This window comes from Nicotiana tomentosiformis, chromosome 8, assembly GCF_000390325.3.
Source record: "Nicotiana tomentosiformis chromosome 8, ASM39032v3, whole genome shotgun sequence".
NCBI lineage: Eukaryota > Viridiplantae > Streptophyta > Magnoliopsida > Solanales > Solanaceae > Nicotiana > Nicotiana tomentosiformis.
This window is the reverse complement of record NC_090819.1, coordinates 58904096-58976184: the sequence shown is the minus strand read 5'-3', so window position 1 is coordinate 58976184 and position 72089 is coordinate 58904096. Positions and strand designations below refer to the sequence as shown.

Here is a 72089-nt window from a genome sequence, read left to right as displayed (position 1 = left end):
CTCCTGCATCAAGCTATGGAGAAAGTTAAAAACATTAAGGAGCGGTTGAAGACTGCTCAGAGTCGTCAGAAGTCCTATTCAGATGTTTGTTGTAGGGATTTGCAGTTTAAAGAAGATGATTGGGTATTCTTGAAGGTTTCCCCCATGAAGGGTGTAATGCGATTTGGTAAGAAAGGGAAATTGAGTCTGAGGTATATCTGACTGTACAAAATCATTTAGAGGATTGGTCGGGTGGCGTACAAGCTTGAGCTACCACCTGAGATGTCATTAGTGCACGCGGTATTCCATGTGTCTATATTGAAGGAGGTTGTTGGGGATCCGTCGGTTATTATGCCTGTAGAAACTATTGAAGTTAATGAAGAACTGACCTATGAAGTAATTCCAGTTGCCATTCTTGATAGGCAAGTCCAAAAGCTAAGAAATAAAGAAATTTCCTCCGTGAAAGTGTTATGGCAAAACCAGCAGGTTGTAGAGGCCACCTGGGAGGCCGAGGAAGAAACGAAAAGGAAGTACCCTCATTTGTTGCAATAGCTATGTAATAGTTTCTATGAAATTACTTCTTATGAACTAAGTACCACTTGTACAGTTTATGCTCAGGATATTTCCTTTCTAGTAATATATTGCTTATGAGGCCACGGTTGGTGTTGTTTTTGTTACACCCCATGCTTTTGTACGTGAAAGTATGCCTTAAGTAAATTGATATATGCTCGAAAATGAGATGTTACATCCCGCGATTTCGTACGTTAAAGTTTTGTCGTAAGTAAATCGACGTAAGTTTGGGGATGAGATTATTTTGGGATTATAAATATTATGCTATTTCAAACAAGTGATAAGTAAATTCGTGAAGGTGAGAGGGTAAGCAAATCGAAGAAAATGAATTTCGTCGAAGTTTGACATTTTGGGATAAAATACGGCCCGAGCTAAAATACCCGGTATTTATGGACTAGTACCATACAAGGTACCACATGGCCATGATAGTAAGGTGTATAAGGCGTGTTAAAAGTGAGTAGTAATTTAAGTAAGTTGAGATAATTTTTAATTATGTGGATGATTGGGTAATTAATATTTTTTGGTGGGAGATTAGCTAATTAATTACAACATTTGGATAAGTCTAACCCCTCCTAACGTGACGTGGCTGCCCATAGGGGCCTTGATGATGAGTATTAACTCACACAAAAAAGGAGGCAAACTTTAGAGGGGTTCTTTGCTAAGTCATCACCTAGTGGGCCCACACCCACTAAGGTAAGACTTCTTAAATTCTACTAATTTCATACAAGAATATGATCATTTCACAAAGAAAGAGTACGGTGCAATTTCATACAAGAATCATCGATTCACAATCTTCAAGTCTAATTCACAAAAAAAGTGAATTAAAACTAAGGAAAGTGACGGATTTTGGGTAAATTTTCATACAAAGTTACACTGCGTAATAGCAACGGGAATTGCAATTCTAAGAGAACACGGTACAATCTTTCCCAAGAACAACATACGGATTTTTCCTTACTCCAGGTATGTTAAGTCTAAGCCCTTCTTTCATTTTGGCATGATCTCGTAATTACATGTATTTGATAACGAGGCATAAAGAGAAGTTCATACTCCCGAATTTATAAATATTATCCCAGTCTCATAAGTTAAAGTATTCTCCCTTATCGGGACTTTATGTTCAATTGAGTATTATCTTCTTCTAGTCAAGAGAGCAGAGAATCTATATATACAGTATTACAATATTTTCATTACCATCGAGCTATAATCAATGGGCAGGCCCCTATTGGGCAACCTCTGATCAGATGGTAAGTTATATACCGAGCCTACTGTGGCCAAGCGCCTATGAGCGAGCCCAGTTGGCCGAGATACAGAGCCTAGTATGGAAGAGCACCTATGAGTGAGCCTACTATGGCAGAGCAGTTATATATGTATATACCGAGCCTTATAGGGCCGGAAAACTATTTTATTTACTATATCAAGAGAGTTGAGTCAGTTTCAGCAGGTGGGCATATCTTCAGATTATCTTTGACTCCAGTTACTTCCAGTTATTATATTATCAGTTCAGTTTCAGCTTTCAATATATTCCTTTACATACTCGGTACATTATTTTGTACTGATGTCCCTTTTCTGGGGTCGCTTCATTTCACGCGTGTAGGTTCAGACAGACAGGCAAGTAGACCTCCTCATTAAGTGTTGCCCGAGTTCAGCTTGATCGGTAAGCTCCATGCCTTTCGGAGTTGCCGGGTCTAGAGCTTTATGTACATCTTGGGTATATATGTATATATGTTATGAGTAGGTCGGGAAGCTATTCCGATCATAGTATATACATTAGTAAAAGCTTGTAGACATATCCTGTCAGTTAGTGTAGTACGTTGGGCTTGCGGGCCTTGTATGTATATTTTGTTGGTATGTTAGATGCAATAATTATGACGGCCTTGTCGGCCCAGCTTTATATTGATATTTACTCAGCATTCGCAGTTGTCTTGCAATGTAGCCCATGGCCAAAGTATGATATCATATGTTCAGAGTCCCTTAGTCACAAGTTGGTACGCAAGGATAGGTGAGGCACCGGGTGCTGGTCTCGCCCCCAGGCTCGGGGCATGACAAAAGTGGTATCAGAGCAGTTCTATCCTATGGAGTCAACAAGTCGTGTGTAGTAGAGTCTTGTTAATGGGTGTGTCGTGCACCATACTTATAAGCAGGATGCTATAGGGCATTTAGGACTGTCACTCTTTCTTCTTACTCTAGATCGTGTGGTAGAGCTCAGTTGTAAGAATCCAATTTCCTAAACTCTATCTTATTCATAATACGACGATGCCTACATCCAGAAAGACGGTTGGTAAGAGGTATAGTTGTGGAATAGTTGAGTTAGAGGAACTCAATTTTGCATCATAATTATGATGAGTAAATGTAAGGTCTTCAGCAGAACTTGTGTGTACTAAGACGTGTAAGTTTCTTGATGAGGAGCCTTAAGGCAAGAATATCTGTCCACCTGTATGGTGAAAAGCAATGAGAGATTCAAAAGGAAGATACAAGTTTCAACAAGTTAAAAAAGCAAGGTGAAGAAGGGTACGAGGTACCTAATTAGTAGAGAAGAACATTATCTGCAATTCAGGGAGAGAGATATAAGCATTTTGAGTTACCTTCAACGCTAACAAAGGTATATACAATTGGCAGCACCCATCTCAGTTATTCCCTATGGGGGCTAGTAAGTATATTTTAAGAAAAGGATGGAACATCAGGATCCGGCTGGGGTCATAGTAACCCAAAATGGTGGATGGATTATTTGTATTAATTGACGTTTCCGAAGGATATTGCAAAAGTGCTAATAAATCTCCTTGTGAGACATCCAGAAGGTGCACTATAAAATAGTACAACTAGATATGAGTACTACAAAGATAGGCACTGGAAGCCTTGAAGGGATAAATATTACCTAAGTGTGGCTCCCGTCCCTAGTAGAGCGAGAACGTTAAGCAATCCGAAGAGCCAGTAGATGGAGAAAGGGGAGCTAAAAGCAAAATATTGTCTTGTTGAAGTTTTTAGAATAAAGTGATAGGCAGAAATGTCAGCAGGGAAATAAGGAGAGAGTTAATGAAGCATTATGAGTAAGATGTGATACATTGATGACAACGGTACAAAAAAGAGAGAGAAAGAAACAGTATTATAGAGTCGATAGTTAAGGGAAGGGAAAGACGAGAAGTGATCGGCCTTGAGACAACAAAAGAATATAGGCCATAAAATCATATCCTCATTTCAAAACAAAAAAGCTCGTGACTCCAACGTAACTACCGGAAGGGAAAGTTAGACCCCAGAATAATAGAAATCAGTATGGGCTGGTGAACAAGACAAACTAAACATGAATTAAGGACTGGGTGATTTGATAATAGTCATCATTATGAGAATATCAGAAATTGCGCTCTGACGATAATAGAATAGAAAACAGAAGAATAACCCTTAAAGGTTATTCAGGAAGACGCTTACCTAAAGCAAGCAATGGGAGCAAAGTTAAGCTTAAGGAACTATATGTGCCAGTTACATTAGGTGTCACCCTCGTGAATAAGAAATTTTGTTATCCTTGGTACAGAAGGGTTTCCGCAAGGCGAGTAAGGGTCATCGATTATGTGAAAAGAAGCCAAAGATAAAGAGGTAAAACATCTATAGGTAGATCGTCGTAGCGCTAAATATTAGTACTTCCTTAAAGAGGGGAATGTGGAGTGAGGTGGTATTAAGTCAGAATTAAGTGGTTCTAGTAATTATGGAATGGTAAAGGAAGAATGCGAGAAAATGAAAAAGGGACGAGATTGCACTTATTCAAATACTATTGACATGCTACGATTCCAGAACATCATGCAAACACAACATCAAGGAAAGGAAGTAAGGGTTCCTGCCTGGGATGTTATTGATAAATAAGGAGCCAGTGCGAGAGGTAAGTTAAGACAAAGGAAATAACCCCAGAAAGATTACACTGGATATTGATATGAGAGTGGGCCATAACGAGTGGTTAGTAGTTGATTCAGGAAGGGCCTAGTTATGGCTAGATAAGAGGATACAGACAAATCAATAGATCGTGCAAGATAAATAGAGTGAACCCCAACATGGGGAATTCAGCCTCGCAGTTATGATGACATTATAATACTTGAGATATATTCATATGGGGAAGTTAAAAAGGTACCGTATAAGTGTTACGGAAATAAAAAAGAGTGCCACTGGGAAGACACTCAAAATATCAGTTCAGAAGTAACCCCACAAGCACAAGGTCATGGAGGTAAGTAACTACGGATAAGTATAGGCAAGGAAGGACATCAGGAGGTCCGTTGAGTATACAATGTAATAAGCTCACAGCTTTACAAGAGTCAGAGGGTCCTCCCTAAGTACTACAATGGAAGACTAGCTAAGGAAAATAAGGAAAAAGGCTTCAACCTAAACTCAGTGACCTAAAGAGGAAATGGTCTTACAACAACAGTCTCAAAACAACATTGACTTCATAAGAAAGTGGCACCTACCGTGGCTAGTGAACGGGGAGAAAAATCAGAAGTGATATTCAAGATCATATGAGTTGTATGGAATTCCAATATGTGTGGGCACTAAGATAAGCTATGTATGGACGCAACAAGGGGACAGAAAGACCAGGAAAAGTAATAGCTTATGTTTAATGAAAGCTAGGATGGAAAGAAAGGAATTATTCGAACAATTATCCAGAGTTGGTTACGTTATGAGCGCACTTAAGAGATCGGAGTTTTATACATGCAGCATATATGTTGACAATCATACAGCCGTAGAAGGTTTCGGTATAAGTTAAAAGGAAGAATTGAGCCTGGGTCATAAACAAAGGATTGAATTGCTAAAGGATTGTATCATGGATATTCCATAGTGCCATAAAAGTCTAAAAGTAATAACTAATACCATGATCTGCAATAGCTTAAGCATACATAAAGGTTGATCAGAGGGAAGAGGAAACTAAAGAGTTACATCGATTAAGTAAATCAAGAATTTGATTATTGGACCTAGAAAATTATCAACATCATGATTGAGAACATTGCAGAATCACTCTTAATATCAGAGGTACAAGAGAGATAGTACAATAGCCATATTCCATAACGGCTCTACGATAAATCCAGTAAGAAGAGTACAAGTCTCATAAGAAGTCAGTATAAAGCTCCCACTGGATTGTGTATGCATTAGAGGTACAAGTATTATAATAGAGTTTCAAGTCGTGGATATGAATTATACTTATATGGAAGAGAGGTCATGAAAGAGATAGAAGATGTGATGTGAGATTTTAAGGTAAGTAAGGTAAATATGAACAACGTACGAGATATTCACATGCGGAAGGTTGTGTATAGTCCATACTTCAGATAGAAGGCTAGAGGCATTGGAATTCAGTATCTAGGAATAATAGCGGCGTCGTCAGTGGCATACCTTACAGCCCATGGTTTCTAGTTACTTAGAGGTCTGGTTAAGAGAGTAAAGAAGAAATTAAAGACGATGTGATGTCTCGCTTGATGTTCCAGAATAACACAAGGAAATCTATGGTGCAAGCAAGTTGAAGGAAGGATACGAATAGTATAAATAGATATGTTCGCAAGCTAAAGTATAGTAAATGGACAAAGTTTTATGACATGAGTAAGGACGAGAAAGGGCGAGTGAGAAGGTGACGAGAATGGATAAATACTCGGGACTAAGCCCATGGAAATAAGAGAGCTGATGGTTTCTCTAAGGTATAGAAAGTTCAGTATAGCCTAAATAAACTCAAAGGAGTCTAATACTAGTAGCATTTAGAAAAGATGGAATACTGCCCTGGTAGTGGAAAGAGGGTGTAATTGTGATAAATAAAGGATGACGTTTGGGCCTTCGATCGAGTAATGATTTGAAGAGGATTTCATGAGTTGTACGGGATTAGAATAACCCACATAGGATGAATCACGTTGGGATGCTATAAAATACGGTTATGGAAGCATGGTATTGCCCCCGGTAGATCAGTCTAATCATTTCAGATCTTCCCCGATGAGACGTGAGCCATAGCGGCAGTGTTACATAAGAGGTCAGGTTATCGGTATTAAGGCGAGTCAACAATAGATGGATAAAATATACAAAGTACAAGATGAGATTAGACCATCATTCTTAAGATGAACAGTAATGAAGAAGTGTTAAAAGACTTTGCTTTATGCATATAGGATAAGCAACAAGAGTAACCTGGAGTTTGGTCGCAGACCTCAGTAACAATAAATCGAAGTAAGAGTTACGGTATAGTGTGGCCTACCTAGATATAGTAAAGCTAATGACGCCCAAAGGAACAGCTTGACATAATTTTGTATATGTTCACAAAGTGAGGTCTAGAGATTGGCTAAGAGCTGGAGGAAAGAGGAGAGAAGCATTGCATAGGCGCACATACAAAGTTAGAGTCATATAGGCAGTATGATAGAAGGTAGCAACAGTTACGAGATTAGAAGGATTCCGACTACAAGTTGTGGTGTGAGAAAGAGACTTAAAGGGGGGAATGTCCTGTCCTTTGGATTTATTCAAAGAACGGTTGTCTAAATGTAAAGGAGAATATTAAAGTATTCGTAAGAGATATGGGTTATGAGAATAATAAGTGCATTAGTAAACATTCGAGGACGAATGTTCCAAAGGGGGGAATGATATTACACCCCATGCTTTCGTACGTGAAATTACGCCATAAGTAAGTTGATATATGCTCAGAAATGAGATGTTACATCCCGCATTTTCGTACTTTAAAGTTTCATCGTAAGTAAATTGATATAAGTTCGGGGATGAGATTATTTTGGGATTATAAGTATTATGCTATTTCAAATAAGTGATAAGTAAATTCGTGAAGGTGAGAGGGTAAGAAATTCGAAGAAAATGAATTTCGTCGAAGTTTGACATTTTGGGATAAAATACGGCCCGAGCTAAAATACCCGATATTTATGGACTAGTACCATACAAGGTACCACATGGCCATGATAGTAAGGTGTATAAGGCGTGTTAAAAGTGAGTAGTAATTTAAGTAAGTTGAGATAATTCTTAATAATGTGGATGAATGGGTAATTAATGATTTTTGGTGGGAGATTATCTAATTAATTACAATATTTGGATAAGTCTAACCCCCTCCCCCCCAACGTGGCTGCCCAAAGGGGCCTTGATGATGAGTATTAACTCACACAAAAAAGGTTGCAAATTTTAGAGGGGTTCTTTGCTAAGTCATCACCTAGTGGGGCCCACACCCACTAAGGTAAGACTTCTTAAATTCAACTAATTTCATACAAGAATATGATCATTTCACAAAGAAAGAGTACGGTGCAATTTCATACAAGAATGATCAATTCACAATCTTCAAGACTAATTCACAAAAAACGTGAATTAAAACTAAGGAAAGTGACGGATTTTGGGTAAATTTTCATACAAAGTTACACTGCGTAATAGCAACGGGATTTGCAATTCTAAGAGAGCACGGTACAATCTTTCCCAAGAACAACATACAGATTTTTCCCTACTCCAGGTATGTTAAGTCTAAGCCCTTCTTTCATTTTGGCATGATCTCGTAATTACATGTATTTGATAACAAGGCATAAAGAGAATTTCATACTCCCGAATTTATACTCCCGAATTATCCTAGTCTCATAAGTTAAAGTATTCTCCCTTATCGGGACTTTATGTTCAATTGAGTATTATCTTCTTCTAGTCAAGAGAGCAGAGAATTTATATATACAGTATTACAGTATTTTCATTACCATCGAGCTATAATCGATGGGCAGGCCCCTATTGGGCAACCTCTGATCAGATGGTAAGTTATGTACCGAGCCTACTGTGGCCGAGCGCCTATGAGCGAGCCCAGTTGGACGAGATATAGAGCCTAGTATGGAAGAGCACCTATGAGCGAGCCTACTAGGGCAGAGCAGTTATATATGTATATACCGAGCCTTATAGGGCCGGACAACTATTTTACTTACCATATTGAGAGAGTTGAGTCAGTATCAGCAGGTGAGCATATCTTCAGATTATCTTTGATTCCAAGTTACTTCCAGTTATTATATTATCAGTTCAGTTTTAGCTTTTAATATATTGCCTTACATACTCGGTACATTATTTCATACTAACGTCCCTTTTCTGGGGGCGCTGCATTTCACGCGTGCAGTTTCAAACAGACATGCAAGTAAACCTCCTCATTAAGTGTTGCCCGAGTTTAGCTTGATCGGTAAGCTCCATGCCTTTCGGAGTTGCCGGTTCTAGAGCTTTATGCACGCCTTGTGTATATATGTATATATGTTATGAGTAGGTCGGGAAGCTGTTCCGATCATAGTATATCCATCAGTAGAGGCTTGTAGACATATCCTGTCAGTTAGTGCAGTACGTTGGGCTTGCGGGCCTTGTATGTATATTTGGTTGGTTTGTCAGCTGCAATACTTATGACGGCTTTGTCGGCCTAGATTTATATTGATATTTAGTTAGCATTCGTAGTTGTCTTGCAATGTGGCCCATGGCCAAAGTATGATATCATATGTTCAGTGTCCCTTAGTCACAAGTTGGTACGCAAGGATAGGTGAGGCACCGGGTACCGGTCTTGCCCCCCAGGCTCGGGGCGTCATAGTTTCATATTATGTTACTTTGTTAGATTATGTACATGCTGTTAGGATTGGTTTCTGGGATTCTCTGATAGGTGGAAAAGTCCAGTTACAAGGGAAACTCTACCGAAATTTTTGGGAATTTGGGGAGTTAGTAAAAAATTAGGACTGCTAGTGTGTGAAGTAACAGCTGGGTCATGTTGAGTACTAATGACGGATTTAGACCCTCATTTGAGGATGAATGATCTTAAGTGGGGGAGGATGTAAGGCCCCATAAAATTTCACCTAAAACCCGAGGTTCCGTGGTGGCGAGGTAGGCTAATATGTTTCGTGATGGTACAGGCTTTTTGGTTCAAACAACACGCTAGGGAGTTAAAGGAAAATGTTGGCAGAAAAAGACATTTCTGCGGCCCACTATGCGGCCGCAGAATCACTTTGCGGGCCGCAGAATCGCTTCAAAATAGCCGCAGAGTGAAGCAGGAACTTGAGCAAAATTTGTGGGCCATTGTGCGGTCCATTATGCAGCCGCAAAATTGCTTTACGGGGCGCAGATTGCATCGCAGGATTCACATGAGTAATTCCGGGAGGATATTCTGCAGTCCGCTTTATGACCGCAGAATCGATATGCGGACCACAGAACGGCCGCATACCCAGGCAGGGCTGCGCAGTTACGGAGGGATATTTTGCGGCCCCTTTTGAGGACCGTAGAAGCATTATGCGGTCGCATATGAAACCGTATATTGGGTTCCGGAGCTTCATTTTTCTGGTTTTTATAATCCGACCCTATTCCATTATATAGACGCTATGGACCATTTCTTAAGTAAAAACTGGTATTTTGAGAGTGAGAAAGTGCTCTGGAGTGGGAGAGGGTTCCTCAACAATTTGTTCTTCAATTCTTACTCAAATCTTAGAAGATTAACAAGGGAAACTCATAAGGTCTTTAACCTAGAGGTAATATTCTACACCCTAACTCTCAATTTCGAAATTCAACTAGAAATAGGTAATTAGTAAGGAAATTCTTGGGTGTGGAAGTTGTTCATTTTGCATACATGTATTATCAAGGGGTGTAGGAAGATTGTTGAGATAAAAATGGTAGATAATGGGTTGTGGGATGATGGAATACACCATAGGAGGACCTTGAAACCTTAATGCACACCTAGTATTTGATAAAATGCTCAAATGAGCTGAAACCATGATCATCCTCCTAATTTTTGGTTCAATTTGTTACATTTCTGAAATAGATCGAAGTTGATAAGATTTTCAGAATATTTTAGAGTTTAAGGAAGCTCAAGTGAGGTATGTTATCTAAACTATTTCCTTAGAATTGAACCCCACAATGTCATTGTAAGTCCCGAGTTACTCATTATGAATCGATTATTCCGAATAAACTTTGCGTCAAAAGACTTTTGTGTTCAATATGTATTCCAAATGCTCTTGTTAGGTTGTACTACTATTTGGTAATGTGTTCAAGGTATTGGTTGCTTAGTTAAATGCCATGATTTCAAGTTGCGTTTCAAATGATAGTTAATGCCAATTGTGTAAGAAATATCAATGCACTTAAGACTCTTGTTTGCTCATATGTATGCTTTTTGTCTTGAACAAAACTGCCTTGTTGTTAAAAATACATGATGATGGTTGAAAGTGAAAAGGTGAGCATGAAATAAAAAAATATGAAATACGGCCAACACACCACACAAAAGGGGGGATATTACAATTGTGACCACTAGTGCCAATGAAATAAAAAGATGTGAAAGAGGTATGAAATGGGATGATTGATAGAAAAGGATGATGTCTCGGATGAGGCGGCCTAGCCGATCGGGTCGTGATCAGACGCCATGCCGCACACATGGTAGTGATTGTGATGGAAATTGAAATTGAAATTGTGATTGTGGTTGATGTCTCGTATGAGACGGCCTAGCCAATCGGGTCCTGATCGGATGCCATACCGTACACATGGTGGTGACTGTGTCAGAAATTGTAATCAAAACTATAAATGGTGTGGTGTCGGTACTAAAAATCTCCTAACTTAAAATATGGAAATCACTTGAAAACTTGTCTTGTTCCTAAGTTGATGTTTTGGGAATTGTTGAGACTCCCATTGATTTTATGATTGTTCATTATTGTTTTATCATTCGTTCTATTGAGAGGGTGCTTAGTCATTCATACTAGTACTATTTCACATGTATTAACGTCCTTTTTGCAGGGGGCGCTACATCTTTAATGGGTGCAGGTGGATCCACAGCAGGTGGCTTTGATTGTTGATAGCGGTACACCCTCTTCCCAACTGACTTGGTGAGCCCCACCTTATTCGGGGTCGTATATCATTTGTCCTTATGTATTATGTTTTGAGGTATATCCGGGGCCTTGTTGCCGGCACTATCATCGTACTCTTTTGTATCTATTAGAGGCTCCATAGACATTGTGTGGGTGGTATGTCGGTGTAGATCTTCTCTTTATTCATGAGTGAGTTCGGGTAGAAGGTATTGTACAGGCTTGCTCGGCCAGCTTATCTCGGTTGAGCGCCGGTCACCCTCCCTAAGGTCGGGGCGTGACAAACTTGGTATCAGAGCCTAAGGTTTTAAAGTGTCCTAGGATGTCTCGGAGCGGTGTCTAGTAGAGTCCTTCTTATCGGTGTGTTGTCGACCACATCTATAATTAGGAGGCTACTTGGACATTTAGGAATAATACCCTTCTTTGATGTTCTTGATCGTGCGATAAAGCTGATTGTAAGATTATTCCTCCTTTAACTCGTGCATTCCTCTAATTTTCAGTATATGGCGCCTAAGAAGAAGGCAAGAACTGACCAAAGAGAACATATCACCCCAGGAGTGGCAGTTGATCCTTTATTTGATGATGCGGGTGAGCACCCGAGGGGTGAGGATATTCCTCCAACTACTACACTGCCTGATTCCACTACAACTGATCAGACCGCACCTATCCCTACACCTACTGAGGGTGCAACAACCCCTTCAACTGATATTCTAGTTCCAAATCCAGCTCTAGCTTCCGATTCTATTGTTTTCGATGTTGATCTTAGGGGAGCCATATACATGTTGGCTCAAATAGAGGCTTCCCAAGGCTTAGAGATCAAATATTGCACCCACCTTTTCAAGTCAGCCAGGGGATTCTGCCAGTTCCAGTGTGAATAGGTTTCTCCAGTTGGATCCTCCAGTGTTCACGCGTACTAACCCAGAGGAGGACCACCAAGAATTCATTGATGAGATGCACAAGACTCTCTGAGTTATGCGTGCTACTGAGACGGAGGGAGTGGGATTGGCCTCTTACCGCCTGAAAGAGGTGGCATATTCTTGGTTTGAACTATGGGAGGAGTCCCGTGAAGAAGGAAGCCCTCCAGCGAGGTGGAGTGAGTTTGCCGACGCTTTCATGGATCATTTCTAACCTGCCGAGACTAAGGCAGCCCGTGCTGCTGAGTTTGAGAGCCTAAATTAAGGAAGCAAGAGTGTGTGGGAGTTCCATATGGAGTTCGCGCGCTTGTCCAAGTATGCTATTCACATGATGCCCACCATGGAGGCTAGAGTGCGCCGGTTTGTATAGGGCCTTAGCCCCTTGGTTATTAATGAGGCCGCTATAGCTGCCTTGAATTTTGATATGAACTATGGGAAGATGGTGGCATTTACTCAAGCCGTATAGACCCACAAGCTGAAGAATCGAATAGAGCGAGAGAGCAGCAATAAGGCCCGGTCAGCGGGAAACTTCAGTGGTACTACTGGTGGTGGTGGTGGTAGTGGTAGTATAGCTTTCAGAGGAGGGTCATCAGGACTGTCCCAGTCCTTTGCTAATTCTTCAGTTACTACACCACCATCGGGGCCCAGTCAGCAGCAGGGGAACTGTTTTAGACCCAGTCAGGGCGACATGGGATCCTACCAGCAGGGTTGGTTTGGTGGGAGATTTCAGCAGCAGCAGTGGCCCTCATACCCTAGGCGTGGGAAGATGAACTTGGGAATCTATTACATATACCTACCCATATGTTGCGGGTGCGGATTTAGGGGTCACATTCAGAGGGATTGTCGTTCGCCCCGCCAGGGTATGGGCAGGGGTACAACACAGCCAGCCAGTTCTGAAGCTACTATGTCCGCGGCACATCCTCCAGCCCGAGGTACTCTAGCACCCGCAGGGCGTGGTGCAGCTAGGGGTGGTACGCAGAGTTCGGGAGGACCCAACCGTTTCTATGCTATGAGTGGTTGCCACAGTATAGAGGCTTCTCCAGATGTTGTCACAGGTATATTGACTGTCCAATCTCATGATGTGTATACTCTTATTGATCCTCTCATGATGTGTATGCTCTTATCGATCCTGGTTCCACTTTATCCTATGTCACTCCTTATCTACTCCGGTTGGTGAATATATTGTGGTCGTACAGGTTTATAGGGATTGTGTTGTCATAGTGCGTGGTTGGGACACCATGTACGATCTCATTGAATTGGGGGTGGTTGATTTTGATGTGATAATGGGGATGGACTGGCTCTATTCATGTTTTGACAAGATTGATTGCTGAGCCAGAACTGTGAGGTTCGAATTTCCAAATGAGCCAGTTGTTGAATGTAAGGTGGATAATGTGGTGCTGAAGGGTAGGTTTATTTCCTACCTTAAGGCCACGAAGATGATTAACAAGGGGTGTATCTACCACTTGGTCAGGGTTACGGACACCGATTCTGAGGCACCTATACTTGAGTCTCTGCCAGTTGTGAATGAATTTCTGGAGGCCTTTCCTGATTAAATCCCTGGAATCCTGCCAGACAGGGAGATTGATTTTGGAATTAATGTGATGCCACGCACACAACCTATATCTATTCCACCTTACAGAATGGCACCAGCCGAGTTGAGGGAGCTGAAAGAACAATTGAAGGATTTGTAAGAAAAGGGTTTCATCGGGCTGAGTTTGTAGCCTTGGGGCGCACCGGTCCTTTTTGTAAGAAAAAAAGATGGGTCACTAAGAATGTGTATTGACTATCGGCAGCTTAACAAGGTCACAATCAAGAATAAGTATCCACTGCCAAGGATAAATGACTTCTTCGACCAATTGCAAGGTGCTAAGTACTTATCCAAAATTGATTTACGATCCGGGTATCATCAATTGAAGATCGGGGAACATGATATTCCGAAAATAGTTTTTAGGACCCGGTATGGGCACTTTGAATTTCTGGTAATGTCTTTTGGGCTAACAAATCCTCCCGTATCTTTCATGGATCTTATGAATCAGGTCTTCAAACCTTTCCTCGACTCCTTCGTGATAGTGTTTATTGATGATATTCTTGTTTATTCGCGAAGTCGAGATGACCATGTCGATCATCTCGGAGAAGTTTTGCAGGTCCTGTATCAGCACCAGTTATATGCAAAGTTTTCGAAGTGTGAATTTTGGCTTGATTCTATTATGTTCTTGGGTCATGTTGTCTCTAGAGAAGGAATTGAGGTTGACCCCCAGAAAATTTTAGCCGTGAAGAATTGGCCTAGACCTACTACTCCGATAGAGATTCGTAGTTTCTTGGGCTTAGCTGAGTATTACAGAAAGTTTGTGGAGGGGTTCTCTACTTTTGCCTTTCCATTGACTAAATTGACGCAGAAGGTAGTTAAGTTCCAATGGTCAGATGCTTGTGAAAGAAGCTTCCAGGAATTGAAATCAAGATTCACTATGGCACTGGTGTTGACTCTATCAGAAGGTACGGATGGATTTGTGGTATATTGCGATGCTTCAAGGACCGAACTTGGGTGTGTGTTAATGCAACATGGCAGGGTGATAGCATATGCTTCTAGGCAACTCAAGAATCATGAAAAGAACTATCCAACATACGACCTAGAGCTTGCAGCAGTTGTATTTGCATTAAAGATTTGGCGTCATAATTTGTATGGAGTCTATGTGGATATATTCACGGACCATAAAAGCCTTCAATATATTTTCAAACAGAAGGAATTGAATCTGAGGCTGAGAAGATGGCTCAAGTTACTCAAGGATTATGACATCGACATCCTATATCATCCGGGGAAGGCTAATGTTGTAGCAGATGCTCTTAGCCGAAAATCTATGGGTAGTTTGGCTCACTTGGAGGCATATCAAAGGCCGTTGGCCAAGGAGGTTCATTGGTTGGCTAGTTTAAGAGTTCGTCTTGCGGACTCTAGTGAAGGAGGGGTGATTGTGCAAAATAGGGATGAATCATCATTTGTGGTAGAAGTCAAGGAGAAGCAATTCAACGATCCATTGTTGGTACAACTGAAGTAGGGGATTCATAAACATAAGACCATGGCCTTTTCTCTGGGCATGGATGATGGTACCCTAAGGTATCAAGGGCGGTTATGTGTTTCAAATGTGGATGGTCTCCGGGATAGAATCATGACCGAGGCTCACACTTCTAGGTATTTCGTACACCCGGGCTATACAAAAATGTATCATGATATTAGGAAAGTCTATTGGTGGAATGATATGAATAGGAACATAGCAGACTTTGTGGAAAGATATCCAAATTGTCAGCAAGTGAAGGCCGAACACCAAAGGCCCGATGGGTTGGCACAAAATATAGATATCCCAATGTGGAAGTGGGAAATGATTAATATGGACTTTGTGGTAGGACAACCTCGTACTTCTCGTAAGTTTGACTCGATTTGGGTGATTGTAGATCGACTCAGAAAATCAGCATACTTCTTTTCGGTTAAGGCTACCGACAACGCGGAACATTATGCTATGTTGTATATCAACAAAATAGTCAGGTTGCATGGAACTCCAGTTACTATTATCTCAGATTGAGTGGCACAGTTCACGGCTAATATTTGGAAGAAATTTAAGCAAGGTTTGGGTACTCAGGCGAATCTTAGTACAACCTTCCATCCACAGACCGATGGGCAGGCAGAGCGGACTATTCACACGATTTAGGATATGTTGTGCGCTTGTGTTCTTGAATTCAAAGGTAGCTGGGATGATCATTTGCAACTCATAGAATTTGCCTACAATAATAGTTATCATGCTAGCATTCAAATGGCACTGTTCATGAAGTTGATGAACAACGTATTTCAGCTTTATCTGGATTCCTTCGTCATTATCTTCATTGGATGATATATTGGTGAATTCTCGCAGTCGGGAGGAGCATGAGTAGCATGAGGATCATGCTCCAGACTTTGAGGGAGAAGAAGCTATATGCTAAGTTCTCCAAATGCGAGTTTTGGTTAGATTCAATGGCATTATTGGGTCACGTGGTGTCCAATGAGGTATTAAGGTAGATCGAAGAAGATTGAGGTGGTTCAGAATTGGACTAGACCTTCTACCGCTATCTTGAGTTTCCTAGGTTTGGCTGAGTAATATTGCTATTTTGTGGAGGTGTTTTCATCTATAGAAGCCCCATCGAGTAAATTGACTCAGAAGGGTTCCCCATTCGGGTGGTCTGATAAGTGTGAGGAGAGTTTTCAGAAGCTCAAAACCACCTTGACTACAACTCCCATTATTGTTTTGCCTTTGGGATTGGGTTCATATACAGTATATTGTGATGTTTCATGGGTTTGCATTGGGTGTCTATTGATGCAGGATGGTAGGGTGATTGCCTATGCTTCACGTTAGTTGAATCCCCATGAGAACAACTACTTGAGGAACAACAGGAGATTCGATATCATAGAGTTCAATTCCTGTTCTCAACCCATGGACAATATGAGCATGGTCGTGGTCAGTCTAGACCTACTTAGATAGCACTTCAGGTTACTTTCGAGGCACCCCCAACCCAGCAGGGCCAGCATCAGACTTAGAGATAAAGAGGTGGATCATCTCACCTGTCTTAGTTTCACTTCCTTGAACTGGCTACTACTGCGCAACGTGCCCTTGCTTGGTGGGTTGTTAATTAATCAGTTTTAAAAAGAGGGATGTATTTCAACCTTTCTTTGAGGACGGGGAAAGCTACAGGCCCAAAACCTTCGACCCTTCTTTCTAACTGGGGGTGCCCAAGCCTTTCTAGGCTCCTGGTGCTGGCTGTAGCCGTGGGAGATGGGGGCTCTACCAAAAAACATGCAACGACACATTCAAAAGGTGAGCCAAATTTAGGAAGGACATTTATGAGACTGAGGTGAGTCACTTACCCAGCTCTGGAAGGACATGAGTGGAGAATTGTCACCAGATTTGATCCAAAAAACATAGGGCGGAGTAAGTCAATTTCGGGCCACCAAACCCTGCAACTGATGAGAAGGCCCTATGGAGTAAAGGGAAACGTGTACGTAGTAACCTAACCTTTAAGAATTTATTCAAGGGGGGGCCCTCTGATCTATCAATGGAAAGATCTCCATGTGTGGCGTGATAAGGAATTCTAGAAACGATCGATTGAGACTCCCTCCACGGTCCCTCCCTTGTTGAGAATGAAATTATGCTCCCTGTCCCCCTTTTCATAGAAAATAGAGAGATGAATTGATATATTTATTGAATTCGTCGGGACTGATGGGGCTCGAACCCACAGCTTCCGCCTTTCATTTCAAGATTCTAAAACAAGCAGAAAAACACGTAGTGCCAACTCCGCTAGGTATAGGTAGGGAGTCTTCTACAAGTCGCATTTCTAGCCGATAACCTGATTATCCAATTACAACGTATTAACCGCTAATGCACCTTTATTTTATCAAATCCTCAATCCACTACTATCTTACTAAAAAAAAGAACCTCTGAGTTAAGAGAAAGAAAATAGACACACCCCTTGCTCCAGGTTTTGACTAGTTCAAAAGGACCAGGAAGCAGATGTCTATTCAATAGAACATAAGGATAATAGGCTCGTCTATTATAAGTTATTAGTTTACGGAGCTATCTCAGATATCTCGAGTAATGAGACAGGACGAGATAGGTAGTCTATGATTTGGAGCTAGCAGCTATTGTACACGCGCTTAAGATTTGGAGGCATTATCTTTTTAGCATGACTTGTGAGGTGTATATAGATCACCAGAGTCTTCAACATCTACTCAAGCAAAAAGATTTGAACTTGAGGCAACAGAGGTGGTTATAGCTACTGAAAGACTATGATATCACCATTTTTTATTATCCGGGAAAGGCCAATGTGGTGGTCGACGCCTTGAGTAGAAAAGCGGAGAGCATGGGGATTCTTGCTTTTATTCCAACTGGGGAGAGACCATTAGCTTTGGATGTTAAGGCTTTGGCCAATAGATTCATGAGGTTGGATTTATTTTGGAGACTAGCAGGGTTCTTGCTTGTTTTGTATCACAGTCATCCTTGTTTGGGTGATGATCCCCATTTGATTATCCTTAAGGACAAAATGCAGCAAGGTGATACCAAAGAGGTGATTATTGGTGATGATGGTGTGTTGTGGGTTCAGAGCCGGATTTGTGTGCCTAATATGGCTGGGTTGCAATAGTTGATACTTAAAAAGGCTCATAGTTCGCAGTATTCCATTCATCCTGGTGCCGCAAAGATGTAATGCAGTTTGAGGCAGTATTATTGGTGGTGGGGGATAAAGAAGGATATTGTTGATTATGTTGTATGGTGTTTGAACTTTCATAAGGTTAAATATGAGCATTGGAGACCTGGTGGTTTGCTTCAGAGGCTAGATATACCGGAGTGGAAGTGGGAGCGTACCACTATGAATTTTGTGGTTGGGTTGCCACAGACCTTGAGGAGATTTGATGTTGTGTGAGTCATTATGGACAGACTGAACAAGTATGCACACTTTATTCCAGTCATGACTACCTACACATCAGCTGACTCAGATTTATCTTAGAGAGATTGTTTGCCTACGTGGTGTGCCTGTGTCTATTATTTCGGATAGAGGCACTCCATTTACATCGTATTTTTAGAGAGCAGTGTAGCGTGAGTTAGGCACACAGGTTGACCTAAGTACGAAATTCCATCCGCAGACAAACTGTCAATCCGAGCGTACTATTCAGATCTTAGATGACATGTTGCGAGCCTGTGTCCTTGATTTCAGCGGCCAGTGGGATCAATTTTTCCATTAGTAGAGTAAGCCTACAATAACAACTATCAGTCGAGTATCCCGATGGCTCTGTATGAGGCCGTATATGGGAGGCGATATCGTTCTCTGGTTGGTTGGTTTGAGCCTGGGGAGGCTAGGTTGTTGGGCACTAATCTAGTTCTTGATGCTTTGGAGAAGGTGAAATTGATTTAGGAGCAGCTTCGTACAACGCAGTCTAGGAAAAAGAGTTATGCTGATAGGGAAGCTCGTGATGTGGAATTCATGGTATGTGAGAGGGTTCTACTCAGAGTTTCGCCCATAAAGGGTGTGATGAGGTTAGGTAAGAAGGGCAAGTGGAGCCCTCGGTACATTGGTCCTTTTGAGGTCTTGCGGAGAGTTGGTGAGGTGGCTTACAGACTTGCTTTGCCACCCAGCTTGTCGGGAGTTCATCCAATGTTCCATGTTTTCATGCTTCAGAAGTACTATGAGGATCCGTCACATGTGTAGGATTTCAACTTGGTGCAATTGGACAAGGATTTGACTTATGATGAGGAGCCAATGGCCATTTTGGATATACAGGATCGCAAGTTAAGGTCGAAGAATATTGCATTAGTGAAGGTTCAATGGAGGGGTCAACCAGTCGAGAAGGCAACTTGGGACACCGCGCATGATATACGGAGCAGGTATCCTCAACTTTTCGGCAGTTCAAGTATGACTCTAAACTCGTTCGAGGATGAACGTTTGTTTAAGAGAGGGAGAATGTAATGACTCGGCCAGTCGTTTTGTGTATTTGGGCCTTATTTCCATATTTGATGCTCCTCGTATGTCTATTTGTTGTTAAATGACTTGCGGGGATAGCTGTTTGGTTTCGGGAAGGTTTTGGAGTGAATTGGAACACTAAGTTCCATGGTTGAAGGCTTAAGTTTTAAGAGTTGATCAAGATTTGACTTGTGTGTAAACGACCCTAGAATGGTGTTTTGATACTTCCAATAAGTTTGTATAATGATTTTGGACTTAGGCATATGTCTGAATTTAGATTTGGGTCCTAAGTTATTTTAGCTTCAATTGGCCAAAATTGGAATCATGAAGGTTTAGAAGGTTCATAGATTTGACCGGAAGTTGACTTTGGTGATATCGAGTTTGGATTTTGGTTCTCTAAATTGGAAAAGGTTTGTTATGTCATTCGGGACTTGGGTGCAAATCGAGGTCATTTTGAGTAGACTAGATGTGTTTCGGCATGAGTTTTGGAAGTTAGAAGTCGATTAGTTCCTTAGGATTGAATCGAGGTACGATTAGTGATTTTGATGTTATTTCGTGTGATTTGAGGCATCGAGTAGGTCCGCTTTAGGACTTGTTGATATGCTCGGGCAGGGTCCCACTCGGGTGGGTTTCGGACCATCCAAAAGGTGGTTAAGCATGGCTGGTTGGCGCCAGATTTGGTGCAACTTCACCTGCGAAGAAGAGATGCGCATGTTTGAAGTCACACTGTCAGGATTTTGTGTAGCAAATACAAAGGAGGATGGCTGGGGATAGAGTCCGTAGATGCGGTTGTTTGAGCATATGCGCTGGTGCAGGTGCGTAGCCTCTTTTGCAGAAGCGGAATCGCAAAAGTGATGGGTAATTCGCAGAAGCGGATGGTCGAGGGTAGTGAATTTTGCATCTGCGATGATTTTTCCGCAGATGCGGTGTCGTAGAAGCGACATATGGACCAGAGAAGCAAAAGTGTTGGGCAGAACATATCTTAAGTCGAGTGTTTACTTTCATTTGTCACATTTTTGAGATTGGGAACTCGGATTTGGGAAATTTTAGAGGCTATTTTCATGACTTGGATTAGGGTAAGTGTTTTTGACTCGGATTTGGTTATTATTCATGATTCCATTTTTGATTTAGCATTTAATTGGTGAATCTAAATGAAGAAAATTGGAGATTTTGGCAAAACGTTTCCTAAATGAAAAATGAAGATTTGAACCCTGATTCAGAGTAGGAATTGGATGAAACTTGTATGGTTAGACTCGTATTCGAATGGGAGTTCGTGATTTGTGACTTTTGTCGGGTTCTAGACTACAGGCCCAGTGTTAGATATTTTGGGTTAACTTTGTATATTTGTATAAAGATCAAAACTTTATTGTTTGGGGTTGTTTCCTATGGTCGTATTTAATATTATTGTGTTATTTTTGGCTAGATCCGAGTCGTTCAGAGGTCGATTCACGCAGGAAAGAAATTTTAGAGTATTGATTTGGCTTGCTTGATGTAAGTATTTTACCTAAACTTGGTTGAGGCACTAGTTTCCTTAGTTATTAATGTTAGCTACGTGCTATGGGTGGCACACATGTGAGGGGTTAAGCCCATGTGCGTGCACTAGGGTTTTATCCATGCTCGGGTTATTTCTTAGGCTATGTTATGCCTTGAATTGATTGTTAAGCTTCATGCTATCATGCTTCTCATGTTTGTACCCCTTTGTGAGATAATTGAATAATATTAGAGGTTATGTGTAGGTTAATCTCCTATCCAAACATGATAACTGCTACTTTTGTGGCGTAATCGCCTACTTTGAAATATGGTAGTACAATTTGCACATGCCTACCCCTTAGCATATCACTTATATCAGTCTATGAGTATCTAATTTGATATCCATTATTCATGTACATGTATCCTTTTATATGCTTTCTATGTGATATGGACGGTGCTGATAGCACGTGAGTGGTCCGTGCGGATCCGAGATATGATAGGATATGATTGGTATGTGCGGTTGTTATATATGGCAGATGAGTTGTTCGTACAACATGTGGTTAAGTATCCATCTCCCTAGGTCACCCTATCATGTTTCTCTCTTGATGGCATACATGCGGTATGAGAAATATTGATCAGTGTTTAGGTATTGTATTTCTTCTCTACTTGCAATTTTCTTGGATGTATACATAGTTTATTAGCATATCTTCTTTATATGTTGTATCTGGAATATATACATGCCCCATTATGCATATCTTCTCTATATGTTGTTTGGTTTGATTAGTGAGAGCACGGTACATATCTTCTCTATATGTCTACCTGTGTACCCGAGACCTGAAAATAGATGCATATCCTCTCTTTATGTTGGGTTGTTAACTGATACATGGCATGGAACATTATCACTTGTGCACCGAAGCAATTTCATCAGTGTTTTTGGTTAAATAGTACTATTGCTGTATACTTGTGAAATTCATGAATTGAGCAGGTTATTAGCGAATTTCATTGATATTTTGCCACTATTACCTCGCCGAGGTTAGTTATGATACTTTTTAAGTACATGAGATCGGGTGTACTCATACTGCACTCTGCACTTAAATATGCAGATCCAGGTAATGGACCGAGCCGAGAGTCGCTGTGATTTTGTTGTGAGTTACTGAGAGACGAGGTAGAGTTGCATTCCTCCTGCAGTCTTTAATGTCTCTTTCCATTTCAGTTGGTTTTATTATTATTCAGACAATAAATTCGTTTTGTACTTTCAGACTTGTACTTGTATTGTAGAGCTCATGATTCTGTATTATCAGTTCTGGGGGATTTTGTGTATTGATGTAGATTATTTATGACATTTGGCTTTAGACTTATACTATACCCGTTGATTTTATGTCTTGTTCTGTTATTGTTATGTTGGATTTGCCTAGCAAATCAGTTAAGAGTCCTCACGACCGAATGGTAATTTTGGATCGTGACTAACTTCATGCAGATGTTGTGCTAATACTATGACTGAGGCTATGCAACATGTCGTTGTATTTGGAGATACAGGATGTGGAAATATTTTGGCGACCCTATAGGTATCTATAGACAATTGGGAGATACTAGATCACTGGCTAATTATTGGTGGCAGACCACACATGTTAATGTTGTTCATAGTCAAATTCTGCTGATTGTTTCCTATATAATTTGTTGGGAACTATAAAAATAGAGTTGCGCTTATGGGGATCAATAGAAGTTCAACATGTTCAAGTTAAATCATCAGTTCAGTTGGATGATTCAGACATCCACTAACAAGGCCTTCTCTAACAAAAGATTGATATTACCTTGGATCAAGTTTTGTGAAAATTTACTCAAGCTTCAACTGATTCCTAGGAGCATAATAGTATGTTGGACTAGGCCAAATTCTAGAATTATGAAATTGAACGCAGATGGAAGTATGCTCATACTACTAGCAAAGCAGGTATACGTGTGGTTGTCAAAGATGACAAGGATAAATTTATCATGGCATTCTCCCAACCAGTTAGCTATTGAAGCATTATGATGGAGGAGGCACTAGCTGCAAAAGTTGGTGCTCAATATTATGCTAAAATGGGTACAAGGACTTCATACTTGAACTGGATTCTCTTGCAGTAGCTCAGATGATTAATAACAAATAACATATTCTGCCCCAGCAGAGGTATCCGTTAAGGAAACCCAATTTTCTCATACATTTTTATTCTATGCATGGAAATGTTATTACGCTACATAAATCAACTAGCAGACATCAATCTTTGGGACCCTATTAGTGTGACGTCTAAAGGTCCCTATTTCACACATCTATTATTTGCAGACGACCTAAATCTAATGGGTAAGGTTAACAAAAAAACTGTAGCACTATTCTTAGTTGCATCACCAACTTCTGCGAGCTTTCAAGACAAAATATCAATCATTTGAAATCAAAGATATACTTCTCTTTTAATTGCTCAAAGGATGACATAAATTACACATCTGGCTAGTTAGGAATTAAGAGCACCAACTACTTTGAAAAATATTTGAGATTCCCTATTCACTATTGCTGTCCTAAAATAACGGACTTCTATTACATCTTGGACAACATGCTCACTAGATTGACCAATTGCAAAATCAACTATCTTAACATTGCTGGACGCACCACCCTAACAACTTCTACCTTAGCCATTATCCCAAACCATATAATGCAGTATACGTTATTACCAAAACAATTCCTTCTAAATATTGATAGAATTATTAGAAACTTTTTTTGGGATAGCATAAAAAAATTACGTCTCTTGAATTGGAACATTGTTACTACAGAAAAATCTGTCGGGAGCCTAGGAGTCAAAAAATCACAGTCCAAAAAATAAAGTGCTCCTAGAAAGCCTTGCCTGGCGTCTGCTTAACTACCCCCACTCTCCTTGGGCAAATTTCCTAATAACTAAGTACATTAAAAACTCATGTAAAAGCAACTCCTTCATCTAGAAAAGCCTTAAGATTGGTTGGGAAATCTGCTCTAAGGGCACTGCCTAGATAGTAGGTAATAACTCATCTCTTGATATTTGAAACTCAAGATCGATACCTAACTGCCAAACCCTGCATGAACTCTTTGTAGGGTCTCTTAATTGCTTAGATTTAGATCTGATGATTAAAGACCTTTATCAGGATAGGAGTTGGTCATTGAATAAGATTTCCTTCGACATTCCTCATATCTTAGCAAACAAGATCAATTACATTATCATACCGGCTAGTAATCTATCGGATAGGGTTTTGTTTGGAGGGGGGAAGAATCCAAGTGGCTTCTTCTCTACTAATTCGTGCTACAACCTTATTAACGAATCACATACACAACCCGAGCACAATATAAAGAACTTTGATTGGATATGGTCATTGCATTGCCCCAAAAAAATATTTTTTTTTCTCTCGCTATGCTACCACGACAGAATTCCATGCAGAAAGCACCTACACCATATTGGCATAAATATTGACCCAACTTGTACCTACTGTAGAAATGGGGAAGAAGACATCCAACATATTTTTCTCCACTACAATGTGGATAAAAGCTATTAGAACTCACTCATAGGAAATCCTCCACAGTGCACCAACCCCAACCACAACATTCACTGGCTACTCTACCTAAGAAACCTCAACCCCCATGGCCTCAAATTAAAAACTATGCCCAGCATAGTAAAATAGGAGGACCTATTCCCATTCATTATATGGAACCTTTGGTTGAACATGAATAATAATAATATCAACAGTACCTCCCACTATTTATCAACTTTCTTAGTAGTAAAGCAAACACTCGAGTACAATTTTTTTACTGACAAGGAGAGCAAAGAGAATCCCCATAAGTATCAGATGGAATAGGCCACCCAAGGGATGGTACAAACTAAACGTCGATGGTACTTTTCGATGTGGCAAAACTGTCTCAGGTATTGGTGGGCTTATCAGGAACGATGACGCAGACTGGGCACTTGGCGTTATAAAGTCAGTTCATGCTGACTCACCCATCCATGCAGAACTTCAAGCTCTTCATCAAGGACTAACTATTGCAGCAGATCATAATTTTATTCCATTAGAAGTGGAGACGGACTCCACAGATGTAGTACATTACCTTCAGAAAGGATATCCACCTTACAATAATATTATTTTTGATTGCAGGTGGTTAATGGCCAAAATGGGGCAGGTGGTGCTCAGGCATAGCTGCAGGGAAGGCAATGAAGCTGCTCATTTAATGGCCAAGGAAGGACCCAGCCAGTCTACCATAAATAAACTTCTGCGTTTTGCTGCTCCACCTTCTTTTGTTGAGTCCAAGATGTTGGAGGACAAAGAAAGGATTGTAATACTAAGAAATTTGTTATTTAGTGTTTGTAAAAGTCTAGCTGAACTAGGTAATATCGATGCCTTACCCGGCATCTGTGGGAATAGCAATGCTGCATGGTCATGTAATAGTGCCAAACTCCTTAAAGTATTTTATGAATAAAATGCTCGTATTCTCAACCAAAAAGAAAAAGATTAATAACAAACAAGCCAGCAACTACATGTTGATTAATACTATCTTTGATATGTCACAATTAGTGTGCCAAGTTAATGTTAGTGTTAGTCACTTCTTTAGGGAGGCAAACAATGTGGCTGATCATTTAGCTTAAATTGCCAATAAAAGTCGACAAGACTCATTCTATTATTGCTTTTAGGATCTGCCACGAGGAGCAAAGGGCACTTTACTTTTGGACAAATTTTAGATGCCTAGTATTATTAGAATAGATATGATAAGGCTAATTTTTTTTTTGTTAGTTAGCGTCTTCCTTCTTTTTTGTTTTTCCAAGATGAAGAACATGTTATTAAGCTCCTTCTTCTTTTTTTAGTGATGGACTCACTATGTTATATTATTCATAAGGTAAAGGTAAGGTCTGCCCCACCACCTCAATGCACTTTTTGGTGAATACAACACCATCTAGACTTGCATCTCGGTAACATTTTTAACAAACAAAAGACCATTTAAGACCTTCTTTAAATTAAAAAGGATCATTTTCCCTGAGAATTTAGATACTTGGAAGTTTATGTATAATCATTTCATGTGTGAATGTAAGCTCTACTATTTCAGTGTTTTGTGGCACCACCAAATAAGAAATATTTATTTTTAGTTTTGGTAAAATAGCTTTGGTTAGAAAAGTAAGTATGAGTTGTCCGAGGACAAATGTAGACGTTAAAACCTTATAGTAAAATTACCTTTTATTCCAAATAGAATTGCTATAAGTTGAAAACCAAACAAAAGAGTATTAGGGGCTCAAAGACCAAAAGCTTATTTTCTTCTCATTTGTTGGTCCCTTTTTCCATCTTACCCCCACGTCCACAAAAGGAAGAGACCCAGTCCCCCCCCCCCCCCCCCCGCGACTCATCCCCCACAATAACCCACTCAAGTGTCATTCTCTAACATATACTCCTACTTCACACAAAAAGAAACAACCACTCAGTTCATACCTGGTCATTTCTTCTACTTCCTCTCTCTTGTTTCTCAATCTCAAATTCCTACAACTTTATATACGGTCAAAATCGGGTTTTGCCCTTTGTATGATTAATCGAGATTGGAACATGATGGTCTAAGATTCATCATTGTAATATCGAGCCATGGTGCGAAGAATATATTGTCGAGATCGAGACCCAGAGACCAATCAAGATCGAGTTCGAAGACACAGAGACCGATCAAGATCGAAATCGGCCAAGATCGAGATCGGCCAGGATCAAGATCGAGCCAAGAAACAAAAAAGCCGTTACAACCGCAATTAGGGGGAGAATCTCGGCGAAAATTACGGCACGTATCAAGAAGAGGCCGATTAATCAGCCTATCATGAGAGTCCTTACTGTATTTAGATTTGTATCAATAGTAGGATTTTCCTACTATATAAAGGGGGTCTGATCATTTGTAATGGGGGACTCAGGCAGGAAAAAGCAATATATTACTCTTTTCTCAAGGTTCTCAATACTCTGTTACTCTGCTAATATTTCCTTAGTTATTTCATTTGGTTCGAGGGCCAAAGTTACACATCTCATTTGGTTTGCTTTTATTTTTCTTTACATTCAAATAAACCAAGTTAACGGGACTTTTGAAGTCCGAGAAGACGGAATACAGAGGTACTTGGATAAACTACAGGTGACGCTACATCGATTTAAGGAATGGACCTTGCAACATGTACCTCGAGAACAGAACAGCGAGGTCGACGCTCTTGCAAACTTAGGTTCGTCGGTCGAGGATGACAAACTCAACTCGAGGTCTGTCGTACAACTCATGAGATCTGTAATCGAATGAGGTCACGCCGAGATAAAATCCACGAGTTTAACCTAGGATTGGAGAAACAAGTACATAGAGTACTTAAAGAACAGGAAGCTTCCATCGGATCCAAAGGAGTTGAGAACTCTGCGCACAAAGGCAGCACGGTTCACTTTGTCCGAAGATGGAATGTTGTTTAGATGGATGTTCGGTGGACCGTTGGCAATATATTTGGGACCAGGAGATACCGACTACATCCTATGAGAAGGTCACGAGGGCACTTGTGGAAATTATTCTGGTGTCGAATCGCTGGTCCACAAAGTAATCAGAGCAGGGTACTATTAGACCGATATGGAGAAGGATGCAAGGGAGTTCGTTCGAAAATGCGACAAATGCTAAAGGCATGCGCCCAATAATCATCAACCCTGGGAACTACTCCACTCGGTCCTCTCCCCATGGCCCTTCATGAAATGGGGATGGACATCGTTGACCCTCTCCCGTTGGCCCCAGGTAAAGTTCAGTTTATTTTGTTTATGACTGATTATTTCTCTAAATAGGTTGAAGCACAGGCTTTTGAGAAAGTCAGAGAAAAAGAAGTCATAGACTTCATTTGGGACCACATCATATGTCGATTCGGGATGCCCTCCGAGATTGTGTGAGATAATGGAAAATAATTCATAGGCAGCAAAGTAACTAAATTTCTCAAGGATCACAAGATCAAAAGGATCCTCCCAGCGAGAATGGACAAGACGAATCGACCAACAAAACCATCATCCAAAATCTTAAGAAGATATTGGCCGACGCCAAATGAAAATGGAGAGAAATACTACTCGAGGTTCTATGGGCATACCGCACAACATCGAAATCCAGTACCGGAGCAACACCGTTCTCGTTAGTTTACGGCGCCGAAGCTCTGATCCCGATCGAGGTTGGAGAACCTAGCATCAGGTTTTGATATGCAACAGAGGAGTCAAATAACCAGGCCATGCATACGAGCTTAGAATTATTGGACGAAAGACGCGAAGCCGCTCTCGTCCGATTGGCCGCCCAAAAACAGCGGATCGAAAGATATTACAATTGAAGAGCCAATCTTCGACATTTTAACATCGAGGACTTGGTGCTAAGAAAAGTCACCCTCAACACCCGAAATCCGAATGAAGGAAAACTGGGTCCGAACTGGGAAGGACCGTACCAGGTTCTCAAAATCATCGAAAAAGGATCCTACAAGCTCGGCAGGATAAATGGCGAACAACTGCTGAGCAGTTGGAACATATCGTACCTAAAATGATACTACTGCTAAGGCACGACCCTTTCCATTTTCATTTATATTTTAAACTAACCCTTGCAGGTGTTCGACCAAGAACAGTGAGGGATTCTTCGACACGAAGCCCTTAGGTCTGAAAGCGCGTGTTGCACTCTTTTTTTCTTAGATCGGTTTTGTCCCAAATGGGTTTTCCGCGAGGTTTTGTAATGAGGCAACCATTGATCATGCTAACTTAGACCAATTCAATAGTATCTGAGGTTTCTTTACAATCAACCTCGAACACTGGGGGCATTGCCCTCGAATGTCAACTTTGATATGAGGAAGTTACTTCATGGCAGCAGGGTCTCGATAGGAAAACTTTGTAAGGGCCAAACTGTCAAACGAACCATGCCTGCATAGTTTGCTCGAGCCCTGGCATAAAACATGTACGCATGTATAATAATTTATAAAGAGAAGTATTTTTCTTTACAATTCCATACTCTCGACCTATTATGTAAACAGGCTTAAGGGCCGACTATAACCAGAGTTCGGATAATTACCCCTACGCTTGGGGACTGCCTTCCGAAAAATAAACGAGATCGAATTATTAAAACTCCGAGATCATAAGACCTTTTAGGCAACCCTCGATTTTTATAGGCCACGACCAATTCACTCGGGGACTAACTCTTCGGGCAAGCTCGAAGTAAAACAGAAAAATAAGCCCAAGGGAAAAATCCCGAACTAAAGAAGCTACGGCCGAATTAACACAGATCGGACACGTCTGAATTTTGTAACAAAACAGACTTTCGAATTCTTTCATAAACCGGTTAAAAATGGCTGCCCCCGACAAAATCATTAAAGGCTTCGATAATATCAAGCCTCGAAAACTCTAATGAGTATAAAATTGTTCGAACTCTTGAACGATTCCTTATTTTGAGCCAAGGCATTACGTGTTTTTTGCAAATACAAATGATAAAAAAACTTTTTCAAGCCGAAAAGGGGAAAAAACTATAAACAACCTTTCTTACAAAAGCCTAAGGACTATATTACTTCGAGTTGGGGCAAGCACTCACTCGATCAAAAAACCTAAGGACTGTACTAGTTCGGTTCCAATCAAATTGTCTAAACCTCGGACATAATTTTATGCTAAGGCATTTTCGACCTTCGTAAAATATAGAAAAGCGAAGGAAAACACAAGAATCAATAAAGCAAGAAAAGCCTTATATATATATATATATATATATATATATTCAAAAGTTTTTTACAAAAGGCCGAATCGGCCCCAGAAAAGATACAAAAGAAAAACAAGAAACCTAATATCCTAAGTGGCTTGGTCTTCATCGGAGGCTGCGTCCTCGAGATTTTCTCCGTCCTCAGATTCGCTCGAGCTCTCGGAGTCTTTCTCAGGGAAGGCCATCCTTCGGGCTCTGGTTTCCTCCGCCTTGGCATTTTCAATTTCGGCCGCAATATCGAAGCCCTGAGCACTGACCTCCTCGAGAGCTTCCCTCCGAGCCTGCCATTTAGCATATTCAACCATGCTCTTGGCCTTGGCCTGGTTGACCTTAACATCGATCCTGAGCTGAACCACTTTAGATTCAGCTCTTTTATTGGCCTCGACTACCTCAGATTTGGCCAATTCAAGTTAATCGGCCAAGCCTGCCTTATCAGAAGTGGCCAAATCCAATCGATGCTGAAGCTTCTTAATCTTCTCGATCTGCACCGAGGTATTTTCTTCTGCAAACCCAAGCTGGGTCTCAACCAACTCCAATTACGCTTGGACGGCCTCCTTTTTTGAAGAAAGGACGTCCATATTTTCTTTGAATTTTTCCGCCTCGGCCAGTAGCTCATCTACCTGCAAATTGAGCCGTCCAATCTGTTCGGGCCTCTGTCAAACCTGCAGAATTGGATCGTTAGTGGTTATCTCTAATTCATCTTCACTATCGTGAATAATTCGGAATACCTGCTCAGTCATTTCCTCGTGCTCATCTCAAGCCGTTGCCAAATCTGTCAGAAGCTTCTCACTAAGAAGTTTGTAGGAGTCACTCTTCTCAGTGAGGTTCCGAACTTTGGCCCCATGCTCCTCCCGGATTCAGAGAAAAGCCTCGTGATGCAACACCGAGGCTTACAAATATGGAAAAAGATGTTAGAATTATCTACAACTCTAAGTGTAAAAGAAACGGCAGAGATACCATCGAAATTACCCGATTCATCATGGTTTGATCCTCTTCGGTCGCCAAAGACCGAAGGTAACTAGCAATCCCCATAGGGGGGGAGAAAATTCAGGCATCCTCTGGGACGGAGAACACTATGTTCCGCTTGCGATCGGGATTAACACTCGGGGCCGGGAATTGGTCCACCAGTTTTGGAACCGATGAAGAACCGGTATAGCATCCAAAATCTGAGGAGATCTGCTAATGTCGATTACCCCGAGCTCGTCCCTCGAGATATTTTTTGCTGCCCGAAGAATCTTGCCCTCGGTCTCACCTTCAGCCATCTCAGCTCGAGATGAGATAATCTCGGCTTTTCCTTGTTCAGGAATTATGGATAGGTTTCCCTTATCTACCTCCGCCGAGTCGGAAAATTGTTGTATCACAACATTAGCCTATACACAAGCTAATTCCTCTACTCCTTCTTCGGGATCATCCCTTAATCGGCGGATCAAATTCGGTGGCATGATACCGGAGCCCTCTTTGGGCTTGCGAGATTTCTTCGTCGGTTTTTTTTTTAAAGAGACCGGGGAACTCGGTGCATATTTTCTATTCTTCTCTTTAACCTGCTTCGGGGCAGGGGCCTCTTCATCACCAGATAGGGGCCTCATGGCAACATCCTTCCCAAGTCCTACAAAGGAAAAAAAGGGGGTAAGCAAGCAAAGAAGAACAAATGACAAACAAACTAAGAAAGAGACTTACCATGACTGCGGGCCTCCCATCGACCCTTTGATAGTTCCATCCAAGAACGCTCGGAGTACGGTCTCTGTAGCACCAAACCTTCAACCCATTGTTTAAGACCCGGAATATGTTCCGGCATCTGAGCCACGGCTATAACAAGAAAGAAAAAGAGGATCAAGAAAATGAAAGGCAGTCACAAATTAAAGCGCTCGAAGGGAAATAAGTACTCACGGTTCATATTCCATTTCTCAGGAAATGACATATCATCGGCAGGGATCAGGTCCGAGGTTTTAACTCGAACAAATCAGCCCATCCAGCCCCGATTATGAGTCTCGTCTATACTAGAGAACGACGCTTTGGTGGCTCGGCGAGCAAGCTTGATTAACCCTCCTAGATAGAGTCGGGGACTATAAAGGCGCATAAGCTGATCGAGGGTGAAAAGACACCCCTCGATTTTGCTTAAGATGAATTGAAGAAGAATCACTATTCTCCAAAAAGAAGGGTGGATTTGGCAAAGGGTCACGTCATATCTCTTGCAAAAGGCGACGATGACAGGGTCTAATGAACCCAACGTGAAAGGATAAGTATAAACACTTAAGAACCCTTCCACATGGGTAGTAATTGATTCTTCAGGCGATGGGACTACCACGTGCTTGTCGCCCCAGTTGTATTCTTGTTTTACTTTATCAAGAATTTTCTCGGTGATTGAACACTGGTACCTCGAGATCGGCTCATATCGGTCCGGTAACAAAGAAGGTTTTTCAACCTTAAAATCGATGACAGTTGAGCACCCTGCCGGAACGAATTCCTCAAGGCGAGGCTCCGCCGTATCCTCACCGCCGGTGGGTCGTGATGAAGAAGCAGCCACTTTTTGCGGCACCGTTTTGGAGGTTTTTGCCATTGATGAACAAAGGGAACAAGAATTAGGGTTGTATGCGATGTAAAATGTATGAAGCAAAGGGATTTTTTGAAGAAGATGCAAGAGTAGAGAAAAAGCTTTTGAGTGAAAAGTTTGGATGAGGATGAAAGTGTGAATATTTATAGCCTGGTGATGACGGATCAGAACCGGTAGTGGCCAACCAATGACTGACAGGCATTTAATGCCTTGGTAACTGGACCGACTGGACGTTTATTACATACGTCATAATCGGGCTCGTTGCTGACATCATCATCCACCAAGCCGGAGTCCAGGAATTTATATCATTTCTTATCATCTTCTTTTCGAGAAACGAGGGGACTATCTGTATACGGTCATAACTGAGTTTTGCCCTTCGTATGATTAATCAAGATTGGAACATGATGGTCCAAAGTTCATCATTTTAATATCGAGCCATGGTGTGAAGAATATGTTGTCGAGCTCGAGACCTAGAGACCGATCAAGATCGAGGTTGGTCAAGATCGAGCTCGAAAACCCAGAGACCAATCAAGATCGAGATCGGCCATGATCGAGATTGGCCAGGATCAAGATCTAGCCAAGAAACAAAAAGTCGTTACAGCCGCAATTAGGGGGAGAATCTCGGCGGAAATCACGGCACGCATCAAGAAGAAGCCGATTAATTAGCCTATCATGAGAGTCCTTACTGTATTTAGAATTGTATCAAGAGTAGGACTCCCCTATTATATAAAGGGGGTCTGATCTTTTGTAAAGGGGGCCTCAGGCAGGAAAAAGCAATATATTACTCTTTTCTCTAGGTTCTCAATACTCTGTTACTCTAGTAATATTTCCTTAGTTATTTCATTTGGTTCGAGGGCCAAAGCTACACATCTCATTTAGTTTTCTTTTATTTTTCTTTACAGTCAATTTCAATATCAGTCTGTATATTTTCTCAGTTTGTACCAAGTAAAATCACGTATCCTTAAAACCATATATAAATTCAATTATTATCCGTTTTTAGGGTAAACAAACTTCTCCTTTAAATGACCATTAACCTCCAAGATAATCCAGAATTTCTCCCTTCTTCCTATCTCTTTTTCATCTTAAAAATTCAGCTCTTAAGTTTTATCAATCTTCCCCAAACAAGAATTTTTGCGGTACTTCTACGTATAACCTGCAAAATAACACAAGAAGCAATTACTAGAAAAGAAGAAAAAAGAAAGACCTAGAGCAACAAGCAGGGGAAGGAGAACAATTAAATCTGGCTATATATATATATATATATATATGTATATATATATATATATGTATATATATATATATATATCTTCCCTTTGAAACTTAACAAGGATGGAACTATTACCAGCACAACCAGATTTGTCCCTACAAATTAGCCCACCAAACATCAAACCCTCATCAGCTTAGAAGAGGTTAACAAGTAGTGAAGATGAGAATTTGCTTTTGGGGTTTTGGAGAATAGTTGTGGAATCAAGAAACTCTATGATCTCTTCCATCAAACCTATTAATAATAATTGTACTTCTTCTTGTTTTGACTTTTGAGCTTTCTTTATCCAGTTATCCAACTAAACCTAATTCTGTCCATAAGTTACATCATTCCAAATCTATATTATACATCAAAATAACTTTCAATTTCTAAGTCCATCAGAGCTTCGTTTGTTGAGAAGAATAAAAGGAAATCCAATATGCCATCAATGTAACGACCTGACCGGACATTTTGCTTACATGTTCCCCTAATTAAGACTCCTCGTATGTGCTTTTAGTATTTTATAACCTACAGGGATGGTTGGTTTAGGTTTGGAAGGGTTCGGATTAAAATCGAAACACTTAGTTCCTTAATAGTAGCCTATAATAGTTAAGTTTGACTTGAGTCAATATTTTGAGTAAATGACCTCGAAACTGGGATTTGACATTTTTAATAGGTTCATATGATGATTTTGGACTTGGGCATGTGTTCGGATGACCTGGGAGCATTTCGGCGCTTAATGTTGAAAGTTGGCGCATTGAAGGTTTTCAAGTCCTTTAAGTTTGGTTTAGAGTGAGTTTTGGTGTTATCGGAGTCCGTTTAAGATTACGAGCCTATGAATAGTTCCGTATGGTGATTTATGACTTGCACGCAAAATTTGGCTTCGGTCCGAGTTAATTTGACTGGAATCGGACGCGCGGAAGTATTTTTAGAAGTTTTTGAGTTTCATGTCAAATTCATGCGTTTTAGCATCCGATTCGTAATTCTAAATATTATTTTGGTATGTGGATCGCGCGAGCGGGTTCGTATTATATTATTTTTGGGGGCCCGAATGCAAAACGGATTGAAATCAGACTCGGAATTAGGCATGGGGAACTTCTGGTGCTTCAGTTCTAGTGCGTTCGCACCTGCATGGATTTGGCTGCAGGTGCGACATCACTTAAGCGGCCCATTGACCGCAGAAGTGACCTAGAGTAGGCTAGCCAGTGGTCACAGTAGCATAGGGTTTACCGCACTTGCGAGCTCGTAGGTGCAAGGAAGGTGGTCGCAGGTGTGGGCTAGGCCAAAGAGGCTTGGGGTCACAGGAGCGGGCATTTCTCCGCAGGCGCGAGTGCGCAGATGCGAACCAGGTCTGCATAAGCGGCATAGCAGGTGCGAACCAAGGTCCGCAGAAGTGGAAATCGCTGGGTAGTGAGGCCTTTTAATCCGAGACTTAGGCCATATTTCCTCACATTTCATTTGGTCTTGGACGATTTTAAGAGCACATTTGAGGGGGATTCTCATCAATATCCTAAGGTTAGTAACTCCCACCCATTTTCAAGTTAATTATGCGGATTTTAGGTAGATTAATTATGGAAAAATTGTGAAAACTTATAGGATTTGTGAAGAACCTAGGGTTTTGATGGGATTTGACCACGAAATTAGTTATGGAATTAAATAAAAATTATATATTTGTGTTCATGAGGCTATGGGTAATAATGATCTTCGAAAATTTCCAGAATCCGGGCACGTGGGCCTGGGGGCGAATTTTACGAATCTTCGAATTTGGGTTGGGTTATGACTCTAGAAGCTAAATTATGAACTTTTGAGTATATATTGATTAAATTATATAACATTTGACTAGTTTCGGATTGTTCGGCATCGACTTGGGCGAATTTTAAGAATCTTCGAATTTGGGTTGGGTTATGACTCTAGAAGCTAAATTATGAACTTTTAAGTATATATTGATTAAATTATATAACATTTGACTAGTTTCGGATTGTTCGGCATCAACTTGGAGCTTTTAGAGCGGATTAGTGGACCGGAAGAGAGCTTGGGAACGAGGTAAGTCTATTATCTATCCTTGTAAGAGTGAACTCATCCCCTTACGGGTATCTTTATTGTGAATTACTTGTGTGGGGAGCTACGTATGCACGAGATGACGAGAGTCTGTACCTAGCTATATTCTATGATATGTCCGGGTAGACTTAGATCTATATCATGCTTTTAATTGTACTGTTGTGTTTATCATTTGTATTAACCGTGTTGAATAGAGTTGAGACTAGGGATTTAAAGTTGCAATTATCGACTTAGTTTTCTTATTTCGGAAAATTGAGGAATACTTAATAACTATGAAATATCCATGTCTTCTCAAATCGCAAGTACTCCCGCGAGCGAAGTAAACTTCTCTACTCTAATGGGATCGGGTCGTTCGTCTCGGCAATATGATAACACCACTCTTATGGGATCGGGTCGTTCGCCTTGGCAGCACTGAGTAACACTATTCTTATAGGATCGAGTCGTTCGCCTCGACAGTATTGAGTACCACTATTCTTATGGGATCGGGTCATTTACCTCGACAACTTCGTGCTTAATAGTCTAAATGGGTTCAAGTTTGGGCAATTGTGTTAGTGCCTTCACCACTAGTTATGAGATGTTGGTGATGTGATATTGACTCCCGTTGTATTTATTGCAGTTGCTTTTATTTGTTTCATTGATACCTCTTGTATTCTCACCATGTCTACTTTATGCACTTATATTATTATTATTGACCTCTAGTAAGTTTCAAGTCGACCCTTCATCGCTACTTCTTCGAGGTTAGACTAGATACTTATTGCGTATGCGTTATTTTCCGTACTCACGCTATACTTCTGCACTGATGTGCAGGTACTGAGACAGGTTCCACCAGTGGTCACGCGGGCACGTAGCCGATCATCCACAGATACTTAGTGGTGAGCTACTTGCCCTGCTATGATCCGCAGCACCAGAGTCTCCTTCCACCTTATTTACTATTCCTGACTATTACTTTTGGACAGTAGTTTTAGTAATCTTTTATATTCTCTAGATTGCTCATATACCTGTGACGCGGGGTTTTGGGGATTTGTAGCATTTATGTACTTCTATACCCGTTATTTCTATCATTGTAGAGTATGTACTTATTATGTTGGCATTTTGTTTCAAAAAGACTTGTCTCAGTTGCATGAAAGCTAGTTAAACTGTTCTCTAAAAAAAGGAATTTTTGTATTAAAATGTGTCAAAACGGGGTAAATAATTAGAAGATTCACTTGTGGGCTTTCCTAATGGTGGAATTAGGTTCAGTCTCGACCTATTACCGATTTGGGTCGTGTCAGCTTGGTATCATAGCTTTAGGTTCATATAGGTATCAAGAGTCATGAGCAGGCCTAGTAGAATCTTGCAGATTGGTGTGAAGACGTTCCTGCTTATATTTGAGAGGCTATAGGGTGTTAGGAAACTTCTCTTTCTTTATCTCCTATCGTACAATTGATATTATACTAAATGTCTTTCTATTGATCTCTAACAGATGGTGAGAATGCGTGCGGCAGATGTACCAAGAAGTCATGGGGCTCCTCCCCCGTTGCTAGAGGCCGGGGGAGGGCTCTAGCTCCATTCAGAGGATGAGGGCGCCCTAGGGTTGCTCATGTTGTACCACCAGTGGATCCAGTGGAGGATCCTGTTGTTGAAGAGAAGGATGAGGTGCCTGCAGCTGTGCCAGGCCTAGTAGATTTCATGACGGCGCCAGGATTCCAGGAGGTCATGGGCCGTATGCTGCGGTTCATGGACTTCATGACGGAGGCTGGTTTATTCCTAGTGGACCATGCCATATCTCAGGCAGGAGGGGGAGCACAAACCCCTACCGCTCAGGCTCCAGGGTAGGCTGCTACCGTTCATCAGACCCCAGATGCACTACCTGTGGGCGGGGCCCAGCCTGTTGCAGCAGCTATGCCAGAGGTTGTACCAGTCACGACCGATGATCAGCAGAAGTGGCTGGACAGATGGACTAGGCTTCGCTCCCCTACCTTTGGGGGTGAGCGGTCAGAGGACCCCCAGGATTTCATTGACCGGTGGAAGGATAGGCTCCGGAACATGGGTATATTGGTGTCCAACGGGGTGGACTTTACCACTATTCAGTTTGAGGGCAAGGCCCATAGATGGTGGTAGGCTTATCTTCTTAGCAGGTCAGTAGGTTTACCTCCCTTGACTTGGGATCAGTTTACACATCTGTTCTTGGAGAAGTACATACCACCTTCCAAGAGAGAGGATCTTTGGGGTTAGTTTGAGCAACTCCGTCAGGGTCACATTTCGATCACCGACTATGAGGTGAGATTCACTAACGTGTCTTGCCATGTAGCTATCATACTCCCCACAAATGCAGAGAGGGTGTGGAGCTTTATTCTAGGTCTGCACCATGAGATTGCAGTTTGGAGAATTCAATGGCACCCCATCTAGGGGCAGAGGTCAGTTCATGAGGGGTCAGCCCAGCAAGCCCATGCAGTCAGCACCACCGCATGCTCGAAGTGCTCCATCACGACCCTATTTTAGTGCCATTCTAGAGAGTACTTACCGCCTGCCAGCTATTCAGAGTTCCTCCAGTGGGTATTTAGGCCATCAGGGTTAGACTTCACGTCATCAGTCTACCATTCCAAGGGGTTGTTTCGAGTATGGGGATCTTTGCCACGTGAAGAGGTTTTGTCCCAGACTTTGGGGCAAGGCTGAGCAGCAAGACTATTGGCCCATGCTTACCGCACCAGCTACCATATCGCCCGTCCGCTCGGCCAGAGGCAGAGGGCAGGCGGCCAGGGGTCGTCCTAGAGGTGGAGGCCAGTCGAGTGGCATTCCGGCTAGATTCTAAGACATCTCCGACAGGACAGAGGCAATTGCCTCTAATGTAGTGATCACAGGTACTATTTCTGTTTTCCAGAGGGATGCCTCAGTATTATTTGATCCAGGGTATACATAGTTCTATGTTTCTTCTCCATTTTCTCATTATTTGGATGTGTCTCGCGAGTCCTTAAGCGTTCTTGTATATGTGTCCATGCTAGTGGGTGATTCTGTTATTGTGGATTGGATCTACCGGTCTTGTGTGGTGACTTTCTGTGGATATGAGACCCGAGCGGATCTTTTATTGCACGATATGGTCGATTTCGAGGTTATCTTGAGCATGGACCGGTTGTCCCCGTACCAAGCCATTCTTGATTGCCATGCTAAGGTTGTTACCTTGGCGATGCCTGAGTTGCCTAGATTAGAGTGAAGGGGTTCGTCTGTTGGTACTTTTAGCCAGGTTATTTCTTTCTTGAAAGCTCGACATATAGTCGAGAAGGGTTGTTTGGCATACTTAGCCTTTGTTCGGGATACTACTGCAGAGATTCCCACGTTAGATTTAGTGCCGGTGGTATGAGAGTTTGCTAATGTATTTCCTACTAATCTACTAGGTATACCGCGGGATCGAGATATCGATTTCGGCATTGATTTGGTGTCGTGTACCCAGCCTATTTCTACTTTGCCTTATCTCATGGCTCCCAAGGAGCTTAGAGAGCTAAAGGAGCAGCTTCAGGAGTTGATTGAGAAGGGGTTCATTAATCCTAGTGTGTCTCCTTGGGGCTCACCGGTGTTGTTGGTAAAGAAAAAGGATGGGGGTATGTGGATGTGCATTGATTATCGCCAATTGAACAAAGTCACCATTAAGAACAAGTACCCGTTGCTGCGTATTGATGATTTGTTTGACCAGTTGCAGGGTGCCAGGGTGTTCTCTAAGATCGACTTGAGATCTAGGTATCATTAACTGAAGATTCATGGTTCGGATATTTCGAAGACTGCCTTCCAGACTTGATATGGTCACTATGAGTTTTTGGTGATGTCCTTCGGCTTGACTAACGTGCCGATGACATTTATGGATTTGATGAACCGAGTGTTCAGGCCGTATTTTGATTCATTTGTCATTGTCTTCATTGACAACATATTGATCTAGTCGCGTAGTATAGGGGAGCACGAGCAACATTTAAGATTAGTGCTTCAGACCTTGCAGGAACAGAAGCTTTATGCTAAGTTCTCCAATTGTAAGTTCTGGTTGGATTATGTGGCTTTCTTGGGGCATGTTGTATCAGGTGAGGGCATTAAGGTGGATCCCAGGAAGATTGAGGCAGTCCAAGGTTGGCCTCGTCCTACCGTGGCGACCGAGATCAGGAGTTTCTTGGGGTTAGCTGGGTATTATCGTCGGTTCGTGGAGGGTTTCTCATCTATTGTAGTGTCCTTGACTAGATTGACTCAGAACGGTGCTCCGTTCAGATGGTCCGATGATTGCGAGGCGAGCTTTCAAAAGCTCAAGGCGGCTTTGACTACAGCACCAATTTTAGTGTTGCCTTCAGGTTCAAAGATGTATACTGTATATTCTGACACTTCACGCATTGGCCTGGGTTGTGTATTGATGCAGGAGGGGCGAGTCATTGCATATGCTTCACGCCAGGTGAAGCCCCACGGGAAGAATTACCCCATGCATGATTTGGAGTTGGCCGTGATAGTTCATGCTCTCAAAATCTTGAGGCATTATCTTTATGGGGTTTCATGTGAACTTTACACCAATCATCGCAGCTTGCAGCATTTGTTCAAGCAGAGGGATCTTAATTTGAGGCAGCGCATGTGTCTTGAGTTACTAAAGGACTATGATATTACCATCCTTTATCATCTGAGTAAGGAGAACGTGGTCACGGATGACTTGAGCACAAAGGCCGAGAGTATGGGTAGTTTGGCATTCATTTCGAAAGAGGAGAGACCTTTTGATTTGGATATTTAGTCCTTAGCTAACAGACTTATGAGGTTGGATATTTCAGAGCCCAGTCGGATTCTTGCATATGTCGTGGCTCAGTCTTCATTATTTGAGTGGATCAAGGCTCGTCAGTATGATAATCCACACTTGTTGGTTCGCATAAAGACGGTACTACAGGGTGGTGCCAAGGAGGTTACTATCGGTGAGAATGGTGTTCTGCGGCTCCAAGGTCGCCTATGTGTTCCTAAAGTTGATGGCTTGAGGGAGAAGATACTATAAGAGGCGCACAGTTCTCGGTATTCTATTTATCCAGGGGCTACAAAGATGTATCACGACCTGAGGCATCATTATTGGTGGTGGCGAATGAAGAAGGACATAGTTGAGTATGTGGAGAGATATCTAAACTGCCAGCAGGTCAAGTATGAGCACTAGAAGCTAGGTGGCATCCTTCAGCAGATGGTTATACCAGAATGGAAGTGGGAGTGCATCACTATGGACTTCGTTATTGGGTTACCATGGACGTTGAGGAAGTTTGATGCCGTTTGGGTCATTGTTAACAGGTTGACCAAGTCGGCGCATTTTATTCCGGTGGTGACTACTTACTCTTCAGAGAGGTTAGCCCAGATTTACATTTAGGAGATTGTCCGGTTGCATGGTGTGCCTATTTCCATCATATCATATACAGGCCCTCAGTTTACTTCGCATTATTATAGGGCAGTACAGAGTTAGTTTGGTGCCCGAGTAGAGCTCAGCACAGCTTTTCATCCATAAACCGACGGGCAGTCAGAGCGGACAGTTCAAATTCTGGAGGATAAGCTCAGATCATATGTCATTGATTTCGGGGGTCAATGGGATAGATTCTTGCCCTTGGCCGAGTTTGCTTACAACAACAATTATCAGTCCAATATCGAGATGGCTCCATTTGAGGCTTTATATGGTCGGCTATGCCGTTCGCCCATCGAATGCTTTGAGCCCGACGATGCTAAGTTATATGGAATTGATTTGGTGAAGGGTGCCTTGGAAAAGGTAAAGTTGATTCAGGAGAGACTTCGCACAGCACAATTCATACAGAAGAGTTACACAGATCAGAAGCCGCGTATATTATCATTTATGGTGGGTGAGAAGCTTCTCTTGAAAGTTTCACCGATGAAGGGAATCATGAGGTACGGGAAGAAGGGCAAGCTGAGCCCAAGGTTTATTGGCCCATTTAAGGTGTTGAAGCGAGTTGGGGAGGTTGCTTATGAGCTTGATTTGCCTCCCAGTCTATCGGGATTTCATCCGGTCTTCCATGTGTCTATGTTCCGGAGGTATCTTGCCGACAGGTCACACGTGCTAGATTACAACACGGTTCAACTAGATGAGAGTTTGGGTTATGAAGAGGAGCCAGTTGCCATTGTTGATAGGCAGGTTCTCCAGTTGAGGTCCAAGAAGATTGCTACAGTGAAGGTCCTGTGGAGGGGTCAACCAGCCTAGGAAGCGACTTGGGAGGCCGAGGAGGACATGAGGAGCATATATCCGTACCTTTTCAGCACTCCAGGTATGATTCTAGACCCGTTCGAGGATAAAAGTGTGTTTAAGAGGTGGAGAATGTAACAACCTGATAGGTCATTTTGCTTTCTAGATCCCCGTTCCCCTAATTAAGACTCCCCGTATGTGCTTTTACTGTTTTATGACCTGCGGGGATGGTTGGTTTAGGTTTGGAAGAGTTCGGGTTGAAATCGGAACACTTAGTTCCTTAATTGTAGCTTATAATGGTTAAGTTTGACTTGAGTCAGCGTTTTGAGTAAATGAACTCAGAAACGGGATTTGACGGTTCCAATAGGTTTTTATGATGATTTTGGACTTGGGCGTGTATTCGGATTGGGTTTCGGATGACTGGGGAGCGTTTCAGTGCTTAATGTTAAAGGTTGGTGCATTGAATGTTTTCAAGATCTTTAAGTTAGGCTTAGAGTGGGTTTTGGTTTTATTGGGGTCCGTTTGGGATTCCAAGCCAGGGAATAGTTCTGTATAGTGATTTATGACTTGCACACAAAATTTGGCGTCACTCCGAGTTTATTTGATAGGAATCGGACGCGAGGAAGTGTTTTTAGAAGTTTTTGAGTTTCATGTCGAATTTATGCATTTTGGCGTCCGATTCGTAATTTTAGATATTATTTTGGTGTTTCTATCGCACGAGCCGGTCCATATTATGTTGTTGGATTTTTGAGTGTAATTGGATGTGGTCCCGGGGGACCCAGATGCAAAACGGATTGGAATTAGACTTGGAATTGGGCATGGGGGAACTGTTGGTGCTTCAGTTCTAGTGTGTTCGCATCTGCGTGGATTTTGCCCCAGGTGCGACCTCATAGAAGCGGCCGATCAACCGCAGAAGCAGCCTGGAGTAGGCTGGTAAGTGGTCGCAGAAGCGGAGGGTTTACCGCACCTGCGAGCTTGCAGGTACGAGGAAGGTGGTCGCAGGTGCGGGCTAGGCCAAAGAGGCTTGGGGTCGTAGGAGTGGGCGTTTCTCCGCAGGCGCGAGTGCGCAGATGCGGACCCGCTCCGCAGAAGCGGATGTGCAGGTGCGCATGCTTCTCCGTAGAAGCAGAATTGGCCAAGCTTGGTGAGGACCGCGCCTGCGATAGATTTTCCGCAAGTGCGACCCAAGGTCTGTAAAGCGGAAATCGCTGGGCATTGAGGCCTTTTAATCCAAGACTTAGGCCGTTTTTTCTCACATTTCATTTGATCTTAGGCAATTTTGAGAGAATATTTGAGGGTGATTCTCATCAATATCCTAAGGTAAGTAACTCCCACCCATTTTCAAGTTAATTATGCAGATTTTAGGTAGATTAAATATGGAAAAATTATGAAAACTTGTGGGATTTGTGAAGAACCTAGGGTTTTGATAAAAATGGGATTTGACCACGAAATTGGTTATGGAATTAAATAAAAATTATATATTTTAGTTCGTAGGGCTATGGAAAATAATTATCTTCAAAATTTCTGGAATCTAGGCACATGGGCCCGGGGTAAATTTTAAGAATCTTCCAATTTGGGTTGGGTTATCACTCTAGAAGCTAAATTATGAATTTTGAGCATATATTGATTAAATTATATAACATTTGACTAGTTTCAAATTATTCAGTATCGACTTGGGAACGAGGTAAGTCTCTTTTCTAACCTTGTAAGAGAGAACTCATCCCCTTAGATCTTTGTTGTGTATTACTTGTATGGGGAGCTGCGTACGCACGAGGTGACGAGAGTCCGTGCGTAGCTATATTATATGATATGTTCGGGTAGAATTAGATCCACATCATGCTTTTAATTGTACTGTTGTGTTTATCATATGTATTAACCGTGTTGAATAGAGTTGAGACTAGGGATTTAAAGTTACAATTATCGACTTAGCCTTCTTATTTCGGAAAATTGAGGAATACTTAATAACTATAAAATATCCATGTCTTCTCGTCTCGCAAGTACTCCCGCGAGCGAGGTAAACTTCTCTACTCTAATGGGATCAGGCCGTTCGCCTCGGCAATATGATAACACAACTCTTATGGGATCGGGCCGTTCGCCTCGGCAGTATGATGGTAACACTATTCTTATAGGATCGGGCTGTTCGCCTCGGCAGCACTGAGTAACACTATTCTTATGGGATCAGGCCGTTCGCCTCGGCAGTACTGAGTACCACTACTCTTATGGGATCGGGTCGTTCGACTCGGCAACTTCGTGCTTAATAATTGAAACGGGCTCTAGTTTGGGTAATTGATTTAGTGCCTTCACGACCAGTTATGATATGTTAGTGATGTGATACAGACTCCTGTTGTATTTATTGTAGTTGTATTTATTTGTTTCATTGATACCTGTTGTATTCTCACCAAATCTACTTTATGCACTTATATTATTATTATTGACCTCTAGTAAGTGTCAAGTCGACCCATCGTTACTACTTCTTTGAGGTTAGACTAGATACTTACTGGGTACGCATTATTTTTCGTACTCACACTACACTTCTGCTCTGATGTGCAGGTACTGAGACAGGATCCACCAGTGGTCACGCGGGCGCGTAGCCAATTATCCAAGGAGACTTAGTGGTGAGCTGCTTGCCTTGCTACGATCCGCAGTACCAGAGTCTCCTTCCACCTTATTTACTATTCCTGTGTATTACTTTCGTACATTAGTTTTAGTAGTCTTTTATATTCTCTAGATTGCTCATGTACTTGTGACGCCGGATTTTGGGGATTTGTAACATTTATGTACTATTATACCCGTTATTTCTATCATCGCAGAGTATGTACTTATTATGTTGGCATTTTCTTTCAAAAAGACTTGTCACGGTTTCATGAAAGCTAGTTAAACTATTCTCTAAAAAGAAGGAATTTTGTTAAAATGTGTCAAAAAGGAATAAATAATTAGTAGTTTCACTTGTGGACTTGTATAACGGTGGCGTTAGGTGCAGTCCGGACCAATTATGAATTTGGGTCCTGACATTCAAAATTACCCTTCTTCTCCTTTTCCATTTTCTCAACAGCCCTTTGTTAGTTCTACTACTGCTGTTACAACATTTCCTACACCTTCTTCGCCTTGTTATATTAACAATAATAAAAGCACAATTAATTCTTCTGCCTCGAGTAGGCCCAATTATCAGTCCCATCATCACCCCCAAGCTCGGTTTTTGCGATCAAGATTTTATTCAATATTCCCGTGTAAACGGAGCACTAGAGCTCCGCGGATGCGATGGACTAGTACTCTCTATGCGCGTTTTGTTCATGCCGTTGAGCTTTTCGGTGGCCGTGAAAGTAGGTTTCTTCTTCTTCTGTCCTTAAAATTCATTGTTATCTTTTCATAGGGAGCACCTTTCTCCTTAGTGATATTATGCGCCAGGAATATGAATAAGTCGGGTCAGTGAATTTAGATAATGAAGAAATAAACAAAAAAAATTAAACTTCACTCCTAACTGAGAAAATAATACTACTAGATTATATGAAGCTAAACCAATATATATGACTTCACATTTTTTGGGGTATTTAGGAGCAACACCAAAGTCAGTTCTTGAGTTTATGGATGTGAAAGATCTCACCTTAGCGCATGTTAAATCCCATTTACAGGTATTCCACCGCTCTCTTTTTCCTATGTTTTTTTCTTTCTTATGTAGTCTTTTTTGGACGCTCAAAAATTCTTAGAGCTTCGTTTTATACCAGTACATAGATCTGATGGTTCTGGCTATTATGCAACATTCTTTTGTTCATTTGGGAGAACCAACATTAGCCATTCATGTACTAGTAAAAAGTAAAGAAAGAAATGACTCAGTTCAATTACAGGAAAGAGAAGAAAAGGTGTCCTCCATATAATGATTCATCAATCTTTATATCAGGTAGAGTGGAAAACAAGACAGAGTCTGAAGGAATTGAGAAAGTGCCATCTCGATTAGAAGTAGAGTTTAAGTTTTTTTTGAAGGCCGAGACCAGGTTGGGGTGGGGTAAAGTTTAACTTTTAAACTTATACAGTGTAATTTTTTCAAAATATTATATTGTATTAAATAATTAGAAGTATATAAAAGAGAGATTAAACTTGAAATATAAGATGGATATTACCTACTTAAACGAGTTAAAATACATTACTAATAGTGTAAAACTTCATTACACTATTATTGTATACTAGTATAAGTTAATCTTAATACTATTACTACTAAGAGTACTAGTGTTATGAGCCACTTGTAATTTACTGTTATTATTCTCTTTGTAATTTTACTGGAAGAAAGTACTACAAAACACTGTCATATCTCAATGATATCTCCATCTTTATGATTTGTGAACAACACATGAAACTGTTTCAAAACTGTTTATGAACCAATGGTCCTTTGTATCATTAATGTACTATATGCTATTTGCTTATTGCGTGCAAGTGTTCATGCTATGTTACATGCACAGATAATATATACATACATGAATACCACATTACATGGGGCGCATGCAGAAAGCTTGTTCATCCTTTCTCTATAAACAATCTCTACAACTGTATCTATCAAGTTGTACTAGGAAACACCTTTTCTATGGACTTGTCCTTTTCACTTAACATTTATTTGTTTGTTTTTATCTACTTTGTATAAATTATCCCAAGTTTTGTAGAATTTATAGCCGCATATAATACTTGTGTTCATTTTTAAGCTACAAAACCCGATTCTTCTAATAGCACATCAGACATTTTTATGGAAATAGTACTGTTTTGTCTTCTATCTAATTAAAAAAATAACTCTTTACAATTGTTGCCCATGAAACAAAAAACCAACAAAAACTATTGCTTAAAAACAAGTGGGCCAACATCCAAGCAGAGGCGAACAATGGATTTAGAACGTGTTGGAATTGAAATACACAGTGTTGAATTTGGGAGAACAACATACGAGAGGAAAATAGACAAAAGAAGAGAAAGTTCTCTATTGTAACTATGTTCAAACAATTAGGAAAGTACAATCTTATGGTGAATCTGATTCTAGGATGTGTGGAGCAGCTTGGACTATTAGATCAATTTATGATGGATTAAATAAGAGCTGTCCGATTAACTTGTGGGATTCAAAGAGCAAGCCACGTGAACAAATCAAGACCATCATATTGGAACCTGATGGATTCAATCACACTGCATCTAGCTGGGATACAATGGCCAACAAATAAATTTGATATTGTACATAAAATAGTATATGAGCTGTAAAAAGTATATTAGTTGGGTATATACAATTACTTTGAAAGCTAGTGTAGGACCAATCAAATAGGAGACACATGTATTAGATTTTACATTTTTCTTTATAGAAAATACATGTATATTACACACTGTTCATCAATGAGAAAGACACCGAAAATTCCTCAAAATTTCAATCTATTCTTTCCTATCATTTTTCTACATAGTATCAAAGCAGTTCTAAAAGATCTTGCTCACATTAGTCGATTTCTTTTTTCATCTTCTTGTTCTTAATCTACCAGAACCTCAAATTTTCAAATGGGATCAACTTCAGAAGTCTCATCTACAAACACCGCAAACACTAACAATGTCCTTGACCACACACACCCCTATTTTCTTCATGCTTCAGATTTACCAGGCATGAATATGGTGAACTCATGCTTCGATGGAAAAGTATATGGGGGTTGGAGAAGATGCATTTTGACTGTACTCTCAGCAAAGAACAAGGTGAGATTCATTGATGGAACCCACAGTGAACCAACCCATGGTTCTCCTGACTTAAAGTTATGGAACAGATCTAATGATATGGAATGAGCTTGAAGACAGATTTGGACAATCAAATGGAGCTAAGTAGTACCACCTGCAAAAAGAGTTAAATGCTTTAGTACAGGGGTCAAACGACATAACAGGTTACTTCACAAAGATAAAAGGGTTGTGGGATGAGCTTGATGCTCTCAACACAATTGTTCATGTGCCTGCAACTGTGGTCGGGAGGCAAAAATGAATAAGTCACTTCAAGATGAGAGACTTATTCAATTTCTCTTGGGTTTAAATGACACCTATGCTACTACCAAGAGTATCATACTTATGATAACACCTTTGCCAACTGTTAATCATGTGTACTCACTATTGATACAGGATGAAAAGCAAAGGAAAGTCTTTGTAAGTTCACAATTCCTCTAGGATTCTTCCTCTTTCTTAGCTGCAAATCAAAACACTTTGGGTCAGAAAATTGGAAACTATGAACTCAAGGGAAAGAAGAACAATCTGGTATGTTCTCAATGTAAGAAAGCACGTCATTCAGTAGATAAATGCTACAGGATAATAGGACTTTCAACTAACTTCAAGTTTACTAAACCTAAGAGGTTTCAAGGAAATGCAAGGAGTAATGCAGTCTTTTCTACTGCGGGAGAACAGGGACATACTTCTAACTATTTTGATGGTGGACATCCAACTCATCAATTGACTCAAGATCAATATACACAGCTCATCCATCTGCTTCAACGATCCAAGATGAACCAGCCTGGAACCTAAGAACCTGAGGCTGAAGCAAATGCTGTGAACTGTGCTAATAACATCTTGAACAAATCATTTTCCACACTAATTTTTTTCAAACAGAAAACTTGGATATTGGATTCAGGGGCAACATGACACATATGTTATGATTCAAAGGATTTCTTAGATTTGAGTCCTCTTTGTTAATCTTCCTACTTCATATAGAGTAAAGGTAACACACGTTGAAAGTGTAAACATTCACCGAAATTACTTTAAAAAATGTTCTAATAGTTCTTCTTTCATGTTTAATCTAATTCCAGTCCATAAGTTATGCAAATAACTAATTTGTCTTCTAATTTTTTTCTCAACTGGATATTTCTTGTAGGGCCCTTCAATAAAGAGGCCTCTGGAGTTTGGTGACGCTAGATCAGGACTTTATCTTCTAGAATCACCTTTTCAACCTTCCAAGAAGTTTTTTTTACAAATAATGCAATTTCTTTGTCTACTTAGAAGAAAGCTAGTTATTTTTCAATTTGTAGTTATGTTTCTATTCCTGTAAAGAACAGTTCTGATGTAAGGCTATGGCATCTCAAATTGGGCCATATGCCATTTCCAGCAATGAAAAATATTTGTTCAAGTTAATTAAGTCTTTTACATGTTAATTCCACTTGGAATAGTTGTCCATTAGCAAGACAATCAAAGCTACCTTTTCTTTGTGAAATCAAATCTAAAAATGTCCTAGAATTAATACACGTTGATACTTGGAGACCATACAAGATTGCTACACATGATAGATATAAGTATTTCTTAACTATCGTTGATGATTGTAGTAGGGGAACCTAGACTTACCTTCTAAAGACTAAAATTAATGCATTATTTGTCCTAAAATATTTTTTGAGTTTGGAAGAAAGGCAATTCAATGTGAAGGTAACGATTATGAGATCAGATAATGCTCTAGAGTTGGGAAGCAGTAAAGATTCATTTCATTTCTTTGCTGCACAAGGAATAATTCATCAAATCTCTTGTGTTCATATTCCACAACAAAATGAGGTTGTGGAGAGAAAACATAGGCATCTCTTGGAAGTTAGCAAGGCTATATTGCATCAATCTAGGGTACCCATAAGATATTGGGGAGAATGTCTTCTCACATCTACTTTCTTGATTAATAGATATCCATCAAGAATTTTAAGGAATAAAACACATTATGAGTTCTTATTTGCTCATCCACCCTCTTATTCTTTCCTATGAAGTTTTGGTTATTTATATTGTGCTAACACAAGTACAAATAACAGAGGAAAGTTTGAGCCTAGAGCAAGTGCTTGTGTATTTATGGGTTATCCTTATGGAAAGAAAGGATACAAGTTGCTAGACTTACAAAGAAAGAAAATGTTTGTTTCAATGGATGTAAAATTTCATGAAAATATCTATTCTTTCTCTACTTATTCTTCTGATCCTAATCAGTTTTCTTCAACTCCTATTTTTAGTCCAAGTGATTCACAAGATATGACTGAACCCCCTAAATTCGACAAAGTTAGTGATTCACAACCAAGTTTGTCACCTTAAAGACAGTCTAGTCCTATTTCCAGGCCAAGAAATTCACCAAACAACTCATCAGACTTACTTGATTCTCCTGTTTTCTTTGATGACTCATTACCTTCACCTGCATCTCCTTTTTTTCCCGATCCTGTCACAACAACAAATTTAAGAAGATCATAAAGGCCTCACTACAAGCCAGCGTATTTGAAAGATTATGTCTGCAAAGTTGTTTTGCTCACTGATCTAACGGATTCTTGTTTTACTAAATCAGTCAACACCTCTAAATATTCGTTTGCAAATCTATCCACTACAAACCAACAAGTCTTGAATTTAATTTCTACTATGACTGAGCCTAACTCTTTTTCACAAGTCATTTTACACCCAGGATGGCAGCAGGCTATGGAATCAAAATTCCAAGATTTGAAAGACAATTAAAATTGGGATGTAGTTCAATTTCCACCAAGAAGAAAGGCTCTTCCTTGTAAGTAGGTGTACAAGGTTAAGCATAATTCAGAGGTAGCATAGAGAGATTGAAGGCAAGGTTAGTTATTAGAGAGGATATTCAAAGAGAGGAAATTGATTTTAGTGAAACCTCCTCCCCTGTAGTCAAAATGACTACAATCAGGTGTATACTTACAGTGGCAGTTAAGAAAGGATGGCAAATTTTACAACTAGTTTTGAATAATGCCTTTTTGCGTGGTGAACTACAGAAAGAGGTTTACATAAAATTTCCTGACGGAATGCCTTCACCTAGTCCAAACCATGTTTGGAGACTCAAAACATCTCTATATGGGCTTTGACAGGCATCACGATAATGGTATGCAAGGTTACCGGCAGCCTTAAACTTTAAGGGTTTTAGTTCTTTTATGAATGATTATTCCCTTTTCTTTACGAAGTTAGGAGACCTAATTTCTATTGTGGTAGTATATATAAATGACATTGTTCTAACAAGAAACAATCCAGAAGAGTTATCTCAGTTAAAGCTTGTTAGATTCAAAGTTTAAGATCAAAGACCTAGCCATTCCTAGGCTTAAAAAACTTATCAACATCAACAAAGTCAATTTGGTTGTCATTATGGAACCTTTTGTAAAACATGAACTAGATCAAGAGGTATATGAAATTCCTTGGGTTTTAACACTGTGTCTCCAATACCAATGGTCAAATATGGCTCATGTGGTCTAGGAACAATCAGACCAGTATGACTGAGAATGATTATCAATAAATTACTATCGGAATGCATAATGGGGCTGCTAATTGTAATATTTTTCTAACTACTTTATATGCTAAATGCACTGCAGAAGAAATGAAAGACTTATGGAGTAGCTTAGAAAATATTCATTTGCAAGTTAACTGGCCATGGTGCATTGGAGGTGATTTCAATGTCATATCTGATCCAGATGAGAAAAAAGGAGGCCGACCTTATAGAATGTACAAAAGCCTTGACTTTTGCAACTATATGGATAGATGTGAGGTTATGGATCTGGGGTATATTGGTCACAAGTTCACTTGGTGTAATAATTGAGAACCTCGAAGAAGAATTTGGAAAAGATTGGACAGGATCTTAGTTAATTATCAGTGGTGCTAACTATTCCAGAACAATATGGTTAGGCATCTGGCAAGTACTGGCTCGGATCATAGGCCTATTCTGCTCAAATATCACAATAATACTCATAGTGGGATTAAGTACTTTCAATTTCTGGACAGAACATCCAGCTTTTAAGAAGTTGATCGAGGAGGTGTGAAAAACTCAAGGTCATGGGAATTCTATGTGGAGACTGCAACAAAAGCTCAAAATTCCTAGTAGAAGATTAACTCAATGGTCCAAAGAGGAGATTGGCAATGTATTTGATCAGGTTATAGACTGGGAAACAAATATGCAACACCATGAGAAGCAGGATCTTAACAACAACACTGATATCTATAGAGAGGCACTAAATAAAGGCCATGTTGAATATGTCAAATGGATGGGAATGCAAGATGCTTTGTTGAAGCAGAAATCCAAAGATAAATGGTTTGAAAATAGAGATTCTAATGCTAGTTATTTTCACAGTCTTATAAGAGATAGAAGAAGGAAGCTCCAACTTCATAGAATCATGAATCACAGAAATAGATGGGTTGAAGATGATGAAAATATTGGCAAGGCTACAATTCATCATTTCCAGAATTTGTTTAACTTCAGCCATCAATTCCGAGATCAAGACATTCTCAATTGTATCCCTCAATGTATTACAGAAAAGGATAATATTTATCTCACTACTATCCCAGACATGAAAGAAATTACCGAGGTTGTTTTCAATATGAGTGCTTCTAACTCTACTGGGCCTGATGGTTATAACATCACTTTCTTTCATAAATGTTGGGATATTATCAAGGATGATATTAAAGAATTTGTGCAAGACTTCTTCAGTGGGAAAAGCTTAAGCCTAAAGTGGAATCTTCAACCAATTTGTTAGAGCTTAGGCCTATTAGTTTGAGCAACTTAACGAGCAAGATTATTTCCAAGATTATTTCTAGAAGGCTTAACCCCATGCTTGACAAACTCATATCTGATAATCAAAGTGGCTTTGTCAAAGTGAGATTGATCACATAAAATATTTTACTTGCTCAAGAAATCATCCAGAATATCAATCAAAGTAACAGAGGAGGCAATGTGATTATTAAGCTAGACATGGCTAAAGCTTATGACAGAATTACTTGGAGCTTCCTCATGTCTGTGATGAGGAAATTCGGCTTTTCCGAACAGTGGATAGATCTTATTTAGGGTCTAGTTAAAGGTGCCAGAAGTTGGGTACTCTATCATTATCAAAGGTGCCAGAAAAGGTTTTTTCACTTCTTCACAAGGCCTTAAGCAAGGTGATCCTTTATCGCCATCCTTGTTCTTTATTAGAGCCGAAGTTCCTTCCAAACCCTTAACAACCTTATTCACCATGAAAAGTTCACCTTTTTTACCATGGATCACAAAGGCCATATTATTAACCATTTAGCTTATGCCGATGATATTGTTATCTTTTGTGGAGGTAGCAGTGGCTCGATCAAACTCATCAAAAAGAATATTATGAGTTATGAGAAAGCTTCTGATCAAAAAATCAATAACAACAAAAGTTTTTTCATCACCTCTCCAAACACTTCTGCTTACAGAATCAACAAAATCAACCTCAGCCTCAGGGGTACCTGCTGAAAGGTACAATGATTACAAGAAGTTGAAATATCCAAGCCTAGAAAACCTACCTACCCTTTCCATTACCAAGAAAATTGCTAACAGGGACTTAGAGCTACAACCCAGGATTGTTTACAAGAGTGAAATGAAGCCTGTCCAAAAGCTGCTCTTTGAATTTGTCAATAAGGTTGTTCTGCCCAGGCAGGAGAGGAGGCACATTGCAACTTTTATTGACCTAGTCCTTATGGAATACCTGAATTGTGGGAGGCAGATCAACTGGCTGGGGTTTATAATCCAACTCCTTGATAGGGTACTCTCCGGTACTAAAACTCATACCATACCCTATGAGTTCATTCTCACTGCTATGCTTTCTCACTTCAAGGTTACCCTCAAGAAATGGGATGTTAGCACAAGTAAATATCACTTTGGAGCCAACACCTTTATTGCATGTGACTATGAAGTCCATGCTTCTCACAAAGAACCTGGTTCATCCAAGATGGTGCCTGTGAACAGCAAAGTGAGAGCCTTAGATAAGGAGAGTGGGGTAAGGATGCTGAGATTGAGAGTCTGAAGAAGAGGCTGGCTGAAGTAGAAACTGACTGGGATCCTCTCAGGTCTGAGCTTGCAAAGGAGAAAGAGAAGAATGAAGGTATTCTTCATGACATGTTGAAGCTGCTTCAGGCCAGAAACCAAGAACCTGGTCCTTCCCAGCCCTAAACCCTTCCTAGCTTAGTGTATAATGAGTGACTCGAGTGGGATATTTTTTGTTGTCTTTTTGCTCATGGTGCAGTACTTTTATTTTCTTATATGCTTTGTGGATGACTCTTATCAATGATAATCACTGCTTTTGCTCTAATTATTTGTTGATTTTCTTTGGTGTCTAATATCCTCAGATTAATAAGTGTTACTTGAATCCATGATTGCATTTGAAGTAGTCTCAGTGGCCATGAGTAAGATCTGCTAAAATATGGTTATATAACTTAATTATGCAACTTTTTGATGATGCCAAAAGGGGGAAGATAGGTTGTGTTTTTTCTTTGGACTGTGATGTTTATAACCTAATCAACCTGGTCCTTGATGATTTGTGACTTTAAAATGGAAAATTTCCAAAATTGTGTTAATGTTGAACTAAGTTGAAACGGGTTTCATGCTTATGAAAAGCGCATAGTTTGTAATCATCAGAAAGGGGGAATTTGTTGGCCTGAGTAAGTTTGTTTTAATGATTGACAAAGAAACACATACATGAACTAGGTCCATACACAGTATACACATGGCACAAGCAGATTCAAGCACAAAGCATACACGTGAAGGGGATAAGCACTAGTGGTTATATCTAATATCTCCTGAACAAAAAAGTTGCATAATTGATAAAGAACAAGATTCCTTACTTGAAGAGAACTATATCCTAGATAAGGGAGGAGTTAAAAGTTTAAGATAACTAGAACTCTTCCACCATGGAAGAGTATAGTATTAGAAATATAGTTATTTATTATTCTACTAACTCTATAAATATCAGTTTGTTCTCTTTTACAGGTTACGCACAAACACTAAAGCAAGAATTGAGAGCAAAATAACAAGCCATTTTATAAGAAATTCCTGTGTGTTTCAAGTGTGCGAACCTGAAACTACATGAACCCGATAGAAGAACCAGTTCCAAGTGTCTGTCTTTTATTCTAGTTCAATTGTAGTAGGGCTTTTGAGTTGTACTTTTTAACTTTCTCTAGAAGTATTTGTACTAGGTACTTTGAGTGTATAAGTTAGAGTTAACTTGAAGTTGTCGCAACAGCCTGAGGTGGTTTCCACAAAGGGTTAGAGGTAATCCTAGGTTTACAAGAGTTTTGTAAACGTTATTTTTGGCTCAGTGATTAAGTTGACTGTTGGAAAAAATCCTACTGGAAAGTAGGTCGTGGTTTTTTACCTTTTGAGCCAGGTGTTTTCCATGAAAAATTCTTTGCTCTTTACTTTCTACATTTATTATTCGACAATTATAGTGTAAGGAATACGTAGAAGAACCAAGTCCTTCTATTATCTGTGCACGCAAAAAATTGGACACCATACAAATCACCTTCCCCTTGTATGGTATTGAAGTATAAAATATCAATAAGACTACGAGAAAGAGGACCCAGAACTAGGATACATAGCGTCAAAGCTAAACCCTAGCTTGTAAGAAAGTGATGGCCCCGTATTCAGAAAAAAATTGTTGCAAAAAGCAAAGGGCGGCCCATTTGTTTTATTGAGATTGGATTTAAGTTATATATACTGAATTAGTGTAAAAACAAATTATACTACTATGCCTTATATCTTAAATGACTATTTCTATTCATTATGAGTAAGTATTTTTTAAGTAATCTAATACTAGGAATATAATTGTTTTTACTATGTTAATGTGTAGAATTAAATTCTTTTGGAAAATTTCGTTGAAGGCTGTATCTTTTCCTTCCTAATCTGTTTCTTTTAGTTAATGCGCCTTCATATGGGTGGGTGCACCTTTTAATTCGATCAGCTTGTTATGAAATATTATATTATGTAGTGGATGTCTATAACTTCTAAAGAAGTTACTCTCATTATTCTTCTCCATTAACCTCCCACTACTTTTTATCATTATAGTTGTAACTCCCACAGTTTTATAACCTCCTCCATCATCTTTCTCATGATCTCAATAGTTAATACCATGTTCATGACATCCCTTTGTATTAATTCAGTATCATCTTATAAATAGAGGGTTTGGGCATCACATTGTACACACTTAGAAAATAATTGATGAAATAAAAAGTTCTCTCTTCCTCTCTACATCTATTGTCTATTTTATTGTTTCATATTATTACTTTGAGCTTAGTTCTTAACACGTTATCAACACAAATTGCTATTTCCTCTCATACTTCCTAAAAGGACTAAAAGCTCCCCACGAGATCTACAGCTGCTTTGCCAAGGAAAACTTTGGATTACATCTCGTCAGAGATCTTGTGGTAAGCATGGAAGATGATACTATTGTCATTAATTTAGTTTTATATGCATAAAGATGAGAAAGGTAAACTTTTATACTGCAATAATAGCATAATTACTAATATTGCATCTCAAGCCAGTCCCGATTTGATGATGACATTTTCTAGACTTGAGTTTGACGTATCATCTTATTAAGTGTTAATTAGTGTTTATCTCTACTTGCTCCAAATTCATGAGATTTAGGACTAAAATTACATCCCAAAAATATTATATTTTTAATCATGCAACAATGTCACTTTTGCATAACCATGTGATAAATTATAAATCTAATTTGATTGTTTTAAGTACGATTGTTCTTACATAAAGGCAATCCTTTCTCATTTTAAGAAATGGTGTCAGTAACCAAATATATGAGTTATATGAGTTTTAGATACATAGCAGACTTATTAAGCTTTATTTTTCATGAATAGTAGGCTGTACTTGCATAAGAGATGTACTTCATTGTAATTGTCACTCATCTCCTGGATTATATTCCGTTTACTGAAAAGAAAATTATAGTAACCATTTCTATTAACCACAATGCATTTCTTTTTGGCATGATTGCAGTGGAGGTAAGTAACGTTTCTTTGCAATTTTATCTAAGTTCATTTGAATCTAGAAGTGATAATAATTTTACTCAGAATGACTAGCGAGTGACTTTGTCCCTATAACCACCAAAAGTGGTAGGCTCAAGGGGAGTGCTTATGCACTATGCCTATTATCGCATCGGTAGAGGGCAAAGCGGTATATTCAAGTTTACTGCACCATGAGGGTAAGATATCGGGTGTTAGTGCCAGTGTACCGTAATTATAAGAGTTGGGTTTGAGTCCCAATTCGTTATGGCTTAACATGCCTTTATATGGATAAGACATTGGGTTTGAGTCTCAATACACTATATTGATAATATAATGATGACTAAGGAAAAATAGTATATTTTTCATGAAATGTCCTACTTGATTTGCTCCATTCTTGAAGTGAATGTGGTAGCAGTGCATAATAAGTCTAAATGAAGACAAGTGATTGATCAATGAACGTGGGCGTACCAAAAACCAACATAATAATAGTCATTATTATGGTAATTGTAAAAATGAGAACAATAAGGATTCTCCAAATAATCCTTCAAAAGGTGAAGGAAATATTTACCATCAAATTGGTACAAAAAATTTATAAAGCACGTCGCGATAATTACACTTCATTCTTTGAAGAGAATGTGACTTGTGATAAGCATTGAGAATGAAGACTCATTCTTGAAAGTGAATGTAGCAATATATGATAAAAGTAATGAATAAAAACATGCAATGCATGATTGAATACATACCACAACTCACCTCTAAGGGGGGTTTGAGAGAAAGAAAGATAATGAATATTACTGTGTGGTTACATGAATATGTCATTGGTCTCGTACATATGGTACGCTAAAAAATATTTTGACATGCCTTATAAAAAGTTATTAAAGGCAAAAGTAAAACAAGAAATAATTTTGCTATGATGACTTTGACCATGATAATTTATTATAATATAATTTTTTCTGTAAAGGAGACATTTACCATATGGATGGTGTGACAAAAGATCTTGTAGTAAAATATTAATTAAGAACTCCGGAAGAACTAATTTGTTACTATCCAGATAAATAAAATTATTCTTGACATTGAAATTGTAGTAAGTCTCAAAAGAAACTTTTTAAGTTTCAAATCTATTAGCCAAAGTGGTTGGCATATTTAGACTATAAATGAAAAGAAGATTGAATATCTTCATATAACTATAATCATACCGGGTAAATATAAAAGGTTACCCGACTTACCTTTTATTTGTACTACACAAGTATAAGCATGATGATACTACTCCTATGGTTGGCATACCTTTTATTTGTACTACTCATATCTCCTATGAGCAGGTTAGCGGTTGCGTGGTTTTGATGAAGTTCCTATGAAGAGTTTTACCTTTTACCCAAAGGAAGGCACGTACTACGATGTGAGCTTGGATAGCTTAAAGAAGACGGCATAACCCTAGGAGGTTGAGCATGCGATGGTGGCTGATAATTTGGGATGTGTTATGATTGGTGCAACAAGAGCTTGCGAGAAGTTGGCCGAGTAACGGTGTGGGATCATGGTAAATGGGAAGAATAAGTCATTGTGGGGTCTGGATCTATGTGATTGTAGCACAAAGCTAAGTGGGGGAGCCTATTATCTATGATTGGGTCACATAGTTGTGTGCCTGTGCAATTTTTGATCATCGGTACACTGGTGGATCAGTTATCATTAAGGGAAGAAAACATTAGGGGTAATTCGAGCAAGGGATTTTATGGGTGTCTGCTATTTTTTTTGCCTTGTCGGTTTATGCAAAGGTTGGGGAATGACTGAGGATTGTTATTTCGTTGAGAGTGATGTACAAGGGAAAGGATTCTTTCAGTTGCTTCTTTGGGGTTCGTGTGCTAATGGCGTGCTAGTTGTGTGGTTATATATCATCGTGACTAGATTAGAGTGGGCAACTCTCAATAATAGTACTAGTGGATGTGAGGTTTAAGGTGTGGTACTTAAGGATTTTTTGGCTCGTTATGTTCCTGAGGATTTGGGTTTTTGCAACAGAGTATGAAGGGTACTTTTAGAAAGATGGAAAGGAAATAGCTTCGGATTCACAGAAGGTCTTTTAAAATGGGTGTATTAGTTGGAAACAATATTGACTGCATGAGGAGTGTATGAGATGGCTTATGGGTATTGAGACGATGTGGTCTTGTAATTTGGGTCACTCGAGATGAGTGTTGTTGGAGGTCCCTTATGTGTTTTAATAGAACTACTATTTCAAAGGCAAGTCATAAGTAAATTGGAAGAAGTAGAGTTAGTTAGTAATGGCTTGAATCAACAGGGTTGTGGAAATGATCAGTTTCTTCGGTGCGGTAAGGCTATACAAGTTAGTTCGTGGCTGTATGTGTAGACTTGACAGCCACCGTGGTTCGATTGATTTGGAGGTATTTGATTGTGATGGCTTGGTTATGTGTGAATGGATCCCGAAAGAGTTATGGCAGTTTATACTGCGACTTGAGGTTTGTGTTTTCTACGGTTATGGGAAGTTGGTTTATGGGTGGCGATTCTTCTTTTGAAATGAGTTAAGTGAAAGGTTTTGAGCTGATGAAGAGTTTACTCTACTGATTGTTCAGAAGATTATGATAAAATTCTTGTAGTATCGCGTAGCAGCATGATTTGTGCAGTGAGCGGTATGGAGATTTGAAGTTGAGGATCAGGGTTGCGGTTCCGCTTTGATAAGAATGTTCAGAGTATGTTGGCGCTATCTTAGTGTCGCCTGAGGTGTTGTGGGAAAAAGGCATTATGTATTGATTTATGGATTCTTCATTTGCATTACAATAATTGTATGGTTGGTAGCCATGGATGTGCAAATTTTGCTACCTGGTGCAGAATGGTCGTGGGACTATCTCCCGTGAGGTGATTCCATAAGTGTGACTTGTCAGCCATTTATGTGGTAGAGATTGAAATCAGATATGGAGATTCTAGTACTGTCGCTGATGGGAGGGTTTATGTCCGAGAGGCACTCTATTCCCTTGGTTGTGGACTGCCGGAGTTTGTTCCGGATTAGGTGGATACTCGTATGTGTCATGAATGGGTCACTGTGGGTATTTGAAAGGTTATTGGCGCAATACGGGATGATCGAAATAGGCTTGAGGTCCGTCGGTTGATCTAATGTGAATGTATATTCTACATCAAGTCGGATGTATTCATTCAGCATAGCATTGCTAATAGAGGAGTCTTCGGGTCTTGGATGTTATTCCTGTTGTCAACTATTCTCTGTAATACTCTATTATGCCATGTGGGTTGTGAGACGACTTGATTATTCGCACCTGTGTTGTGATCCCGTATAGCTTATGGTGTTATATGAGCGAGATGGCTTTCTAGATGCTGGTTGTTTATTGCACCTTAGTCGTGCTTGAGTTTTTAGTGCGTGGCGCTATCCGTCTCCCTAGGGTCGTATTTATTAAACTGACGTGCTTGTGGTTTATATTCAGGCATTTCGTAGGTTTGAGCATTATGGAAGGATGGGCATTTCCATATTGATTGTTATGGGTGAATCGGGTGGCACGCCGCCACAGGTATGATGTTTGGATCAGGTTGCATGCCGCGATGGTATCATGTGCGGATCGGGTTGCACGCCGCAACAATGAGATGCTGAGTATGATTCCATATACTTATTTTTGTGTGTCTTGTTTCTCATCTATGAGAAAGGTTCATAGCATCTGTTGGTCGTTTAATTCGTTACGCAGGCTGGGTAGTTCTTGCTAGCGTTCACTCTTCCTTATAGGTCATATTTGAGTTGTAGCTTGTTGGCACATTGATGGTGTCATATGAGATCTTAGATGGTGTTTGAGGTGTCTTATTGCCTGAGCATCTTATACTGGGTGAGACGAGGGTATTGGACCTGAAATCAGTGCGATCGGATTTATGTAAGGTATATTAAAGAGAAAATATCACTGTTCAATTCAAAATGAGGTAATGGTTCTTCTCAAGCGGAGAGACTCCATGATTTATTGATTTTGCAGGTGGTTATGAGCTTCTACGGGTTACTTTCGTCGTTGCAATATCGCGAGGGTTAGATCAAGGCTTATACGCGTTATAAGGTATACTACGGGCATCAGGTTAGTGAATTTGCAGCTTCTACGGTTGGAGGAATTTTATTATGGGCATACAAATTATGCGGTGCATTGTGTGGTTTCTGCATGGTTGCATGATCATATTTGGTACAGTGAGTTGAGATTGATACAGTGTTCGTATGTTAGAATCAGACCTGGTAGAGGATTGCAGATGTTAGAATCTGGCTCTATGCCTTGGGGCTAAGGTGGCAGGAATGATCTTCAGTCTGGCTTGAGCTAATGTGCTCACATGGGTTGTGGTGGCAGGGGTAGGTGCACGTGGTGTTAAACAGTGGTTTGGGTGATTTTGGAGCTGTTCTTGGAACGTTCGAAAATGAACGTATGTTTACGTGGGGGAGAATATAACGACCCGACCAGTCGTTTTGAGCTTTAGCATGTTGTTCGGCGGTTTGAGGTCATAAGTAGCTTCACTTCATATTTTATGACTTATACACGTAATCGGAATTGAATTTCGGGAAGTTCGGAGTTGATTCAGATGGAAAATTTTCTATTCGGAAGCTTTAAGCTGGAAGAGTTCACCAAAGTTGACTTTTGAGTAAACGACCTCGGAATTGGGATTTGAAGATTCCAATAGGTTCGTAAGATGATTTTGGATTGGGGCATATGCTCGGGTTAAGTATCGATGTCCATTTGGGATTTCGAGCCTTAGAATAGGTTCGCATTGTGATTTGTGACTTGAACATGAAATTGGTGTCATTCCAGAATGATTAAGTATAATTCGGACGTGTTCGACGAAGTTTGAAAGTTGAAAGAAGGGTTTTGATTGTTGATTCGTAGTTTGGATATTGTTTTGTGTAATTTGAGGCCTCGAGCATGTTTGCATCATGTTCTAGGAATGGTTGGTATGATTAGACGGGGTCCCGGGGACCTCAGGGGTGTTTCAGATGGGCCACGGGTCATTTCGCGTTGTTTTAGCTGCTGTTTTTGAGATCTGGTGAATCCTTCTTCGCGATCGCGAAGAAAGGGCCGCAATCGCGAAGTGCAAAGTGCTGTTCCAGGCCTTGTGAATCGCAATCGCAAACTTCAGGAGCTTATACCTTACAATCTATAAGGAATTTAGGGATCATCCAAAACTAAAAGTTGTAGCCTTTTGAATCTGGTTTTCAGAATATCAAATAGTTTGTCATTTGGAATTTTGTGCAAAAGGTTATGGCCATTAAACCGAAGGGTGTCTGTGAAGAGGAAACAAAATTTGTACATCGCGATCGCGATGAAGGAAACGATGCTGGAACTTTTGTTAATCTCAATCGCACGGATATTGACCATGATCGCGAAGAAGGAGGCCTGACAGGTATATTAAACATCTAATTTCAGGATTTTAAGCTCATTTCATCACTTTTAAGTTCTTGGAGCTCATGTGGGGCGATTTGGGGGTGATTCTTGAAGATCGTTTTTGCCATATATCATATGGTAAATTATTCCTACTTGTTTTGAGTTAAATAGATGGGTTATATATGAATTTTAACGTGGAAATTTGATAGAAATTATCGAATTTTTGAAAGAAAACCTAGAAATGGTATTTTTAGATTTTTACCACGAAATTCGATGTGGCATTAGGAATAAACTATATATTTGAGTTCGTGGTATTATGAGTAAAGTTTATGTTCGAAATTTTTCGGAATTCGGGCACGTGGGCCAGGGGTTGACCTTGTTGACTTTTCGAACGTAGTTGGGAATTGTTGTAAATTGATTAAATATGAGTATTGGAGTATATTATTATTAGTTTTCATGTTGTTTGATTAGTTTCGGATCGATGGGAATCGGTTTGAGGTTCTAGAGAGGCGTTGGAGTCGGTTATGGAGCTTCAGTTCGAGGTAAGTCTCATGTCTAACCTTGTGAGGGGGAAATTTACCCCATATGTATTATATTTGTTATGTGCTGCATGTTTTAGGAGCTACGCACGTATGAGGTAATGAGTGTCCGTGCGTATGCTAGAATTCCTGTTTATGTCTAGGTAGACTTAGACTGACGCCATGCTTTAATTGTACTATTTGAGTTATTATTTCCTGGTTAATTATTTTAATTCGCACTACGACCTGAGTCTAGACTCACGTAGAGTAATAGACTTGTTGTTTTAGATACTTGATTAGCCGCGGAAAAGTATGCTTCCCTTATGAATTTCTCCTGCGTTGTGCATATTCATCGAAAAGTTTCCTTAAATTTCATAACTCACACGTATATTCGTGAGTGGGGTCAAAGACCCGTTAAAACTTCTTATTCTAATAGGATTGGGCCGTTCGCCTTGGCAGGATTATGTACCACAATCTTATGGGATCGGGCCATTCGCCTCGGTGGGATATTATTGTAACACACTCTTATGGGATCAGGTCATTCGCCTCGGCAGTATCATGTATCATATTTTTATGGGATCGGGTTGTTTGCCTCGGCAACACCATGTATCATATTCTTATGGGATCGGGTCGTTCGCCTCAGAACTTCATGAAATACTCTTATGGGATCGTGCGTAATATTTGAAAAAAAGCCAGTGTATCCGTGATTTTTCCTGACTTGAGTTGTAATGACCTATCTAGTGGGGACCATATTATATACTCCATTTGAGGAGGTAACCGATATGTGAGGACTTGTGTTTACTGTTTAGATGAGGATCGTATCATGACCCTACATTTATTTTTACTCTTTAATTACCATGCTTCGTACTTGTTTAATTTCTACTATACTTGATTTATTGGACCACTAGTAAGTGTCGATGTCAACCCCTCATCACTACTTCTCTAGGGTTAGGCTAGATACTTACTGGGTATGCGTTGATTTACGTACTCATGCTACACTTCTGCACTTATTGCGTAGGTATATATTTTTGGTGGTCTTTTGGGCGCAAAGGTGCAGCAATTGAGGGGACTTTACGGTGAGCTGCATCCCATGTTACGATGTGCATCATACTGAGTCTCCATCATAATTATTTACATTATCCTGTATATCTTGTATTCCAGACAGATATTGTATTGCTATTGTATTTCCTAGTAGATGCTCATGCACTTGTGACACTAGGTTTTGGGGTGTTCTATAATTTATTTATGATTTTGCTTTCCATTGAGACACTTTTACTTTATATTTTACTTATATCATACGTATCTATGATTTTTTGATGCATCGATCTCTCTCTACCTACTAAGATTCATGATTTCAAAAATAATAAAATGAACAATTAAGTTGGTAGTTCACCATTTGCTTGCCTAACAATGACGTTGGGCACCATCATGACCTATAGTGGGTTTTTGGTCGTGACGGCTTGGTATCAGAGCACTAGGTCCACTTAGGTCTCATGAGTCATGATCAAGTCTAGTAGAGTCTCGCGGATCGGCACAGAGATGTCTGTGCTTATCTTCGAGAGGCTACATCGCTGTTATGAAAACTTCCCTTTCTTGATTCCTCATCGTGCGTTTTGATTTCATTGAAGCTTATGCCTTCGACTCTTTCCTACTCATTCGTATGCGATGTTGGGCATTTGTTCTCAGTTGAGCACCGATGAGTTGTGAAGATGCTACAGATGCGGTGCAGGATGCTTTACCCTGCGAATGCGGGCCGTCCACTATCGTCGCCTTGTGGAGGAGTGCTCTGTCATTTCAGCCCAGTGTTGGTGTTGCCTACGACTTTGAGTTTTAAACACATTGTTGGACCTTCGGGTTATGTTAATGAATGAAAGGATTCTTACGGATGACAGATCAGTGTGGACCTAGGGAGATTAATTGATTTCACAATGTATGTAACTATAGCAATGACGTTGGAGGAGCTCGATATGAGATTACGCAGGTGGGCTATCTCCTGTGAGCAGGTTAGCGGTTGTATGGTTTTGATGAAGTTCCTACGAAGAGTACTACTTTCTACCCAGTTAGGCATGTACTGCGATGTGAGCTTGGATAGCTTGAAGAAGATGGCATAACCCTAGGAGGTTGAGCGTGCGATGGTGGTTGATAATTCAAGATGTATTATGATCGGTGCAACAAGAGCTTGCGAGAAGTTAGCCGAGTAACGGTGTGGGATCATGATAAATAGGAAGAAGAAGTTGATGAAGGATATGGATCTACATGATTATGGCATAAAGCTAAGTGGGGGAGCCCACCTTCTACAATTGGGTCACAAGGTTGTGTGCCTGTGCAATTTTTGATCATCGGTACACTGGTGGATCAGTTGTGACTAAGGGAAGAAAACATCAGGGGTAATTCGAGCAAGGGATTTTATGTGTGTGTGCTATTCTTTTGCCTTGTCGGTTTGTGTGAATGTTGCGGAATGACTCAGGATTGTTATTTCTTTGAGAGTGATGTACAAGGGAAAGGATTCTTTCGGTTGCTTCTTTGGAGCGTTCATGTGCTAACTGAGCGCTAGTTGTCTGGTTATATATCATCGGGACTGGATTAGTACTAGTGGGCAGCTCTCAATAATAGTACTAGTGGATTCGAGGTTTAAGGTATAGTGCTTAAGGATTTTTGGGCTCGTTAACTTGTTGAGGATTCGTGTTTTTTCGGTAGAGTGTGAAGGATACTTGGAGAATTTCCATATTATTATCGAGTTTGCGGTGCAGTGTTAGGAAGATAGAATGGAAATTGCTTCGGATTCACAGAAGGTGTTTCTGAACGAGTGTATTAGTTGGAAACAATATTGAGTGCATGAGGAGTGTATGCGATGGCTTATGGGTATTGAGATGATGTGGTCTCGTGATTTGGGTCACTCGAGATGAGTGCTATTGGAGGTCCCTTATGTGTTTTAATAGAACTACTATTTCAAAGGCAAGTTAGAAGTAAATTGGAAGAAGTAGAGTTAGTTAGTAATGGCTTGAATCAATAGGGTTGTGGAAATGATTAGTTTCTTCGGTGCGGTAACGCTATACAAGTGGTTCATGGCTATATGTTTGGGCGAAGAGTTATGGCGGTTTAGACCGTGCCTTGAGGTTTGCATTTTTTGCGGTTATGGGAAGTTGGTTATGGGTGGCGATTCTTCTTCTAAAATGAGTTAAGAGATAGGTTTCGAGCCGATGAAGAGTTTACTCTACTGATGAGTTAAGTGATAGGTTTAGACCACGCCTTGTACTCTCGCGTAGCAGCATGATAGGTGCAGTGAGAGGTATGGAGATTTGAAGTTGAGGATCAGGGTTGCGGTTAAGTTTTAATAAGAATGTCACGAGCTCGAAAGAGGGGGGGGGGGGTGGATTTTCGATGTTCATAGTATGCTGACGCTATCTTAGTGTCACCTGAGGTGTTCCAGGTAAGAGGCATTGTGTATTGATTTATGGATTCTTGATTTGTATTACAATAAATGTATGGTTGACAGCCATGGATGTGTAGATTTTGCTACCTGGTGCAGAATGGTAGTGGGAGTATCTCCCGTGAGATGATTGCATAAGTGTGACGTGTCGGCTATTTATGTGGTAGAGATTGAAATCAGGCATGGAGATTCTAGTACTGTCACTGATGGGAAATTTATGTCTGAGAGGCGCTCTATTCCCTTGGTTGTGGACTGCGGGAGTTTGTTCCAAATTAGATGGAAACTCGTATGTGTCATGAATAGGGTCACTGTGGGTATTTGAAAGGTTATTGGCGCAATACGAGATGATCGGAATCGTCTTGAGGTCCGTTGGTAGATCTAATGTGAATGTATGTTCTACATCAGGTCTGATATATTCATTCAGCATAACATTACTGATAGAGGAGTCTTCGTGTGTTTGATGTTATTCCTGTCGTTAGCTATTTTTTTGTAATACTCTATTATGCCATGTGGGTTGTGACACGACTTGATTTATTCACACATGTGTTGTAATCCCGTGTAGCTTGTGGTGTTATATGAGCAAGATGGCTCTCTAAATGCAGGTTGTTTATTGCACCTTAGTCGTGCTTGAGTTTTTGTAGCACGTGGCGCTATCCGTCTCCCCATGGTGGTATTTATTCACTTGGCATACTTGTGGTCGATATTCGAGCATTTCGTAGGTTTGAGCATTATGGCTCGATTGATATTTCCTTATTGATTGTTATGTATGGATCGGGTGGCACGCCGCTGCGGGTATGATGTTTGGATCAGTTTGCACGCCGCGAAGGTATCATGTGTGGATCGGGTTGCACGCCGCAACAGTAAGATGTTGAGTACGATTCCCTATACTTATTTTTGTGTGTCTTGTTTCTCATCTCTGAGAAAGGTTCATAGCATCTATTGGTCAGTTTATTTGTTACGCGGGCTGGGTAGTTCTTGCCAGAGTTCGCTCTACCCTATGGGTCAATTTGAGTTTTAGCTTGTTGGCACATTGATGGCGTCATATGAGATTTTATACGGTGTTTGAGGTGTCTTATTGCCCGAGCATCTTGTACTCGTTGTGACGAGGTTATTGGACCTGAAATCAGTGCGATCAGATTTATGTAAGGTATATTAAAGAGAAAATGTCACTATTCAGTTCAGAATGAGGTAATTGTTGTTGTCAAGCAGAGAGACTGCATGATTTATTGATTTGACAGATGGCTATGAGCTTTTATGTGTCATTTTCATCGTTGCAGTATCGCGAGGGTTAGATTAGGGCTTATACGCGTCACGAGGTATACTACGAGCATCGGGTTAGTGAATTTGCAACTTCTACAGTTGGAGGATGTTATAATGGGCATACAAATTATGCGGTGCATTATGTGGTTTCTGCATGGGTGCATGATCATATTTGGGAGCTTGTGCAAAGCCTTTAGTTCAGGGAAGATGGCTTATATGGAAGGAGGGGAAGGAAAAAGGCTTGGGCCTCTCTATCTCGATAGGACCCCATAAAAGAACGAGAGCTAACTGTAGAAGGTTTCTGTTAATATGAGCCTAATTTGTTTTATTATTAATCAACATTTTGTAAAAGAACCGGGTCTCTTGAAGTCTGTTGTTCAGAAGTTGAAGACCGTTTCCTAGTGCAAGTTGGTTTGAGCTGGAAAAACAACTCACGTGGATAAATGGAAAGATTCTGTTCGTGGACTACTAGAAAAATATTAGTTGAAGGAATTTGTGTCCAATATGAATTAATTAATTATGGGAATGCTTGAATGGAAACGAAAATACATAAAAGAGTTTTTAAGGAAAGAAAATAAAATTCTTTAATATTTGTATTTCTTAAGAAGTGGCCAATTTATTTTAGGTATTGGATCTAAAGTTGAAAAAAGAATTAGGTCATCCTCATTCCTTTATAAAACATCATATTGCTTCCATTGAAGATGGACATATTAGCATAGTTTCAAGAAATTACTCTAGAAAAACAGTAATTCATTGCAAGAAGTGTTGTCAGAATATCAAGATCCACAATTGAAGAACATATTCCTGAAGTTAAAACTGCTTAGTTCTTTAGTTGTTGTTATGTCTTGATTTATAATTCAATATTATAACCTATTCTTCTTATCGAGAAGTGTAATTGTAAGTGAATGATTATTGAGAGTTTGTTTCGCTTGCTAAAATCTAGAGTTAGTTTAGAAAGGGGTAGTTACAAATGAATTAATTGTAGGGGTTAAATAGAGTTAGTCCCTTTAGTTATTGAGTTGTAACCTAATACTTCTTTTGGAAGTTAGTAAAGTTTTGAGGTAAATCCTACGAGAGTAGGTCGTGGGTTTTACTCCCTTGGGCAAGGAGATTTTTCCTGTAAAATTGTTGTGTGGTTTAATTTATGCACTTCACTTTCTATTTGTATCTGAATTACTTAGGTTAAAGAATTAGTTTTTTTTTATAATAAAAACATTGTGTAATATATAATTTACCCCCCTCTTGTGTGCAGGTACATCCTAAAATAATAATTGGTATTAGAGCAAGTTCGTTCAAGCAAGGCTAACTCCTTAAAGATTCCTTGATGACTGCAATTCTAGACGCTCAAGAAGGACAATCAGTCATAAGACCCCATTGTTCCACGAAAAATAATATAGTTGGTGGATGAAAAAAATGCATGATTTTTTGGAAGGTGAAGATTTGATATTCTGGGATAATTTTGGGAAGGGTCCTAAGATTCCTATAAAAAAAGATGATAAATATATTGTAGTTGGCCCCAAGAATAGGGAGAAATTGTCACCATCCAAAAACCACCATCTGGTCGTGATGGCGCTTAACTCACTTGCTAGAAAAGCCAAACATAACAAAAACGGAAGAAGATAACAAAATAAATGAAAATAGTACAAGTCTAGAGCCAAATGTAATAAATAAACTGCGTCAATACATAAAATCCCCCGAAACAGATAATGCAAAGTCATGAGCTCTATAATAGAAATACAAGTCTGAAACACGAAATGGAATACTGTCTGAATAATAACAACATTAACTGAAATGAAAGAGACGTCAAGGACTGCGGTTGGGATGCAACTGTACCTCGTCTCTCAGCAGCTCAACATCAATCATGACAACTCTCAGCTGGGTCCAACATCTAGATTTGCATAATTAAGTATAGAGTGTAGTATGAATACAACCGACCCTATGTACTCAACTAGTATCATAATTAGCTAACCTCGACGAGGTAATAGTGGCAAGAGCTACCAGTGATACTCACTAATAAGCTGCTCAATTCATAAATTGCACAAGTACAAGCAATGGTACCAGACTAAGTGTAAAACATAGATATAACCAAACCGGTACACATAGTAAAGATGTACCAAGTCCCGTATCCATTAACAACTTAGCATATAGAGAAGGTATGCATTAAGGATCAAATCAATATGCACAAGTTAACATATAGAGAAGATATGTAACATGCCTTCACCTTCTAGTCAAATAGGATATAGAGAAGATATGCGTAAAGATGCATGTATACATTTCAAAAAGGTGGCATATAGAGAAAATATGCGATAAAACATGTATACACCCAAAGTATTTTCAAATAGAGAAAAGATGCAAAAACCCAAACACTAATAAGTTTTTCTCATATTGTGTGTACACCATCAAGAGGGAAACACAAGAGGTTGATCCTAGCGGGATGGATCCTTATCCACATGCTGTACGTACTACTCACGTGCCATATATAATAGCCATTCATACCACTCGCATACTTATCATAGCTCAAACCCATACGGACCACTCACGTGCTACCAACCATCCCATATGTCATAGAATCCATATACAAGAATACATATATACAGACAATAAATATCAAATCACATGTTCATGGACTAATACAAGTGATATATTAAGGTGTATGCACGTGCGAGATGTACTAACATGGCTCATATTATGCGAAAATGCCACACAAATAGCAAATATCATGTTTGAATAGGAGATTAACCTACATAATCTCTAACATGACTCAAATAACTCACAAAGGGGTAAAAATATAAGAAGCATGATAGTAAGACACTTAGCATTCAATTCATGGCATAAAATAGCCTAAGCACTACCCCAAGCATTCATAAAACCCCGTTGCACGTACGCACCCTCATCCACCGCATGTGCGTCACCCTTGGCACGTAGCCATTAATAATAATTCATGAAACGAGTGCCTCAAACCAAGGCTAGGAAAAATAGTTACCTCAATCAAGCCAAATCAACACTCCAAAAATGCCTTCCTGTGCAAATCGACCTACAAACGGCTCGTCTCTAGACGAAAGAAAACTCAATAACATTAAATAAGACCATAGGAAGCAACCCCAAATAATAAAGCTTCAATCTTTATACAGATATACAAAGTCAACTAAAAGGTCAACCCAATCCCACACCCCGGAATCTGACAAAACTTACAAATCCTGATTACCCATTCCAATACGAGTCAAAATATACAAGTTTCATCCAAATTCGACCTCAAATCGGCCCCCAAATCTCAAACTTTTACTCTCAAATCCGTGGCCAAAACCCCCAAATTTCTCTGCCAAATCACATAATCTATGTTTAAATATTCATGGCAAAAGAAACATATAATATCAAAATTAAATAGAAATCACTTGCCCTCTTGCTTGTGTGAAAATCCCCTTCAAAAGACGCCCTTCTCCAAATCTAGGGCTCAAAATATAAAATAATGGGTTTAAGTCCCGAAATTACATTACTTATACTTATGTCCAGCGGCACCACATTCATGATGCACAAACTGCCTTCCCCCCGAAATCCTTCTTCGTGAACACGACATTGTCTCTGTAATGACCCGACCGGTCATTTTGAGAATTATCATCCCTTTTGGTTGCTTAAGGTCTCGGGTAGCTTCGTATTATGTATTATGACTTGCGTGTATAGTCGAGTTTAATTTTTGGAAGATTCGGGATTGGTTTAGAAGGATGATTCTTATTTTAGAAACTTATGCGGTAAGAGTTGACCGAAGTTTGACTTTTATGTAGACGACTCTGGAATGGTGGTTTGATGATTTCAATAGCTCCGTATGGTGAAATTAGACTTAGGCGTACGTCCGGATTTGGATTTGGAGGTCTGTAGGTTGAATTTATGCATTTTAGAAAAAAAATGAAAAGTTGAAGGGGTTGAAAGGTTTGACCGAAAGTTGAATTGTTGATATCGGGTTCGAATTTTGGTTATGAGCGTTGATATAGCTCCGTTGTGTCATTTGGAACTAGCATGCAAAATTTGACGTCATTCTAGGTTGATTTGATATGTTTCGTCGCGAATTATAGAAGTTGAAAGTTCATAAGTTCATTAAGTTTAATTCGAGGTGCAATTCATAGTTTTGATATTTTTATATGTGATTTCAGGCCTCGAGTAGGTCTGCGTTATGTTTTGGAACTTGTTGGCATGTTTGGACGGGGTCCCGGGGGCCTCGAGTGTGTTTTGGACGAGTTTCGGATGGTTTTCATGCTTTTGGTCAGGTCTGCTTCTGGTGCGTCACACCTGCGCATTTTGGAGCCTAGGAGCGGGGTCGGTTATGCATTCTGTGTCTGGCTTCTGCGATGTTGGAGCCTGGGCGGGAGATTCACTTCTGCGAGTGAGGGATCGCAGATGCGATCGTCGCTTTTGCGTGTATTGTGTCGCAGGCGCGAGGAAAAACACTTATGTGGTTTGTTATGCTCTCCTGCACTGTCGCAGGTGCGACTGCTTTTCCGCAGATACGGATCCTTGTCTAATAAGCAGTTTTCGCATATACGAGCCATCGCTCTCAAATGCGGGCTCGCAGGTACGCTTCTTGGTCCGCAAAAGCGGAATATCTGGCAAAAAGTTTATAATTCGAGGCTTTGGCCATTTTTATCATATCTTGAGTTGTAGACCTCGAATTTGAGTGATTTTTGAGGGGCTCTTCACGTGTTGGATTGGGGTAAACTTTCTTTACCCGGATTTTATTTTATTTCGTGATTCCATCTTTATTTTTTACATTAAATTAGTGATTTGAATGAGAGAAAAAATGGAAATTTTTGTGAGAACTTTCAAGAATGTAAAATGATGATTTAAAGGACGATTTGATGTCGGAACTGGATAATTTTGGTATGGTTGGACTCCTATCGGGATGGGTGTTCGT

General features: G+C 40.1%; 3 protein-coding genes and 1 long non-coding RNA gene across 5 annotated transcripts in view; all 4 read left to right on the top strand.

The window, feature by feature from the left end:
• The window catches only part of LOC138897532 (uncharacterized), a 1236-nt gene extending 705 nt beyond the window's left edge, over positions 1-531 (top strand). Inside the window, exons 2-3 of the mRNA XM_070183511.1 lie at positions 1-123; positions 220-531. The exon at positions 1-123 is cut by the window's left edge and continues 158 nt beyond it. Of these exons, the coding sequence (XP_070039612.1) occupies positions 1-123; positions 220-531 (435 nt within the window). The remainder of the gene's footprint in view (positions 124-219) is intronic.
• A 40832-nt stretch (positions 532-41363) lies between these two features.
• On the top strand, positions 41364-41924 carry LOC138897531 (uncharacterized). The gene is made up of 2 exons (XM_070183510.1): positions 41364-41614; positions 41774-41924. The coding sequence occupies exons 1-2, from the start codon at positions 41364-41366 to the stop codon at positions 41922-41924; spliced, it is 402 nt and encodes a 133-aa protein (XP_070039611.1).
• A 2994-nt stretch (positions 41925-44918) lies between these two features.
• Positions 44919-49016, top strand: LOC104098432 (uncharacterized). Of its 2 annotated transcripts, XR_011410360.1 has the most exons (3): positions 44924-45226; positions 45459-45535; positions 48760-49016. It is a non-coding gene; the product is annotated as an uncharacterized lncRNA (long non-coding RNA). The 2 variants fall into 2 exon arrangements; XR_011410359.1 differs by lacking the exon at positions 48760-49016 and having other exon boundaries at positions 44919-45226; positions 45459-47290.
• Positions 49017-51676: 2660 nt separating this feature from the next.
• Positions 51677-52363, top strand: LOC108945517 (uncharacterized). The gene has a single exon (XM_018771545.1). The coding sequence runs from the start codon at positions 51677-51679 to the stop codon at positions 52361-52363; it is 687 nt and encodes a 228-aa protein (XP_018627061.1).
• The last annotated feature ends 19726 nt before the right edge of the window (positions 52364-72089 follow it).

Coding starts and splice junctions, on each gene's coding strand:
- LOC108945517 (XM_018771545.1), top strand. CDS start 51,677: ATGTGGAGACTGCAACAAAAGCTCAAAATTCCTAGTAGAAGATTAACT.
- LOC138897531 (XM_070183510.1), top strand. CDS start 41,364: ATGGCTCCATTTGAGGCTTTATATGGTCGGCTATGCCGTTCGCCCATC. Junction 41,615..41,773: donor CCGATGAAGGGAATCATGAG/GTACGGGAAGAA, acceptor TCTTGCCGACAG/GTCACACGTGCTAGATTACA.